The sequence below is a fragment of the Phaseolus vulgaris genome, chromosome 10 (assembly GCF_000499845.2).
Source record: "Phaseolus vulgaris cultivar G19833 chromosome 10, P. vulgaris v2.0, whole genome shotgun sequence".
NCBI lineage: Eukaryota > Viridiplantae > Streptophyta > Magnoliopsida > Fabales > Fabaceae > Phaseolus > Phaseolus vulgaris.
Genome location: NC_023750.2, coordinates 32,628,196 through 32,694,251, shown reverse-complemented (window position 1 = coordinate 32,694,251; position 66,056 = coordinate 32,628,196). Strand labels below are relative to the sequence as shown.

Below are 66,056 nucleotides of genomic sequence, written 5' to 3'. Positions count from 1 at the left end.
CACGGTGCGGGCGATGTTCCCGCTCTCGCGGCCGCGTTTCTTTGAGGGCCCCGCCCGGGCACCCTCCTCTGCACGGGGCTTGGCACTGGTGGGCCCCTCTTCTCGTTCAACTTGTTTTGAACGAATGTGGCATCCCGACAGCCTGAGGGATTTTCTCTTCGCGATCTCTGCAAATCAAACAACAAGGGACCGGTCAGCACAAGTACGACAAACAAAACAAACATGCGTGAAAAAGCATACCCTCGAAAGCCTCCGCGCAATCGGTTGCATTGTACAGCGACATGAGCGGCCGGCGGGGAGCTTCCTGGGAGGTTATCAAACAAAGAAAAAATGAGCCGCTCATGCTCGCTCGGATACACTGGCCTCGGCCAATCCGTTATCTCGTTGGACTCCTCGACCAAAACAGCGGGAAACGCGACTGACCAACCTCGTCAAAAAAGTAACGTTCCCAGCTGGCTCCACGTACACTTTAAAGAACTTTTCTTTAAAGTTCTTATAAGAGGCCGTAAGGGCTTGGAACAACACGCTACCGCCCGGCTGACCAGCGATTGCCAACTGGCAAGCTTAGTCGGCTACGACGAGTAAAATGAAGAAAGCAGGAGGGAAGAGGGCGCAACCCAAACGTCGACAAACAATACGAAACGTTTGCATAGACGCCCACGAGTTGGGTTGAAGCTGGTCGGAGCACGTTGAGCTCCTTCAAACCCCGGCCGTAAAGGCATTAAAGGGAAGGGACACATGGAGGTCCGCAAAAAGACAAACATACATGAAAAAAAAAGGGAAGGCTCGGTGGATGACTGCTCCCTATACACACGATCCTCCAAAGAGCAAGGACCAAACGCCAACAAGGATCCTCGGCCGAAGCCTTCAAAACGGGAACCTCGTCCAGAAACTCAGCAACGGAGGCATCGGTATAAAAAGAGGACGACACCTCACACACCCGGGATCAACCCAGGTCGGCCCCACATGGTCGGGGCCCCTCAAAGGGGCCGAACGGTCCGACGCGTTACCAGCGTCTTCCCTTACCAACCTCGGAGAATGGACACTCTCCACATCCCCAACCGGGGAGGCTCGGCCGGAAGAAGAAGAAGAAGAAAAAGAGGAAGAAGACAGAGGACGACGACGAATAAGCAGGGGGAGACTCGGAAAGAGCAGACATGACTAACCTTTAGACGAACGAAGAAGGCAACTGAGATCGGTTGGATTGGTTCAAAGAGTCGGAGCTCAAACAAAGATAACGCGTAAAAACACTACTGTTCCCAGCCCCTATTTATAGCCCGGAAGGACCTCGAATTCCAAACGTCGCAAAAACCTCACCCATTGGATTCGCTTGATCCAACGGTTCGCATCACTTGGCGCCTAGAAAAACCCCTCATAATGCGCGTCACGTCAATCGCTCAGCGCCCCCAAAACATCACTTCACCCATCATTACACAATCCGCCCGAGGCCCATTCTTCAGACTCTTCGGCTGTACCATCTCTCAAGCCTGCGAGGCAACTGTACCGGGATGACCGACCGGTCTATTGACCCGGTCAACCCATGCGTCAAAACCATACTTTAAGGTACGAGGTCGACCACGTGTCATATGTGGCCGACCGACACAAGGTGCTCAAGTCAATGGTTGACCCAATTAGCAAAGGTTAACTTATGGTTGGAAACGACTTAATCCAACCCTAATCGCTAAACAACCCCCTAATCCGGCCCAACAGCAAGGGCCCATCAAGGTAATATAAATATCACACATTCCAAGGAAGAAGGTACATCATTATCTACAGTATTCTAACCAGCCGAATACGATACCCCACTGACTTGAGCGTTGAGTGCCATCTGCAGGTACCCCACCAGCCTGAGGAGCCGTTCGGCGAAGAAGACTGAAGGAGGAACGTGGACACGACCACGACCGAGTGACATCTGAAGACAATAGTTTCTCCCAGTCCCCAACCTAGTTCGAGAACAGGTTCTATTGGTGAAAATTCCTAACCAAGCACTTCTCCCTCTTCCTAAAAGGGCTTCAAAGATACTGGTTGCTGGAAGCCATGATAATCTAGGATACCAATGTGGTGGTTGGACAATCGAATGGCAAGGAGTTACTGGAAACAATGTGACTACGGTATATTATAGATTTCTTCACAACTTTTTTCCCTTTTGTATAGTTTGGTAAACATACAATATTGATAAGGCCTATGTGATTTACAGGTACAACAATCCTCAGTGCTATCAAGAACACAGTTCATAATGATACCGAGGTAGTCTACAAGGAGAATCCTAGTTTGAACTATGTCAAGTCTAATAATTTTTCATATGCCATTGTGGTAGTTGGGGAGAAACCATATGCTGAACAAAAGTGATAGCTTGAATTTGACAATCTCTACACCTGGGCCAGAAACCATAAGATTGTGTGGAGGAATCAAATGTGTTACTGTGATCATCTAGTCGTCCTGTGGTTATACAACCATATGTTGACAAAATTGAAGCTCTGGTTGCTGCTTGGCTTCCTGGTACTGAGGGAAGTGGTGTGACTGATGTGTTGTTTGGTGACTATGTTTCAGAGGCAAACTTCCAAGGACATGGTTCAAAACTGTTGATCAATTGCCAATGAATGTTGGAGATAGTCATTATGACCCCCTTTTCCCTTTGGATTTGGCCTTAAAACCAAACCCCACAAAACCAATTAGGAATTGAAAATTATATATGTACTCTGTAACTTTCATCCATTTACTATTCCTCCATCACGTTTCTTGTTTCATTTTCTATTTAATTTTGGCAAAATACATTACTATTGTCCTATTTATCTTGAAATTTAAAAAATTATGTTCTTGAATGCTTACATGTTTTTCAACTATAGTTGTTAAATAAATCAAAGATATGATTATTGATAGATACACTGGTAAAAAAACCTGATCAAATTTTAATATAAAAACAAATTAGAAAGAAGTGAACAATTACTGAAAGAACATCATTCTAGTAAATCAAAGAAGACAATTTTACAGCAAGATAGACGGTTATTTAGTTAGAATTCATATAGAACTAGATTTTAATTCTGAATCGTTTAAATATACTTTTCATATATATATATATATATATATTATATGATAAGAGTAATAATATATTATATTTTAATATCATAATATATATCATTCTGATTTTGTATGGAATTAATTCCTTACAAGTGGCATTATTACAATAAGCTTAAATTAATTATTATTGTGATGTTTTTCCATTTGAATACTCAATTTTAATCAGTATCCATTTGAATTTTTTTTATGGAAGTCTTGTTTTAAAAGAAGAAAAATCACCGTTATTTAATTTTACATTTGAAAAATTAAAATCTAAAGTTTTGATCTAAATTTCACACTAAAGAACTGAAAAGCTAGATAAAAATTTAATAAATAAAAGTTATAGTTAGATTTTTAAAATAATTTGAAATCTACTACTGTATGATATAAAATACTAAATATGAAATTATATGCTAGATTTAGATATATCATTTTGAAATTAAAATTTTAAAATTTGAATTGAAAGTGAAAGTTCAAAATTCATGATATTTTTACTGTGTTTTTTAATGTATTTTTTTTTTTAAAAAAATTAATGTTATTAGGTAGTAGGAAAAGATAGAAATAAATATTCTTCTGAATTTGAATTAAAAACAAGATAAATTTTAAAATAAATTTATATAATATTGACAGAAAACTAATATAGGCATCAGCGCATAATAAGGAAATTGTTAAATATATGAATTTTAATGCAATACAAACACATTAATGTAATAATTGAACATACAACAATGCTACGAGATAAAAATAAACTTTAAAGATATAAAAGTAATATAATAAAATTTTGTGATTGATCGTGAGTGTATTTAGATTAATTAAAGTATTGTAAAAAGGAAATAATCAATTTTGAGAATTTTTATGTTAGGATTTTTTACAAGTTTAAGGGATTATAGCGAGTTATGACAATAGTTGTAAGGATCTAGAAAATAACCTTAGAGTAGAAGTGGTATATTTTAAATGATACTGAATATTTTATTATTAAAATGAAAATGACATATAAATAGAAAATTCAGTTATTCAGGTTTCATTTTAAAATAACCACCATCTCTATAAGAGTTTCATTTTTCCTTTCTCTCCCTTCTCTTTAAGATTTTGATCTCCTCGCTCATCAGTTTGATGATCGGGTATACCATTAGACTCCTGGCAGCGAAGACTACCAGACTGCTCGATCAGAATTTTCAGTTTTGTTCCTCTTTTTCCTTTTCTCCTTTTCTGTAAGATTCTGACTTCCTCGCTTATCAGTTGGCGATCGGAGTATGCCGTTGGACTCCTGTAGTGAACCTAGGATCAAAATATCAGATAGAGTAAGTTCCTTCTTGGCCCCTTTTTCTTTTGAGTTAATTTTGATCTTATTAGATTTTGTATGGGTTAATCTTAGATTTTGTACGGGTTAATCTCTGTTAACTCAGGTCCTAGTTATATAGTTAGATTTTTATTGGACTCTGTGGTGCAGGTTAATTATCTTTAGGTTTTTGGTAGATTTGGAGCTCTCAGTGAGCATCAGCTAAAGTTCAGGTAAGGGAAAACTAGTCTTATTATTTTCAATGAAAAAGATTATGGATTTGGAGGTGACGTGGTCACCAATTTCAATTGTTTTTGCTTGCAGGATTTTGTTGAAACTGTTTGAGATTGAAGTGTTTGAGATTGAAAGTGTTTGAGATTGAAAGTGTTTTGAGATTGAAAGTGTTTTGAGATTGAAAGTGTTTGAGATTGAAAGTGTTTTGAGATGAAAGTGTTTTGAGATTGAAAGTGTTTTGAGATTGAAAGTGTTTTGAGATTGAACTGTTTTGAGATTGAAACTGTTTTGAGATTGAAACTGTTTTGAGATTGAAACTGTTTGAGATTGAAACTGTTTGAGATTGAAACTGTTTTGAGATTGAAATGTAAAATTTAGATATAGTAGATGATGTAGAATGTATATAAGTTTGGAATTGAATGAATTACTGTATTTGAAAAAGCTTTGTGATGATTTGTTTCTTGACAATTTCAGAGCATATATATTTTGAATATTTCTTGATGATTCAGTTTATGAGTTGATTATTTTGAGAGCTATGTTGATGTAATCTGAATTCTGGTGTTTTTGAGATAAGTTATCAAACTTTAATTTTCATGTTGTGCTTCCTCATCCTTTTATTAAATACTGTTGTTGGATATAGTTGTAGTTGGAAGATAATTTTATTTCATTCTCCTTTTATTGTCTCTCTTTTGGGATAGTAAAACTTGATGTTATTTAGATACACTTTGGAATCCTTTTGATTCAAGACATTTATATGATTAGTGAATGAATTGTTGGGTGTTTTGGAAATTCTAAATTGTGGAATGATTTGATTGTTTGATGTGGAAGATTTTAATGTTTAGAATATATTTTTAATCAAAACATAGTATTTTCAGGAAAGAAAATACCGTGTTAAGATTGTTTAGGATGTGCATTGACTGGGGATTCGTCTAGAAGGAATATCCTGACTCTCCTGAGATAATGAAATCATATAGATGAAGTTATTCTGGTGGTGAGAGTCGAAGGAGGTTCATATGAATGGGTAAGTTGTTTGAAAGATAACTAACTTGACCTGTTATATGAGTTAACGCTGTCATACTAGGAGAGATATGATATTGAGATTTTTATGTGCATAACTGTGTGGATTTCACAGTGAGGTAGTATGACAGGTGCAGATCTCTGAGTCTAAGTCAACGCACGAGTCTTCCGGAAGTAGAGTCAAGAGTCTATGTGTTGAGTCAGTAGAAGTCCGACATATGAAATATGAATTTTATGAATGTAATAGCCACTTGATGGTTTGAGAAATCGTATGAGAATGGATGAATTATGCTTATTAATTTAAAATTTGAATTATATCAAAACTTTTTATATAGATAGCTTACCCTGTTTGTGTTTGTTTCTTTATCTGTGATGATCGTGTTTTACACGGGAGCAGATGAGATTGCAGTAATAGAGCTCCTTAGTGAACAGCTGGAGAATGAGATAGTTTTATTTGAATGCTTTGTTTGGTTGTTAAAACTTTTGATGTATATATTAAATCCCTATGAAGAGGGATATTTCTTTTGAAATACACATATGAGAAAATAGTATATATATTATTCGTAATTAGATATTGCTTGTTTTACTTTTATTTCATTATATATGGGTAAAATTTAGGATGTTCCAATAGTTAAAAAAATCTATTAGTTAAAAATTACGATAAAATTTTTCAAACATAACAAATCTAAAATTATTTTCAGTATCAAAAGTTAAATTCTGTTTCAAGAACAAAAATATAAGCGGTTCAATTTGTAATTTGTTAATCAAATATATTGATTTCACAATCTTTTGGTATAAAATCAATGGTTCAAAATTGCGAAAAATTAAATGCATTATCTTATTCATTTATCTCTCTTGGTGGTAGAAAACAAAATCAAATCAAAATCTTCAATCTTTTCAAGATTTGAAAGGTATTTTAACAGAGGAGACACACTTTGAATTATTATAAAATTTACCATGTGTTCATAACAAACCTTATCTTTTCTAAAAATTATCATATTTACAATCTCAATCAATTTTGTTAGATATTATTCAGTTTATCAAATTAAATCTAGGAATCAAAATCAAAGGTCATCATAGGTTCTTCTTTTTAATTAGCGCATTGTTTCACACCTCATTCTTCTTACTATATATTATTCACAAATACACAACCATCAAATCAATCACCGAGTCTTGTAGTAAAACTCTGCTCTTCACAAAGTTCATGTATGATTCAACCCTTTCTTTAAAAATTCTCAATTTGCGGTCTTCTAACACAATAAACTTCTCTTACTTACACAAGAAACTTCTCTTGCATTTGAAACTCGTTTGGAAAACTAAGAATCGCGCTTTCAACTTGGAAGCTATTTTATCTTCAAAGAAAATATTTTTTGTTTCTTGTGAAGAATAATTTCAGATTTCATCTTGTTATGATTTTGTGGATTTATTTTTTCTTTTGTCCGTTTAGAGAAATTAACTCAAAATAAGTATAACCATATTTTAGAGGGAAAAAAATGTATTTGAGAACTTTTATAACTATTAACTTTGTGAAATTATAATCGAAACAATGAACAAAACAACTATTCTAGATTAAAATTTAGAACAACTGATTAGAAGTTTACATTTTTGTTAGCAATATCCGTTTCTGATTTTAATTTCCATGATTTAATTGCAGAGTGAGGAATTTATTATGTCTGGTAGTTTCCCTGTAGTGCTGTCTAAAAGGAAAGTGAGGAATTATTCACTCTCTTGGTCACCTAGTTCCAATTCAATTGGTGACAAACACCCTCAGTTAATGTCAAATTTTCAATTTTCAATTTGTCCATCAACTACCACTATTACTGCTTTTAAACCAAGAAATTTCAAGAGAACTCGAGTTGATGTAGAAGTGACTAAGTCCAGTGGAGACCATTTTGAAAATACCAAGTTACCACTTACAAAGAAAGTTTCACAGACTAACTTGTCAACTCCCAATGATGAATCGCCTCAATGTTGTTGGAAGAAACCTGATTCTGTCAATACATCTTATTATAATAGAAACAGCCGTTCAAACTATGCTGCAGTCGGTGGTCAGAAGTTGGATTCTTCAGTTAACAGGCCACAGTTCAGACCATATGACATTTGCTTTCATAGAAGAAGAAATCATGCTTTGATAGGAGCTACTTTGCCTGTACAAAACAAGGGAAGTAGAATTGAGATTCAGGAGGAATGGACAAAAGGGTTTGTGTTGAGACCTGGTATGGTTCTATTGAAAAAATTCATAAGCCATGATGAACAGGTACTCCATTTTAACAGTATATTGTTTTGTAATTCCTTTTACAATGCTTCACTTCACAACAAGCATTTTTCTACTCTTTATTGTTGGATTGTGGCATAATGCATTTCATTCATAAAAGGTTGCAGCATAACATTACTGTCATTAGGTAAACGTTGATTCTAATACTTTTAGGTGGGGATAGTGAAAGTTTGTCGTGAACTTGGTCTTGGTCTTGGAGGATTCTATCAACCAGGATATGCAAATGGAGCGAAACTTCGATTGAAGATGATGTGTCTTGGAATGGATTGGGATCCTCAGACCTATAAATATGGAAATTGATCCGATCGGTCATCGGTAGTTGATGACGTCAGCAACAGAGAACCACGTGGACCACTCGCAGGGTGACACGTGGACCAGGTGGCAGAGAGGTCAGGGGGACGATCGCCAAGAGCGGTGATCGGTGGTCAGTAACCAAGTGATCACCGACAAACCAGGCGGTAGAGAGGTCGGGGGAAAATTCATCCAGAACGGTGATCGGTGGTCAGTAGCCAAGTGGCCACCAACAGACCAGTTCTCAGACTAACGCCTGAAGGCAGAACGCGAAGAAACAAATAAACACTGATCAGTCATCGGGTGTATTGTCATCGGGATCTCGTGTTACACGCAGTTAAACTGGGACTGAGGTTCCCAGCGAGAGCGTTACGCATGGATCTCGCATGTGCACACCTCAGGGAATCATGCACGAGAGTGGCCTGAGGGAACTAGTAAACCAGTCAGTGATTGGTGATTCCCTCAACCCACTACGTGCGCGGCATCGTGAAGGGTAAGTCGCCTACGCAGAGAGCAACGTCTGGTGAGTGTGCCTATACCAGCCACACCCGATGTTCTCCTAAGAGTAGGCGATTTACCCAGATAAGAGAGATATCCTAAGTTACTCCGCAAGGGCGTGACTTGGGCACACAAAGAGAAGCGCTAGAGCCCTTCCAGTAAATGACACGTGGGTGGTTAGATGTGAGTTGCAGGCCTCCACGTGTCATCTTCTGAGAGGGGTGCGGTCCAGACAAAAGAGCACTCCGTACCACTAAAGGTACAGACAGGCGCAGCCAAGCGTAGAGACGCGCAGACATGCACAGACTCTCACGCTCTCACTACTGATTCTGTAGGTACACTGTCTCTAAAAAGCATAACAGGGTTCTGACACATGCCAGAAAAGCATAACAGAATTCTGTTGTGCCCAGAAACAGAGAGAGAGACATAAAAGAGGGAATCAGGGAGAGATTGAGAGGAGACGAAAAACAGAGAGCAAGAGTTTTTCACACACACTGCTAGTTTTCTAATCTTTGGTGGTTCTGTGGACTAACTTGATCGTCGGAGTGCAAACGGCCGCTAGAGGCGCCGTCTGTGTGTTTTGCAGGCCACGTTTGGAGAAGCAAGAGAAGGTTCTGAGGGTGATTCTGCAGAAGACGCAGTCGCGTAGACACGGCAGAGAGTGCTACGAAGCGATTCCTCCACGTTCGAGTTGTCGGCAGGATCATTTGGCGCCCACCGTGGGGCACGAGTGAATTGTTGTCCCATATATACCACAGTTTTAAAGACTTACCAGAGTCTTATCAGTTTCGTTGATAGAGAAAGATGCCTAGAAACAGACAACCATCACCTGCGCCATCTGCTGACGAAGGAGCTGTGACGATGGCGCAGGTCCTGGAAATGGTGCGCACGCTGCAGGATAACGCCGCAGCGTCAAAGGTTGAACAAGAGAGGATGCAGACGGAGCTAGCTGCGTCGCAAAGCAGGAACGACGAGCTGAATCGCGTCAACGAGGAGTTGAGAAGGACGCTGCAGGCGCAGAGGGAACACATGGATGACGAAAGGGTGTCTAGGCAGCCCTCACCTCCAAGAGCGTTCCCCATGCCATTCTCCCCTGAGATCATGGGAACCATGGTGCCTCCCAACCTGGTGGGGGTGAAAGCATCGTTCAAGGGGGTAGAAGACCCGGAGGCGCATCTGACGGCGTTCCACACCCAGATGATGTTGTCTGGGGGTTCAGACGCTGTCTACTGCAAAATGTTTATGAGTACGCTCAGCGGAATCGCCATGGAGTGGTTCGTGAGCCTGCCAGAAGGACATATCACGTCTTTCTCTCAGTTCTCGAAGCTCTTCACTGAAAAATACATCGTCAACAAGGCACCTGCAGTGGTGTCCTACGATCTGTTCGACGTGCGCCAATACCAGGGGGAGTCGCTGAAGGACTACCTCAACCGCTTTGGGGCACAAGTGGTGAGATTGCCCAGCAAAGATGAAGATATGCTGGTGCACGTGTTTAAGAAGGGAGTGCTACCTGGCCCTTTCAGCGAATCTCTCATCAGGAGCCATCCCAGCACCTTTGCAGAGATCCGGCGACGTGCGGTGGCGCACATAGTGGCAGAAACAAAGGTCTTTGAGAAGAGAGGAAGTGCTGCACCACCAAGACCGCGTGGAGGGCAAGGAAAGCCACAGCAAGCAAGGGTGCATGAGGCCAAGGAGGGGAAGAAGGTGCGGGAAAAACCTCGTCCCTATGCACCAGGCAAAGACCAGAGCAGGGGGCGTGCAAGGGAGAATAATGCACCCCCGAGATACAACTTCATGGTAGGATTGGCGGATCTCATCGCCCTTCCTGCTGTAGCAGCAAGACTACGAGTACCAGAGAAGACAGATAAGGTACTTGGAAGGAAGAAGAATGAATGGTGTGAGTTTCATCAGGCCTTTGGCCATACACTTCATTCCTGTTTGGCGCTGGGACACCAACTGGCAGAGTTGGTGATGTCTGGTTTCCTAGCAGATTACCTACGTGAGCCGCAGGGTGATCGCGCGTCAGGATCCCAGATTGAAGAACAGCAGCATGAAGTCCCTGTGCATGGGGAAGTGCAGACGATCGCGGGAGGCTTCTCTGGTGGGGGATGCACAGCTTCACAGAGAAGGAGATACGCTCGATCGGTAATGGCGGTAGATGCGGTAAATGAGAGTCATTACCCTGAAGTGGACATCATCTTCAGGAAAGCTGATCTACGGGACGTTGTCCCACACGACAACGACCCTGTGGTCATTTCTCTCATCACTGCGGGAAGGCGAGTGCACCGAGTACTCGTAGATCAAGGAAGTTCGGCAGACGTCATGTTCTGGCCAACATTCAACAAGTTACAATTATCCCCTGACCAGCTAAGACTGTATACTGGTTGTCTCTACGGTTTTGCAGGAGATCAGGTAGAGGTGCGGGGATACATCGAGCTGAGGACAACGTTCACTGACGGAACGACAGCCCGCACTGAAAAGATAAAGTACCTGGTGGTGAACGCCCCTTCTGCGTACAATGTCTTGTTGGGAAGGCCAACACTCAATAGACTGGGCGCGATACCATCGACAAGGCATATGAAGTTGAAGCTGCCGTCGATGGAGGGGACCGTGATAACCATCAAGTCGGATCAGGCTGAGGCAAGACGCTGTTATGAGAACAGCTTGAAGCAAAAGAGAAGTGTGTGCCACGTCACCACAAAACCACCACTAGGCGTGCGCGGAGAGCGATCGGTGGTCAGGGAGACACAGGGCGCTCAGAGGATGGAGGATGCTGCGGTGGGGGGCTCCCAGGTAGCCCAAGTTGAAGAAGAAGAGGAAGGCGCGATCACTCCTCGCGAGTCAGGGATCGCGAGGGCGGTCATCGCCAGCGAGAGAAGGCCCCACCCAGTTGAAGGATGGGTCGAAGTGGACGTCGGGGGAAGAAAGTTCAAGTTACGGGGTTCCCTCGCTGAAGAAGAGCGAAGGCTGATCATGGGTGTGATTGAGAAGCACATGAATGCCTTTGCATGGTCAGCATCCGACATGCCAGGAATCGACCCCGATTTCCTCTACCATCGTCTGTCGATGGACCCCATGGTTCGACCTGTGCGACAGAGGCGAAGGAAATTCAACGAGGAAAAGAGGAAGGTGATCCACGACGAAGCGCAGAAGCTCCTTGCCGCAGGGCACATCAGAGAAATCCAGTACCCCGAGTGGCTAGCGAATGTGGTACTGCTTCAAAAGGCAAGCGGCAAGTGGAGAATGTGCGTGGACTTCACTGACCTCAACAAGGCGTGCCCCAAGGATTCTTACCCATTACCCAGCATAGATGCTCTAGTTGATAGCGCCTCGAGGGGAAAGCTACTCAGCTTCTTGGACGCTTTCTCGGGGTATAACCAGATCAGGATGCACCCAATGGATGAATGCAAGACTGCGTTTATGACCGAACGGTCGTGCTATTGCTACAAGGTCATGCCATTCGGGTTAAAGAATGCGGGGGCTACCTACCAGCAGCTCATGGACAGGGTGCTCTCGCCCATGCTGGGAAGGAACGTACACGCCTATGTAGATGATATGGTGGTTACGTCCGTAGAGAAGAAGCATCATGCAGCTGATCTGGAAGAGCTATTCACCACCATTGCCAAGTACAGGCTGAAGCTCAACCCTGAGAAATGCATTTTCGGTGTGGAGGCTGGGAAGTTCTTGGGCTTCCTCTTGACAGAGCGGGGAATCGAAGCTAACCCGGAGAAGTGTGCGGCGATCGTGGCAATGAGGAGCCCAACGACGGTGAAGGAGGTGCAGCAGCTCACCGGTCGCTTGGCAGCTCTGTCCCGGTTTATGTCCGCTAGAGGGGAGAAAGGTCACCCATACTTCCAGTGCCTCAAACGCAACAACAGATTTCTCTGGACACAGGAGTGCGAGGAGGCCTTCATCAAGTTAAAGGGGTACCTGGCGAGCCCACCAGGCTTGCGAAAACCCCAGGTAGGCATCCCTCTTCGTCTATATTTTGCTGTGACGGAGAGAGCAGTCAGCTCGGTCCTGGTGCAAGAGCAGAGCTAGGCCCAGAGGCCTATTTACTTCGTGAGTAAAGTGCTGCAAGGCCCTGAAACGAGGTACCAAGCCCTCGAGAAGGCTGCTCTGGCGGTGGTGTTTTCAGCCAGAAGACTCAGGCATTACTTCCACAGCTTCACAGTGGTGGTAATAACTGATCTGCCTATCCAGAACGTATTGAAGAAACCTGATGTAGCAGGCAGGATGGTCAAATGGGCAGTAGAATTGTCAGAATTTGATATTCAGTACGAGCCCCGAGGACCGATCAAGGGGCAGGTGTTCGCGGACTTTGTAGTTGAGCTATCATCAATCGCGACACCTGCAGAAGGGCTAGATTTCCGATGGGTGTTATCGGTGGATGGCTCCTCTAATCAGCAGGGAAGCGGCGCTGGAGTCATCCTGGAAGGACCAAATGGGGTACTGATCGAGTAGTCCCTCCGTTTTGCCTTCAAAGCTAGCAACAATCAGGCGGAGTATGAGGCCCTGATCGCAGGAATGTTGCTAGCAAGAGAAATGGGAGCAAGAAATCTGCTGGCCAAGAGCGATTCGTTACTGGTCACCGGGCAGGTTACGGGGGAGTTCCAAGCAAAGGATCCCCAGATGGCAGCCTACCTGGAGTATGTGCAGCTCCTGAAGACGTCCTTCGCCGAGTTTGAGTTAGTGCACGTGCCAAGAGAGCAAAATGCCCGAGCAGACCTGCTTGCCAAGCTGGCCAGCTCAGGCAAGGGGGGGAAGCAGAGGACCGTCATTCAGGAGACCCTGAAGGTGCCGCGCGCGTTCGTATCAGACAACCAGGTGCTTCATGTATACAAGTCAATGGAGCGTCTAACGATCGGTCATCGGTCGTTGACCCAAGAAACGCTAAGAGCACCGAGGGTGAGATCGCGACCCTCAAAGACCGATGAGTCGATGGAGGTCCATGCGGAGAAGGAACCCGACACCTGGATGACGCCATACCAGCTATACTTAGAAGATGGTGTACTCCCGCTCGATCTGGCAGAGGCAAAAAGAATAAAGAGGGGTTCAAGTAAGTTTACTCTTATAGATGGAAGCCTATTTAGATTTGGATTTTCTCACCCTGTGCAGATCTGTGTACACGGCGAGCAATGCACCAGGCTCATGTCTGAGCTGCACGAGGGGGTGTGCGGAAGCCACGTAGGTGGTCGCGCTTTGGCAAGTAGAGTACTCTGCGCGGGGTACTACTGGCCAAAGCTGAAGGAAGATTGCATAAGGTTTGCTCAGCAATGCAAACAGTGTCAACTGCATGCAGACTGGCACAAGGCACCCCCTGAGGAGTTGAGGTCCATCCATAGCCCGTGGCCATTCCATACATGGGGGATTGACATCTTAGGACCCTTTCCCCTGGCGACAAGGCAGATGAAGTTCCTCATCGTGGCCATCGAGTATTTCACCAAGTGGGTGGAGGCAGAGCCAGTCGCACACATCACCGCACAGAAAGTTGAACACTTCGTCTGGAAGAACATTGTCTGCCGCTTCGGAATACCCAAGAGGTTGGTTTTCGACAATGGCACCCAGTTCACAAGTCATCAGCTGAGGAAGATGTGTGAAGAGTTAAAGATACAACAGGTCTTCGCATCAGTGGAGCACCCACAAACCAATGGGCAGGTGGAGTCAGCAAACCTAGTGCTGCTCAGGGGGCTGAAGCGAAGACTAGACAAGGCCAAAGGAGGCTGGGCAGAGGAGGTCCCCAGAATTGTATGGTCTTATCACACCACCCCACAGTCCAGCACCCATGAGACACCCTTCAGCCTTGTCTATGGGACAGACGCCATGATTCCTGTGGAGATACAGGAGAGCTCCCCCAGATTCCTGAACTTCGTTGCTGAAGAGTCCAACGAAGAGCGTAAGGTAAATCTGGATTTGCTAGACGAAGTGCGAGAAGAGGCCAGAGTCAGTGCTGAAGCTGTGAAGAGAAGAGCAGAGCGGAGGCACAACTCTAAAGTGAGGCCCAGGCGCTTCCAGGAAGGTGATTTGGTGATGAGAAAGGCGCATCAGAATGACATGCAGAACAAGTTATCCCCAAAGTGGACAGGCCCGTATAGAGTGGTGGAGACATTGGAGAACGGAGCCTATCGCCTAGAGACTTTGGAGGGAGGAGCAATCCCCAGAACGTGGAACGCCACCCATTTAAAATTTTATTTCAGTTAAAGTTGTACAGTAATGGCGTTCTCGCGCTAAAAGATACATGCTTTGTATGTGGTGGAAACAGTTGAACAGACAAGGGGGCACTCTTTTCCCTAAAGAGGGTTTTTAACGAGGCCACCCAATTAAAGAAAAATTTCCAGCATATCAAGTGTGCTCAAGTATTAAAGTTAAAATCCTCCTTGCCCCAGGTGCAAGTGCAGGTGATTGGTTGGGCCCTACTTGCCCTAGGCGCAAGTACTGGCACCGATCTAAGTCTTCCTCACCCCAGGTGTGAGCGCAAGCAGTTAAAGGTTTGAAAAGCCAGGGGTGATAGTAAGACCAAGGGAGGGAAAGGAAAGGTTTTGACAAAACGTCCTTACCCACTTGGCATACACCAATATTGGCCCAGTAAGACCCTTAGTCCGAAACCCTTCTCACCCCAGGAGTGAGGCAGGGAATGAGCGACTCAACCCGCCAAAGGGTGATGACCTTGGGGAAAGTAAGAGGGGTTAGCGAGAAACACTTTTCTTTCCCCAAGACGAGGCATCACCTTGAGCGATCGATGTCAAAGTCCTTTATGCACTTAGCGCTAGAGCGACAGAGAAAGCTAAGTAAAGACTAAAGAACGATCACTGATGAGTCGTCAGTAATTGGCTAGTGGTGCAAAGCAGCGCACGAGGACTGTTAAACACCAAGCTGAGGGAATAGCCAGTCGTGATCAAGTAGAAGCGAAAGAATAAGAGAAGCAGATCGCGCTAAGCCTAAGCTGGTTAACACTTAGTCGTGCGCAAAGTGAAAGACGAAGCTCAAGATCGCGCTAAGCCTAAGCTGGTTAACGCTTAGTCGTGTGCGAAAGGAAAGGTAAAGCCCAAGATCGCGCTGAGCCTAAGCTAGCTAACAGTTAGTCGCGCACATAAAGATAAGTGAAGTTCAAAGAAAATACAAGGGAAGAAACTTATGCAAGAAAAGAAGCATTGAGATATTACGTTCATAGCCAAGTCTTATACAATTTTAAAGTACAAAGAAAAATTGTGCAGAAGTTAAATTTACAGAGAAGAGAAAGGTTTAAGGGGCAGGAGGGATGAGCTTTCCATCCACCACTTCATGGTAGATGCTGAACTGCAAGAGGTCCAAGTCTGGGAGAACGCATCTGATTTGCTCGAGTGCTAGCTCGAATCCATCTGTAAGGGCATCAGCACCCACGTTCATCAAATCAGCCTTCTCCACCTCCAGTTCTTGCTTTGAAGCCTCCGCAGCATCTCTCTCAGTGGTGACGGCGGCAAGGGAGGAGGCAGCTTCAGACAGTTTGCCCACCACCTCCTCAAGTCTCTTCTCCCCAGCAGCAGCTGCTTCTTTGGTGGACTCGAGCTCCCCCAATAGCTGAGTGTTCTGTTGGCGCAGGGAGGAAGTCTCGGCCCTAAGCTCCACCACCTCGCAGTCCAAAGAGCTCACCATCTGCCCCATCAAGATCTCCGTCTTGATGGTCTCTTGGACCTGCGCTAGGTATTCCCTCCTAGCCTTCTCCACCATGCCTCGCATCAGTTCAACGGACCCTTGAGCAGCTTCGAAGTCACTTCGCAGTGACTCCTTGTCGTGCTCAAGCTCCTTCACCCTCTTCTCCAGGGCTATTTGTTTGCGATGCTGGGTGGAGAATTCCAGAGAGAGCACCACCTGCCTTGCCAGGTGCATGTCAACCTCATCACCATTCCACTCGACGAGCTCCCGGTTACTTATGAGCTGTCGAACTAGGGTGATGACCCTGCTGAAATTCTCGTGGGTGGCCCCAGAAGCGCTTGGGCGCGAGCTAGACCCACCACATTCAGCAGTGGCGGTAGGGATTGGCAGCAGTGGTGGTGGTGCACCTCCAGTGTGGGCAGAAGCACCCCCAGCAGGATGAGCGGATGGACCAGGTGATTGGCCTGCTGGGGGGGAAGATGGCAGTTTGGTAGTTGGAGGCAACTGCTGGCCTGGAGAAGGAAGGTTGATGGGCTCTGAGGCAGTTTGAGCGCAGGGAGGAGGGGAAGACCCTTCCTCTACTTCCACCACCTCAATCTCTCCAGGCTGGAGAGATGAGGCCCCCTCAACTGCTGCTCTCTTCCTCTGGCGGTGTACAAGAGGAGAGCCTGAGCTCTCCTCTTCAGTTGAAGCAGCAGCAGCAGCAGCAGTTGAAGTGGAAGCCTTCACCAGCCTTTTCCTTTTCTTCCCTTGCTCGGGGCCTCCAGCTGGCGCGACCGAGAGTGGGGGGGGCTGCGATGGGCTCAGTTGTAGAAGAAGAGGAGCCAGTGCCCTTGGCTCCCCTACGTTTGGCAAGCTCCAGTAAAGCTAGCTTCCTGTCCTTCCCCGACATTGAGTCTGCATAGATGGTAAAAGGAAGAGTTAGATGACCAAGGTATGCAAGTAAGTTAAAAAACACATAAAAGCATGCATGAAAAGGTGCAAATATCCTAAGAGGGGAATGAAGAGCTACCTATATACTTTTTTAAGGCCACCACATCGAACTCGTCTTTGATGAGACGAGCAGAATTGTATTTGGCCCCCACGAGCAGCCCGCACAGCTCGCGCTCATAGGGGGCCATAGCTTCGAGGTCCCTGGATTTCTTGAACTCAACTCCAGGAACCCAGTAGAGGGGGTACCCCTCGAGCAGACTTGGACTTTGAGGGGTAGCAGATATCATGTAGAATCTGCCCTTCCAATCTTTGAAGGATTGCTGGTACAGGCCCAGGAGCACCCGTCCAGCAACCCCGTTCAGGCTAACCCAGGACCTGTCCCCAGGGTTCTTCGCTTCGAAGAAGTAGAGAAACACGTCCACGGAGGCGTTGTGCCCGAAATAGTTGCAGAGGATTTGAAACGCCCGGATGAAGGCCCAGGCATTTGGATGGAGTTGGCAAAGCGCGACGTTTAACCCCATCATCAGCTCCTTTTCGAAGAAAGTGAAAGGGAGGCGCAACTTCAACCTCTTGAAAATAGCGGAGTAGACGAAGACGAAGGGCACCCCACTGGTGGCCCTGTCATCCGCGCAGATAGGCATTCCTCGAGGAGGAATGCGGATTTGGATGTTGAAGTCATTCTCCCTGTCGATGGAGCAGGAAGGCTCATCGGGGTTGCGACTTAGCAGGGACGTGAGATGACCCTTGGGCAGCAGGGTGGAGGTTTCTGCGAGCAATGCCAGGGGAGCCCATTCGTAGACTCTGGCATTGTCGTGGTAGGAGGTAGCCACAGGCGGTGGTGGAGCTGGCGCACTCGCGGAAGGCTGTGCACCAGAGGATGGCGCACTCGTGGAAGGCTGTGCACCAGAGGATGGGGCAATGATGCGCGCTGTTTGTTTCAAGCGAGCCATCGTGAGATAGCTGCAAATGGAGGAAAAACGAAAAAGTCAGAATGAATGAAAGAAGAGGGAATGATGAATGTTTCGGTGAAAACAGAAAAGGGAAAGGAGAAGGGGATGCCCAGACGAAAAGAGGAAGAAAAAAAAGCAGAAGCCAGAGTAAGAGCGTGAAAAAACCCTAGCGCGGGTCGAGAGAGAGGAAAAGGAGAAGATGAATGCATGATGACGAGAAAGGTAAATGCAATCGGTAAAGATGACCAAAAAAGGGCCAGGAGGAAGAAAAACCATACCTTTGGATGATCGCAATAGGTGTGAGAGCAGGAAATTTGAAGAAAGTTAGGTGCGCAGAGGAGAGGTTCGCAGGGAGTCTGAGAGTCTGAGAGTCGATTAAAGAAGATGAAGGAACAGTGAAAGGGCGCGCCAATTTGAATAAGAGAAGCGCTAGCGACGCGCAACGCTGGCCGTTGATGGGGCCACGTGTCGCGAGATTAAGAGAGGGAGTCCAAACGTTAAAGAAGCAGCACGTGAGGTGGCACGTGAGGCGGCCCCACTTGCCACGTGGACTGAGGGCACGACCACTAAGTCTCTTCGCTGAGAACGAGTTCTCGACTCGAGACTGGGGGGCTTGTGATCCGATCGGTCATCGGTAGTTGATGACGTCAGCAACAAAGAACCACGTGGACCACTCGCAGGGTGACACGTGGACCAGGTGGCAGAGAGGTCAGGGGGACGATCGCCAAGAGCGGTGATCGGTGGTCAGTAACCAAGTGATCACCGACAGACCAGGCGGCAGAGAGGTCGGGGGACAGATCATCCAGAACGGTGATCGGTGGTCAGTAGCCAAGTGGCCACCAACAGACCAGTTCTCAGACTAACGCCTGAAGGCAGAACGCGAAGAAACAAATAAACACTGATCAGTCATCGGGTGTATTGTCATCGGGGTCTCGTGTTACACGCAGTTAAACTGGGACTGAGGTTCCCAGCGAGAGCGTTACGCATGGATCTCGCATGAGCACACCTCAGGGAATCATGCACGAGAGTGGCCTGAGGGAACTAGTAAACCAGTCAGTGATTGGTGATTCCCTCAACCCACTACGTGCGCGGCATCGTGAAGGGTAAGTCGCCTACGCAGAGAGCAACGTCTGGTGAGTGTGCCTAGACCAGCCACACCCGATGTTCTCCTAAGAGTATGCGATTTACCTAGATAAGAGAGATATCCTAAGTTACCCCGCAAGGGCGTGACTTGGGCACACAAAGAGAAGCGCTAGAGCCCTTCCAGTAAATGACACGTGGGTGGTTAGATGTGAGTTGCAGGCCTCCACGTGTCATCTTCTGAGAGGGGTGCGGTCCAGACAAAAGAGCACTCCGTACCACTAAAGGTACAGACAGGCGCAGCCAACCGCAGAGACGCGCAAACATGCACAGGCTCTCACGCTCTCACTACTGATTCTGTAGGTACACTGTCTCTAAAAAGCATAACAGGGTTCTGACACATGCCAGAAAAGCATAACAGAATTCTGTTGTGCCCAGAAACAGAGAGAGAGACATAAAAGAGGGAATCAGGGAGAGATTGAGAGGAGACGAAAAACAGAGAGCAAGAGTTTTTCACACACACTGCTAGTTTTCTAATCTTTGGTGGTTCTGTGGACTAACTTGATCGTCGGAGTGCAAACGGCCGCTAGAGGCGCCGTCTGTGTGTTTTGCAGGCCACGTTTGGAGAAGCAAGAGAAGGTTCTGAGGGTGATTCTGCAGAAGACGCAGTCGCGTAGACACGGCAGAGAGTGCTACGAAGCGATTCCTCCACGTTCGAGTTGTCGGCAGGATCATTTGGCGCCCACCGTGGGGCACGAGTGAATTGTTGTCCCATATATACCACAGTTTTAAAGACTTACCAGAGTCTTATCAGTTTCGTTGATAGAGAAAGATGCCTAGAAACAGACAACCATCACCTGCGCCATCTGCTGACGAAGGAGATGTGACGATGGCGCAGGTCCTGGAAATGGTGCGCACGCTGCAGGATAACGCCGCAGCGTCAAAGGTTGAACAAGAGAGGATGCAGACGGAGCTAGCTGCGTCGCAAAGCAGGAACGACGAGCTGAATCGCGTCAACGAGGAGTTGAGAAGGACGCTGCAGGCGCAGAGGGAACACATGGTTGACGAAAGGGTTTCTAGGCAGCCCTCACCTCCAAGAGCGTTCCCCATGCCATTCTCCCCTGAGATCATGGGAACCATGGTGCCTCCCAACCTGGTGGGGGTGAAAGCATCGTTCAAGGGGGTAGAAGACCCGGAGGCGCATCTGACGGCGTTCCACACCCAGATGATGTTGTCTGGGGGTTCAGACGCTGTCTACTGCAAAATGTTTATGAGTACGCTCAGCGGAATCGCCATGGAGTGGTTCGTGAGCCTGCCAGAAGGACATATCACGTCTTTCTCTCAGTTCTCGAAGCTCTTCACTGAACAATACATCGTCAACAAGGCACTTGCAGTGGTGTCCTACGATCTGTTCGACGTGCGCCAATACCAGGGGGAGTCGCTGAAGGACTACCTCAACCGCTTTGGGGCACAAGTGGTGAGATTGCCCAGCAAAGATGAAGATATGCTGGTGCACGCGTTTAAGAAGGGAGTGCTGCCTGGCCCCTTCAGCGAATCTCTCATCAGGAGCCATCCCAGCACCTTTGCGGAGATCCGGCGACGTGCGGTAGCACCCCACCTAGTATTCCCAATCATTTCACAAAACTAGTTACAAGAGCAATCCAAGAAGCTCAGTCTCTAACTAAAGAGGAATATAGAGAATGTAATGTGGAGGACGTTCTTCCTTCTATGACTCCTGATATTTGCATCGCCAATTTTTATACAAATAATGGAAAACTTGGCCTTCATCAAGTTAGCTCCTGTTCTTCCCACATTACTTTGCATTTTCATTATGAGAACTCAAGAAAATATATGTCAATTATTGATTAACTCTCTCAAGCATCTAACTTGAAATTGCTTGATGCAGGAATGTAAAAGAGGCAAAGAGTGTAATTCTGGAATCTGGAGATGTGTTGATATTTGGTGGTGAATCTCGACATGTTTTCCATGGTGTGCCATCAGTTTTACCAAATTCAGCTCCAAAACAATTGTTGAGAGATTCTTGTCTTTCTCCTGGTCGACTCAATCTTACCTTCAGACAATATTAATGTACCCTAATCAATCTACTTCACATAATACCTATTTATGCTGTTATAGACATGTTTTTTATACTCACCAGTCACTTGTTCATAATTATCATATAGTTACATATAAAATTAGTTTAGTTGAATTTAGTTAACTATTTTCAGTTGTGATTTTTTTTTATCAGCAATGAATAAATTGAATTAAAAGGGATAGTTCAGGGTATCCCAACCCATATAAAAAAAAACAAACCCAAAAAATATACATAATTTCATGAGCACCATCATAACCTTCACCACATCTGCAAAACAACCTAGAGAAGGAAAAAGCATATAGCTAGAGCTACAGAGAGCAGCATCCAAAAAATCCAAATTGAGCGTCGGAGTGCAATCGGCTAGAGGCGCCGTTTGTGGTGTTTTCGCTGGTTCGCTCGGAGCTGGTTGGAATGTGCTTGTGGTAGACGGAGTTTGATGTGGCAAGATCTTCAACGATCAAGTCACCTCAAGATCATTTGGCGCCCACCGTGGGGCCGTGTGAATTTGTGATCCCATCCACTGTGCTGTTAGATTTCGTTTGTTCTTTAGATTCTTTGCTGAAAGAATGAGGAAGACAAGGCAAACTTCACCCGCGCCATCAGCTGAAGAAGGAGCTGTGACAATGGCGCAAGTCTTGGAGATAATGCGAGTGTTGCAAGATGATGTGGCGGCATCAAGAGTGGAGCAAGAAAGGATGCAAGCGGACTTGGCTGCATCGCAAGGTAGGAATGAAGAATTAAACCGAGTTAACGAAGACCTGCGCAAGACTTTACAGGCGTAGAAGGCGGAGGAAGGAGTGGCGCCGCCACCATCTCCTCCTAGGACCTTCCCTATGCCATTCTCATGTGAAATAATGGGTGCAGTGGTGCCACCAGGCTTGGTGGGGGTGAAGGCCTCGTTTACAGGGGTGGAGGATCCAGAAGCGCACCTGACGGCGTTTCACACCCAGATGATGCTTTCTGGAGGCTCAGATGCAGTATACTGCAAACTGTTCATGAGCACCCTGAGCGGGATTGCGCTGGAGTGGTTTGTGAGCCTACCAGACATCACTTCGTTTCAACAATTTCGAAGCTGTTCATGGAGCAGTATATCGTGAACAGGGCACCCCCAGTGGTGTCGTATGACCTGTTCGACGTGCTCTAGAACCAAGGTGAGTCCCTCCGGGATTACCTTAGCCGTTTTGGGGCTCAGGTGGTGAGGCTGCCCAGCAAAGATGAGGATATGCTGGTGCATGCGTTCAAGAAAGGGGTTCTGGCATGCCCCTTTAGTGAATCTTTGATCACGCATCGCCCCAGCACCTTCGCGGAGATTAGGCGTCGTGCTGTGGCGCACATCGCTGCAGAAACAGCAATTTCTGAGAAGAGGGAGAGCGCGATCTCTACCAAGTCGCGCGCAGGACCGAGCAGGACTCAGCAGCCGATGAGGGTGCACGAGGCCAAAGAAGGGAAGAAGGCTCAGGGAAAACCTTGCCCTTACGAGCCTCAAAGGGACCAGAACAGGGGGCGCACGAGGGAGAGCAACGCGCCCCCCAGGTTTGATTTTGTGGTAGAATTGGCGGAGCTGATTGCCATTCCTGCCATAGGAGCAAGGCTGCGAGCACCGGAGAAAACCGACAAGGTGCTGGGACGGAAGAAGAATGTGTGGTGTGAATTTCATCAGGCTTATGGCCACCCACTCCACACGTGCTTGGCGCTGGGGCACCAACTCGCGGAGCTGGTGAAGAGTGGCTTTCTGAGCGATTACTTGCGGGAGACGCAAGGTGATCGAGCATCAGGGGCACCAGTGTAGGATCCGCAGCACGAAGTGCCGGTGCACGGGGAGGTGCACACGATCGCGGGAGGTTTCTCTGGAGGAGGATGTACGACCTCTCAAAGAAAGAGGTACACGCGATCGGTGATGGCAGTCGACTCGGTGGAGGAAGATCACTCCCCTGACGTTGACATTGTCTTCACCAAGGCAGATCTCCAGGACGTTGTGCCCCACGACAACGATCCAATAGTTATCTCCCTCGTCACGGCAGGGAGGAGGGTGCACAGGGTCCTAGTGAACCAGGGAAGCTCGGTAGACGTAATTGTCTGGCCGACGTTCAGCAAGCTGCAGTTGTCCCCTGATCATCTGAAGCCATACCCGGGGTGCTTGTATGGCTTCGCAGGGGATCAGGTGGAGGTGCGAGGCTATGTAGAGCTGAGGACTACATTCACGAATGGTGCCGTGGCCCGCACCGAGAAAATTAAGTACTTGGTGGTCAATGCTCCATCCGCTTACAACATACTGTTGGGAAGGCCGACGCTCAACAGGTTGGGGGCCGTACCGTCGACGAGGCACATGAAGCTGAAGCTACCATCGATGGAAGGAGTGGTGATCACCATTAAATCGGACCAAAAGGAAGCCCGCCGCTGCTACGAGAACAGCCTCGAGCAGCGAAGAAACGTGTGCCATGTTACCTCGACGCCGCCGCCGGGAGTGGACGAGAGGCGAGCGGAGGTCGTAACGTTGGTAAGAGGCACGCAGGGCGACGTGGAGATGGAGGAAGCGGTGCTCGGTGGCTCGGGAAATGCCCAAGATAAAGCTGAGAGAGAAAGTGCGATCGCACCTCGCGAGTCTGGGATCGCGAGGGCGGTCATCGCCAGTGAAAGAAGACCCCACCCGGCTGAGGGGTGGGTGGAGACGGAGATCGGGGGAAAAAAGTTCAAGCTGGGAGGACCGTTCAGCGAGGACGCGCGACGGCAGATCTCCGGGGTGATTGAGAAGAATATGGATGCGTTCGCATGGTCAGCCTCAGACATGCCAGGTATTGACCCGGACTTCCTCTGCCATCGCCTGGCGATGGACCCTCAGGTTCGACCGGTACGCCAAAGGAGGAGGAAGTTCAATGAGGAGAGGAGGCAGGTGATCCACGAGGAAACCCACAAACTCTTGGCCGTGGGGCATATCAGAGAAATCCAGTACCCAGAATGGCTGGCCAATGTGGTGCTGGTAAAGAAGTCGAATGGCAAGTGGAGGATGTGCGTGGATTTCACCGATCTCAACAAGGCATGGCCCAAGGACTCCTATCCCCTGCCCAGCATAGACGCCCTGGTGGATAGCGCGTCAGGATGCCAGCTTATGAGTTTCTTGGATGCCTTTTCGGGCTACAACCAGATCAGGATGCATCCGTTGGACGAGTGCAAGACCGCGTTCATGACCGAGCGGTCTTGTTACTGTTATAAGGTAATGCCGTTCGGGTTGAAGAATGCGGGAGCCACCTATCAGAGGTTGATGGATAGAGTGCTCTCGTCAATGCTGGGAAGGAATGTGCAAGCTTATGACGATGACATGGTGGTGACCTCACGGGGGAAGGAACAACATGTCACTGATCTGGAGGAATTATTTACAACAATCGCCAAGTACGGGTTGAAGTGCAACCCAGAGAAATGTATTTTTGGCGTGGAAGCGGGGAAGTTTCTAGGTTTCCTCTTAACAGAGCGGGGGATCGAGGCGAATCCCGCGAAATGTGCGACGATCATGGCAATGAGGAGCCCAGCGTCGGTGAAGGAGGTGCAGCAACTCCCCGGTCGGCTGGCGGCATTGTCGCGATTCATGTCCGCTGGAGGGGATAAGGGTCATCCTTACTTCCAATGTCTCAAGCGGAATAGTAGGTTCGTTTGGACTGAAGAATGTGAGGAGGCATTCGTTAAGCTAAAGGAATATTTGGCAAGCCCGCCGGTACTGTGCAAGCCACAGGAGGGCGCTCCTCTCCGTTTTTACTTTGTTGTAACGGAGAGGGCGGTCAACTCAGTTCTGGTCCAAGAGCAAGACCAGGTCCAGAGACCTATTTATTTTGTAAGGTGCTGCAAGGTCCTGAAGTAAGGTATCAGGCCCTGGAGAAGGCAGCCCTAGTAGTGGTGTTCTCGGCGAGGAGGCTACGCCACTACTTTCACAGCTTCACGGTTGTAGTGATGACTGATCTCCCCATCCAGAAGGTGCTGAAGAAGCCAGATGTAGCCGGGAGAATGGTAAAGTGGGCCGTAGAGCTATCTGAGTTCGATATCAGATACGAGCCCCGAGGACCGATCAAGGGGCAGGTGTTTGCGGACTTCGTCGTCGAGTTGTCGTCGGGCGCTTCACCATCGGAGGGCTCGGTTTTTTGAATGGGTCTTATCGGTGGATGGTTCCTCCAACCAACAGGGGAGCAGCGCGGGGGTTATCCTGGAAGGCCCAAACAGAGTGCTCATCGAGCAGTCTTTGCGTTTCGCCATCAAGGCCAGCAACAACCAAGCGGAGTACGAGGCCCTGATCGTCGGTATGTTGCTGGCAAGAGAGATGGGAGCGAGAAGATTAATGGCCAAAATCAATTCCCTGTTGGTCACTGGGCAGGTAACGGGAGAGTTCCAGGCCAAAGACCCACAGATGGTTGCATACCTTGAGTATGTGCACACCTTGAAGGTGTCCTTTGCAGAGTTTGAGTTGATCCACGTGCCAAGAGAACAAAATGCCAGAGCCGACTTGCTCGCCAAGCTAGCCAGCTTGGGCAAAGGGGGGAGACAGAGGACCGACATTCAGGAGACGTTGAAGGTGCCTCGCGCGTTCGTAACGGACAACCAGGTGCTGCAGGTGTGCAAGTCGTATGAGCGTGTAGCGATCGGTCATCGGTCTCTCACTCAAGAAACCTTGAGAGCGCCGAGAGTGAGAGCGCGACCGATGAGATCCGACGAGGTGATGGAAGTTGGCGTCGCTGGAAGGGCTGACACGTGGATAACGCTGTACTAGCGGTATTTGGCAGATGGGGTGCTTCCGCTGGAGCCAACGGAGGCAAAGAGGATAAAGAAAAGCTCGAGCAAATTCACTCTCATCGATGGGGATCTCTTCAGGTTCGGGTTCACCCATCCGGTGTTAGCATGCGTGCACGGGGAGCAGTGCACGAGGATTATGTCAGAGCTCCACGAGGGAATATGTGGGAGCCACGTCGGTGGTCGCGCCTTGGCGAGTAAAGTCCTCCGTGCGGGGTACTACTGGCCAACGTTGAGGGAGGATTGTGTGGGCTACGCTCAGCGTTGCAAGCAGTGCCAACAACATGCAGATTGGCACAAGGCGCCCCCTGAGGAGCTGAGGTCGATTCACAGTCCCTGGCCGTTCCACACTTGGGGAATCGACATCTTGGGACCTTTTCCCCTGGCGGTCAGGTAGATGAAGTTTCTGATCGTCGCCATCGAATATTTCACGAAATGGGTGGAGGCAGAGCCGGTCGCGCAGATCACCGCTCACAAGGTCCAACAGTTTCGGAGTGCCCGAGCGTTTGGTTTCTGACAATGGCACCCAGTTTACGAGTCACCAACTGAGGAATCTGTGCGAGGAGGTGGGGATACGGCAGGTGTTCGCCTCGGTAGAACACCCTTAAACGAACGGGCAGGTAGAGTCGGCCAACCGAGTACTGCTCAGAGGGCTGAAGAGAAGGTTAGAAAAGGCCAAAGGAACGTGGGCGGAAGAAGTTCCCAGGATCGTGTGGGCCTATCACACCACTTCGCAATCTAGCACCCATGAGACGCCTTTCAGCTTGGTCTATGGGTCGGACGCCATGATCCCTGTGGAGATACAAGAAAATTCACCAAGATTTCTGAATTTCGTGGCCGAGGAGTCCAATGAGGAGAGAAAGGTGAACCTAGACCTTTTAGACGAGGTACGAGAAGAAGCCAGAGTCAGTGCGGAAGCCGTGAAGAGAAGGGTGGAACGAAGGCACAACTCCAAGGTGAGGCCGAGGCAGTTCCAGGAGGGAAATCTGGTGATGAGGAAAGCGCATCAGCACGAGATAGAAAACAAGTTGTCCCCCAAGTGGACTGGCCCGTTCAGAGTGGTGGAGACGTTGGAGAATGGCGCCTATCGGCTGGAGACCTTGGATGGAGGGGCGATCCCCAGAACGTGGAACGCCACGCACTTAAAACTCTATTTTAGTTAGAAATTGTAGAGTAGCCGCACTTTCGCGCCAGTACAAACAATTTGAACAAGTTCAAGGGGGCACTCTTTCCCCAGAAATAAAAAGAGGTTATCAGTATAAAAGTTTGCAAAGTTTTAAAATTAAAATCCTCCTCGCCCCAGGCGCGAGCGCAGGTGATCGGTTAGGCCTCCCTCGCCCCAGGCGCAAGCGTGGGCAATCGGTTCAAAGTCCTCCTCACCCCAGGTGTGAGTGCAGGCAGCTAAGGTCCGAAACGCCAGGGGCGCTAGTAAGCCCAAGAAGGGAAAGGAAGGATTCGAGAAACGCCTTTACCCAAGTGGCATAACGTCAATATTGGCTCGGTAGAACTCTTAGTCAAACCCCTTCTCACCCCAGGAGTGAGAAGGTGGGAGCATCACCCGAGGTTCTAAGGTTCGATGGCCTTAGGGCAGGCAAGAAGGGTTGTCGAGAAACACTCTTCCTCCAAAACAGGGCATCATCCTAGACCGATCGGCGTGGAAGTCCTCTATGCACTTAGCGCTAGAGCGACAAGAAATCTAGAAAGGCATAAGGAGAAAGCAGAGGCACAATGACTGGTGAGTGGTTGGGTATGGCACCCCGGTCGGTCATCATAACGTCAAGAATGATCGTCGAGCGTTGTTAGTAGCGGTCAAAGGCAGAAATAGAAAGTACGGGGGAGGATTGCGTGAGGACCGAATAAGTTAGCAACTAAATACATACATAGCAGTAAGAAGAAAGAAGGTGCTAAATATATGCAGTAAAGAGTTCTTATGTTTAAAAGTTTATACAAGAAAAAGAAAAGCCAAGGCTGTAGATGATCAGGGACGAACGACCTTGCCGTCCACCACCTCAAACTCTATGGATAGCTGGGAGCGGTCGACCTCTGGGAAAGCATACTTGAGTTGCTCGAGGGCAAAGTCAAAACCCTCAGCGAAAGTATCAGCCGCCTCTTCCCAGAGCTTGGCCTTCTCAGCCTCGATCCCAGCCTTGTCGGTCTCGAGCACGACCTTCTCGGTGGTCAGGGTGGCGATGGCAGACTCGGCTTCTTTGAGCCTCTGATCGCTCGCAGTAAGAGCCTCCGCCATATTCGCGTTCTGTTGGCGCATGAAGGCGTTCTCAGCCTCAAGTTGGAGGGCCTTACCGGTGGTCTCCAACAGTTCGAAGTCAAGGGCGGCGACAGCATCCCCCATCAGCATCTGAGTTTTGATAGTCTCTTGGACTTGCTGGGCGCGCCCTAGTTTGGCTTCCTCCAACATGTCTTTCAGCATGCCGTTGGTATTCTGCAAAGCCTCATAGTTGCTTTGAAGCGACTCCTGTTGACTGAGCAGTTCTTTCATCTCACCCTCCAGTTTTTTGAGGCGGCGATGCTGTGTGGAGAATTCCAGAGAGAGCACCATCTGACGAGCCAACTGGAGGTCCACCTCGCTGGCGCTCCACTTAACTAGCTCGTGATTTTGGAGCAGTTGTTTGGTCAGTCAGATAACCCTGGTAAGCCCCTCAGAGTTGGAGCCCGTTGCTTGGAAGGAACTCTGGCCACCACCCTCGGTTGTGGTGGCAGAGTCTTGAGGGCACGGTGATGGTAGGGGGCGAAGAGTTCCCTCCGAGCGAGCGACCCCGCTCCCAGCTGCTTGAGTCGGTGGGGGTGACTTTGCTGGGGGCGGGGGAGGGAAGGGGGGCTGGTGAAGGAGGGCGCTCAGGGGAAGCCTATGCTTGAGGGATCGGATTAGCATCTCCCTCAAGGCCCTCGACTCCCCTCTTTCTTCGTTGGACCAGGGGGGACCCAGAGCTCTCCTCTTCTACAGATATAACGGTGGTGGGAGCCTTCACCAACCGTTTTCTCTTCTTATCACCCTTGGTCTCGCGCCCTTCAGCTGGCGCGACCGAGATGGGGGAGGCAGGAATGGGCTCGGCGATTGCCTCCACTTCAGAAGGCGCCTCAGCGGCTCGTCGACTCCTGGCTAGAGCAAGCAATCTCTGTCGTCTTTCCTTATCAGAAGTCATATCTGCATCAATCTAACTTGGCAAAGGGTTAGCATGCAAAGGCTCAAGAAAGCATATCAAGCGCAGAAAGATAGTCAGCGAATGCATGTATAAAGGGTATGTTGGACAAGCGCGAGGTCGCATGCCCAAAGAGGTGGCAGGTAAAAGGGATGGAAAGAAGACAAACCAATGTATTTTTCGAGCTTTTCAGCGTCGAACTTGTGCTTAATGAGGGTGGAAGAGCCAAACTTGGCGCCCAAGCTCGAGAGGAGGCCGCACAGCTCGCGCTCGTATGAGGCCATGACCTCCAACCCTCGGGGTTTCCTAAACTCCACTTTAGGGACCCAGTAGAGGGGGAAGCCCTCGAGAAAGGCAGGGTTGTGCTCGTTGGAGGTGATCATGTAGAATCTGCCCTTCCAATCCTTGAAGGACTGCTGGTACAAACCCAAGATCACCTTCCCTGTCACGCCATTCAAGCTGACCCACGACCTATCACCCGGGTTCTTGGCCTCAAAGAAGTAGAGGAAGACGTCGGTTGATGGAGGGTGCCCAAAATGTTTGCATAAGATTTCAAACGCCCGGATGAAGCCCCAAGCGTTCGGATGGAGTTGGCAAGGAGCGACGTTCAACTCAATGAGGAGTTCCTTCTCGAAGAAGGTGAAGGGAAGGCGGAGGCACAGCCTCTTGAAGATGGCTGAGTAGATGAAGGTGAAAGGCACCCCGTTGGTGGCCCTATCATCCACACATATTGGCATGCCTCGGGGGGGGGGGGATGCGCACACCCAAGTTTCAGTCATCCTCCCTGTTGATAGCGCATGAAGGCTCATCCGCAACGCCCTTCAGCAAGGTAGCGAGATGATCGGCGGGAAGCTGGTTAGATGTTTCGGCAAGCAAGTGGAGGGGAGCCCACTGGTACGCCTGCGCGTAGCCTTGTGGAGGAAGCGTCGCCCTGGGTGGCGTACTCGCTGAGGGAGTTGCACTCGTCGAGGGCGATGAAGGTGCACTGGCGGAAGGCTGTGCACCAGAAGATGAGGCAAGGCGCGCGGTGGTTTTTGTGCGAGCCATTGTCAGTAGCTACAATGGAGAAAGAAAGAAAAAGGTGAGGAATCAATGAAAAACCAGAAAAGACGAAGGGAGCAAAATCCTATGGTTCGAAGGGGGTAGAGGAATGAAAACGACGAAGAGGAAGAAAAAGCGAAACACAGGAAAACCAAAAGAGGTCTTGGTACAGTGCAGAAAAGGAAAAAACGACCCATGATGTATGCACAATGCAGTTTTTGAGCAATGCAATCGGTAGAAGGTTTTCAAATATGCCATAGATGAAGAAAGGGAGTACCTTTTTGTGATCGCGAACGGTTTCTGGTAGCCTGGGAATGGAGAAGATGAATCGCAGAAGGAGGGTTGGAGAGTTGCAGAGAAACGTGTTGGGGAAGATAATGGAACAGTAGAGGCGCGTAAGTTTTTGAATAAGGGAACTGCAAACGACGTTTCACGCTAGCCATTGATGCGCACACGTGTCGCAATATTAGGGAAGGAAAGCGTAGCGTCACTTAAAGCACAACACGTGATGTGGCACGTGACGTGGAGTCACTTGCCACGTGGCCACCGAGAACGAGCATTTAGTCTCTTCGCTGAGAACGAGTACGCAGCTCGAGACTGGAGGGCTTGTGATCCAGTCGGTCATCGGTTTAGGGTGACGTCAGCGACTGATGGCCACGTGGGCCGTTCTTAGTGGGACATGTTGGCCAGCGAAGCTGATGTGTCTTGAAGGGGGTGATTAGGCGGAGATCGGTGATCAGAGGGGAAGCGCGATCATTGTCTAGATGAGCCACGAGGCTGATCGGTCGTCGTGTCGCACGCAGTTAAGCTGGGAACGAGAAGGGATTCCCGGTGAGAGCGTTGCATGCGAGCCTTGTGTGGCAGAGTATCAGAGATCAGAGAGGTTATGCGCTTTGCGGTACCATGCATGAGAGTGGACTAAGGGAGCTAGCAGTCGGTCGGTGATTGAGGCTCTCTTAGCCCATAACGTGCATGGGACAAAACAGAGGTGATCGTTCACGCGATAGGTGATGCCTGGTATGCGCGCTTGTCCAAGTTGCACCTGGTACTCACGCTGAGGCTGCACGAGACACCCAATGAAAGAAACACGCTAAGTTACTTCGTACACGAATAACTTGGGCGCGCGGCAGGCTATATAAAGGCATTCCACGCTCATTGCGAGGGTACGCTTTCATTCTGGCAAGTGACTAGTTTTTACTCAGAGAGAGAAAGGGAGAATCACAGAGTGCACGAGTCTCACTGAGATTCTTAGTATACAGTTCTTTGGTGGTCTTGTTTGACTGACTTGAGCGTCGAAGTGCAATCGGCCGCTAGAGGCGCTGTTTGTGGTGTTTTCGCAGGTTCGCTCGGAGCTGGTTGGAACGTGCTTGTGGTAGACGGAGTTTGACGTGGCGAGACCTTCAACGATCAAGTCACCTGCAAGATCACAAACATATTACGGCTTCTAATCCCAACTAAGCTACTACTTCTACAAACACCAGCTGAGGGGCTGCTACTGTGGTTAGAGAAATGCACTCTTCCTTTTACAACATAACCAACCATAGCAGCATAAATCACACTGGATCAATCTTGGAGATTCCTTGCCACTGCTGCCAACAACTTCCAAGGAAAATCTTGATGAGTTAATTCCAATGTCATGTTTCACCAAAATTACATAGGCCTTTGGTGGTTTTCTTCTTTGACCAGACCATGGATGAAGATTCTGTCAGTATAAACTATTACTAGTGACTTGATTCACCTCATGGAATTACAACAGAGACCGTAGAACTTTGTTTGAAATGTTTATACATGAACTTTTAGAACTTTTTTCTTTCATGGAGCGATTAAACAGAGATTGAAGCTTACATATATTTTGTGATACTGAATTCAACTAATTTTAAGTAACTGCCAAACTTAATGTGATAAATATTTTGTCATCCACACCTCGCTAGATTTGCCCTTGTCATTTATAAATTTAATTTTACATTAAATTAGTAATTTTTTATATAAAAATAAATTATCTTTGATTTCAATTAGTTATTTTTACCAACATATAAATTGGTAACCATATATAAAAATTAATCTCTAACAACTTACTTATTGTTTTATTATATCTTCAATAATATCAATTTTAACAAATATACAAAAAAAGTATAATTGTTTTTGTTTCTGCTGGCTGAGCTAAGAGGTCCTTGTGCGTCTCAACGATCCACGTCTCGAAGAGCAAAAGGGCACCCTTGCGGCCGTTTGCACTCCGACGCTCAAGTCAATATGGTTGGAAATACCGTCGCGGAACACCACAAGCTCAGTGTTCTTGGCAGCAGGTAACTGAAAGTAACCATTTCCTAACAGAATTCTCTCTCACTTTCAGAGCTTGCCCAAATGCCTAAGTCTCTGGAAAGGTGTGTCCAAAAAACATGTGATGTAATGAACGTCTCGTGTAAAACGTACCTCACCTAGCCTTTCAGAAAGGCTTATATACCTTTGCTAAGTGTTTTTGCCACGTGTCTTCTTCTGTCCTAAGCATTACTGCAAGCGCGCCTTCCCGACACCGATATCCAAGCTTGGGGAAATTCCAATGTGCAAGGCTGCCCTCTTGAAGTGCATCTGGCGTGGGATGATCCCTCAGGCGACGAATCATACGCCCAATATCAGAGGGGTCATCCATGTTGAGCGTACTCTGCCCCTTCACGTGTCGTGCATGACGATTGCCCCTGGAACGAGACTTTGGCGAGTCGTATCGGTCCCAGTGGCTCTCTAACAGTGGGGCGTACTGCCGCTTCCCTATACCTCATGCACGGATCCTCGTGATCTGGACCTCTCCGTACTGATAGTTGATGTGTGGCTTTCAAGCCACCCTTTTCTGACTCGTGATCCAAGGCCTCCTCGCCCAGATACCATGTGATGGATATCCAATAGGAGAGGATTTTATTGATGAAGGAAGCGGATTTTCACCTACACATTTGAAGTTCTTCCTTCTAGTCTTCTCACAAATTAAAAGAAGTCAAAGAGAAGATCAAGCCTAAAAATAAAGAAGTCTACAAACTCTCAAATAAAAGGCTTCTTTTTTAATATCTCTCTTTAGTAGAAAATATATAGAATAGTCTTTAGGAAGGTGCTTAGAGGGAAACATAAGAAACCTCTTTTGTAAAAGCATCCTTAGTTTGTAGTTTAGAAATAGTAGTAGCTTAGGGGGGTGTGAACTTAGTAAGGGAAGCTAGGGGGAGTGTAGATATGAGTTAGGAGGTGCCAAACTAGGAAGGAAAGTCACACTTCCTTCATGCACTAGTTGGCGCCGAATTTGAATGTCATTTAGGGGCACATTTGCATTTGATTAGCTTTACATTTCAGCACCTTATAGGCTATAAATAAGGGTGCTTGGCTTGTAGAAAGGAGATTTGGAAATTGTAGTAAGAAAACTCTACTCAAATTGAGAGAGAAATTGGAAGAGCTTTGGTGCCTTCATCAAGTCTTATCTTGGGTGTCTATGGTGAACCTCAAGTGGCGGCAACTCACTAATCTTGGAGTATCCACACTCTAAGTGGCGTGATCACTCACCTCTCCTTCCATCTCCATAAGTTTTCTATTCTCAAGCTTTGTTTCTTCTTCATGAATCATGTTCTAGTTTTACTTGTTCATCAAATTTTGTTCGGTACCTTTTTGTAATTTGCAATTCTGTTCGGTGCATAGGTTATATCTTTCAATTCTGTTCGGTTTTCAATTGTTGTTCTTCAATTCTTGTTGATTGATTCAATTTGACAATACATGGACTTCCATGTGAGCTTTGGTTCGGTGCAAAGTCTTGATGAGTTCTTGAATTAGAACATTGATCCAATTCTAATTAAAGTGCCAATTCATGACCAACTCAAGTTGTTCCTAAGAATGTCAAAGAATCATGTATTCTTGCTATTGCAGTCACATCATGTGGTATCTAGAGTTTAGGTTTTGTGTTGCTTAATTTTTGAGTTGTGCTGCACTTTATTTTCAAGAGCTCTTTAATTCAAGTTGTTTACCATTCTGTTTTTAGGCTGTATTTTTCCTTGCTATTTTTCTTTTGTTACTCCAAGTGTTTGTGAAAAGGATTATGGCACTCATTATTCATATGAGTTTGGCTGTTTTTTGGAAAGGCATTCTCCTTCCTTAAGTTGACCTTAAGCTTCCTTTCACTTGTTGTTATATATTGTGATATGTCTTTTAATTTTGTAATCATGTCAAGTTTTGTCGAAGTCATGTTATTCCATAATTGTCATTACTTCTTGTAGTACTTTTATTGCTTTGATTGTTTCTTGCTTTGGTTTACTCTCTGTTTTTGAGTTTATTGCTTGATCCTTTGTGCATTTTCATTTTTAGATTTGAGTTCATGCTTGTATTTTCATTCTATACAAGTTCCTTTACACAATTTCCATTATGTCTTTGCTAGTTCATCATACTGTTTTTCATTCCTAAATAGGATACTCTGTTTTCTTACAAACGTGCTACTGTTTTCAATTTACTGCAATTAATTGACTCACTGGAAATTTGTGAAAATTTGGATTTACATTCTTCAAAGTGTTACAAAAGCATAGCAAAAAGAAGTACTCAAAAATTCCAAGTACACAAAAAATGATAAATAAATACGAAAAGTGTACAATACTGCCGAAAAGAATACGGTAATTGGGCAGCAATTTTGAAAAATTTATTTCTCTCAATTGGCTTACTGTTTTTACCTCATTCCAGTGCCATTATTGAGTTGAGACATTGAAGTTTCTGTGGTTAATTTTTCACATTCCAGTTCGCTTTCAATCAGTACAGTTAAATCTGTAAACATATCACAGTTTGCATAAAAAAAAAAATATATATATATATTTTCCAGTAGCTTGTTTTTGTTTCTTAAATCTACTCTAGTTCTTTTCTCTAGGACTCTTTTGGTGTGCCTTCTTTCTTCATTGAGTTCTTTATTTTCTTGCTTGTCTTTCATTCATTAATCTTTGAGTTTGTCTTTCATATAGTATTCCTTTTGCAATTACCTATCTTTGCTTATACCTTTGCTTGTTTGTCATTCTTTCTTCTTTGGTTTTGTGGTGAAGTACTTTCAAGATTCTGTGCTCTTGCTTTGGCATTTTTCACTTGAGGATTACTAAGACCTTAAGATAAGCTTGGTGCAGAGAGCATTCTTTCTTTGAGAGTGAATTTCAGTGACCACTTCACTGCGGTTTTGGTTCCACTTTCTTTTAGCTGACTGTGTTTCCTAACATTTGTTTGCTGTTTTGTGTTTGCTGTTTTCTTTGATAAAATGGCTCCATATTCTAGTGAGGAATCTTGCAAGCAGCATTCACCTTCTAAAGCTTCTCTTCGTGGTGAATTGCTGGAAGCTCAACGCCATATTAGAAGATTGGAGGAAAGGTTGCAAAAACTAGACATGCAACAAGCTGGACCGTCTAATGCTCACAATGCAGTACACCGTTCACATAGACATTCATCTAGGGGTTCATCCAATGCTTATGGCCGTGAAGATGGGCGAAGAAGAAGGGAGCCAACACATTCCTTTCATGGCTATGATCCTAGAGGAAGAGACCACCGTGACAATGGCTATTACCGAGAGGCTAAAGCTAGACTTCCCTTGGTCAAGCTTCCAAGCTTCAATGGAGATAGTGATCCTAACATCTATCTAGATTGGGAGGCCAAGTGTGAGCAGATTTTTGATCTACATGGGGTCCAAGATGAGCATAAGTATAAGTTAGCTACTTTAGAATTTTGTGATTATGCCATGTGATCCTGCCTGTTGACCAAAGCGCTGGAGCTTGCCTCGTCAAACTTGGATCGACGTGTGCAACGCTTCAACCTCCGTCCTCCGCCAAGATCCACCTCAAGAACCTGCAAAAGAACAGAGCGGCGCCGCTGCGGCCGATCGCACTTCAACGCCCAAGTCAGTGACCGAACCACCAAATACTAGGAATAACACTCAAGAACTCTCAAGGAGCCATGCAATGTTCTCTCTCACAGTATGCTCAAGAACTCGCAAGCGTAAAGAATACAATCTGAACACGCGTACCTCAAAAGTTCGTTGGGGAACCCTTAAATACCTGGTCACTTTCTCTCTCCTGGCAGTTACAGACCTGGACACGTGGCTCGCATCCAGCTGTACACGTGCCATCATCTGGAGCCTCCTCGACTTGGGCGCTGCTTCTGACTCTCCTTTGGCTAAGTTATTTATGCATGATACTGCTCAGTTCATAGCTAACTTGGAGCGCGATCTCTACTGTAATTGGCGAGTTAGGGTGCCTTCGTACACCTTCCCTGTGGTCTCGCCGGCCGCCTTCATAATCTGCACCACCTTCATCTTCGGCGATGTGCTTGCTCCGGCGATCTCTAATTACTTGGTCGCCTGAGTTTACATCTGGCGACTTCATCTTTAACCCGGTGACCGCCGGTTCTGATATGCTGAAGATCGGAGCACGCCCACTTAGTAACTGGCGATTTCACGAGCCCCTCGACCTCCTTCCCTTCTGCCAAACCTGGCGTCTCGTCAACGCCTATACTGTAGCTTGGTGCCACGTCATTACCTCCGACTACCAGGGCGGTACACAAGCCCCCCAGTCTTAAGCGAAGACTTGTCCAGCGAAAAGACTAAAGGAGTCACGTCAATACCGATCTACGTGGCGCTGGCGCAGAATTTCAAGCGGTTGTACTTTCTGCTTTTCTGACGCTCCACCAAACACTCCTCCCATCACTCGACACGTGGCTTCATCAACGGTTACCTTCAATTGTCGTTTGCGCTTCCAAACCCATTTCGAAAAACCCTTTAAACCCATTTCCTTTCACTGTTCCATCACTTTCTTCGTATTCTCAGACGCTCCAACTCTCTTCTGCAAAAGCTCTCAACGTTCTTCAACCTCCTGAATCACCAACATCCTTCATTACTCTTCCGATCATAAAAAGGTACTTCCTTTCCTTCTCCTGCTGGTTTTTCCTGCATTTTAACCGATTCACATCATCCTTTAACTGTCTGGTGCATACGTTGTGGGTTGTTTTTTTCTATTTTCCCTTCTTCGTAACTTAGGGCTTTGTCTTCGTTGCAACGAACCTTCGTTCGTTCATTTTCCACCCTTCTCTTGTGATCGAGTCAGCCTCTGCAAACCCTGATCACCTTTTCTTTTCTTCTTCCTTTGCAGCTTCCACGATGACTCGCTCAAAGATCACCCCAAATCCTCCTCCTTCGTCGCGAAACCCTTCTTCTCAAGCACACAACCCACCGCGAGCACGCGGTGCTCTGTCTTCTCAGGCTGAGAGGCCTGCACCCTCCCGCCCCAACCTGGCCCAGGCTACTCCGCCTGTCACCGGAGGAGCCTCCGTCCCTCCACCAGACTTCAAAAAACTGTACCCATGGGCTACGCCGACTTTGTTGAGGGAAACATCTTCTGTAAACTCTGCTGGGGCAGTTCTGCGATTGACGAAGGGGGATGAGCCTCACCAATCATTCCACAAGGAGCACGACGAAAAGATGACGGTGCTACCTTGCCCTCCCGACATGCCGGTGTGCGTTGACGATAAGGGGAACACCGGCTGGTTGTTCTGCCTCATATACACCACCCTGTTTAAGAAGGTGAAACTTAGGTTTCCCTTCACTCGTTTTGAAAGGGAGCTTCTCACCGAGCTCGACATCGCCGCCGCCCAGCTCCATCCCAACAGCTGGGCGTTCGTACGGGCTTTCCAAATAATGTGCGACCACTTGGGGCTGCCAGTGTCAGTGGACGTTTTCTTATTTCTTTTTGAAGCCAAGCACCCAAGAGATCGCCTGTGGGTAAGCTTGAACGGGATTGCTGGGAGGTCGATCCTCTCTATCTTCCAGCAATCCTACAAAGACTGGAAGGGCAAATTCGTCCAGGTGCGCCCCAATGACAAGGACGCTTCTCTGCTCGACGGTTTCCCCTTGTATTGGGTAAACAAGGGGAACAAAGAGTCCAAAAGCAGCTTCAGGAGGCCAAGAAGTCCTGATAGCATGGGCGCTTTGGACAAAGACCTCTGCTTCTTCTGGAAGAGTCTGGCAGACGCCAACATCACCTTCCTCACCACCACACTCATCTGCTTCGAGTTCTTCGAGGACCAACTCGAAATTCGCATAGGTTAGAACGTCTAAGTCTTTATTCTAACATTACCTCTGTTAACTGTTTCTGGGCGTCTTGTGCGTTGTGCGCAAGACTTTGGTTTTATTTTCTGCACCATATATCTTGTACCGCCCTGGTGGTCGGGTATGATGACGTGGCATCCTGCTACAGTGTAGGCGTGTTGACAAGGCGCCAGGTTGGCAGATAGGAAGGAAGTCGGGAGGCACGTGTAGTCGCCAGTTGTTAAGTTGGCGTGTTCCGATTTCCAGCTTACCAGAATCGGCGATCGCCAGGTCAAAGATCAAGTCGCCAGATGTAGATCCAGGCGACCTAGTCATTGGAGATCGCCAGAGCGAGCATATCGCCGAAGATGAAGGGGAAGCAGATTATGAAGGCGGCCGGCGAGACCACAGGGAAGGTGTATGAAGGCCCTAACTCGCCAGTTCCAGTAGAGATCGCACTCCTAAGTTAGCCATGCACTGGGCAGTACCATGCATAAGTAACTTAGCCAAAATGAGAGTAGAAGCAACGCCAAGTCAGGGAGCCCCCAGATGATGGCACGTGTACAGTAGGATGCGAGCCACGTGTCAAAGTCTGTAACTGCCAGGGGAGAGAAAGCCACCAGGTATATAAGAGTTCTTAACAAACTTTCTGAGGTACGCACGTTCAGTTCATACACTTTACGCTTGCGAGTGATAGAGCTGGTTGTGAGAGAGGATTTGCACGGTTCTAGTTCTCTTAGTTTTTGGTGATACCGTCACTGACTTGAGCGTCAAAGTGCGATCGGCCGCAGCGGCGCCGTATCGTTTCTTTGCAGGTTCTTGAAGTAGATCCCGGAGAGGAACGAAGGTGAGAAGCGGTGCGCACGTCGATCCTTTGACGAGGCATTCTCCAGCGTTCCGGTCAACAGGCAGGATCATCAGGCGCCCACCGTGGGACCGTGTAAAACTTGCTCCCATCCACAGCGTGGGTTCTTGGAGGTTTACGAGGTTTTCCACGTGGTTGTGTTCTGGTGCAACCGTCGTTCGCAGTTTCTTTGAATTTCGTTCGGTGAGTTTGCGTTTTGTACCGTTTGTTTGGTTTTCGATCGGTGGAGTGAGGTCTTTTGTTGCTTGCGCGCAATCTGTTTGGTGGAAGTTCGAGTTCTTTCGCTTGTTTGGTTGTCCGCGGGGAAACGGTGGTTTTTGGTGAAGTTGTGGTTTTCTTCGAAGGTTTGCGGTGTTCTTGAGTTCTTGCGCAGTTCTTGAGTTTTCTCCGATTGATCGCTGATTCGATCGTGGTTGAAGTGTTGTTCGCTGCATTCCTGTGGTTCGCTGAAGTTAATGAGAAAAATGAGAAGCAATCGTTCCAGTCCCGTGGCGCCTGTCGCTGCTGAAGGCGACGCCGCCATGACCATGGCGCAGATGGCAGAAATGATGCGTTGGTTGCAGGCAACTGTGGAAGCCTCGCGCGTAGAGCAGGCGAGGATACATGAGGACCTGGTCGCCTCTCGCGCCAGGAACGAGGAGCTCAGCAAGGTAACTGAGGAGCTGCGTCGAGCTCTTCAGGAGCAGCAAGGACGTTCTTCTGCTGAAGAGGTGGCGCCGTCGACGCCACCTCGTGTTTTCCCAATGCCTTTTGTTCAGGCGATTACCGACACGCCTATTCCCACGAGCGTGGTTCCGGTTAAGGCTGTCTTTACCGGCGTGGAGGATCGAGAGGCTCATCTGACCACGTTCCACACGCAGATGATGTTGTCGGGAGGGTCAGACGCCGTCTACTGCAAGATGTTCGTGAGTACGCTCCAGGGAACGGCGATGGAGTGGTTTGTGAGCCTGCCTAACGGCCACATAACCAATTTTCAACAGTTCTCGAAAATCTTTGTCGAGCAGTACATTGTGAATAAGGCACCGCCCAGGGTGTCCTATGATCTGTTTGATATAAGACAGTACCATGGGGAGTCCCTCAGAGACTACCTCAATCGCTTCAGTGCGCAGATGGTCAGATCGCCGGCCAAGGATGAAGAAATGCTGGTCTATGCCTTCAAGAAGGGCGTGCAGCCAGGGCCGTTCTGCGAGGCCTTGATCAGGGCTCATCCAGCGACGTTTGCTGAAGTCAGGCGACTTGCGGTGGCCTACATCGCCGACGAGAGTGAAGTCGCCGAGAAGAGAGGCAGCGTGGCTCCCGCCAGGCCACGCGCCCAGTCCAGGATCCAGCCGCAGAGGGTGCTGGAAACGGCGGCGGCGGCCAGAAAAGACCAGAGGACTCGCCATCCTTACGACAGGAGAAACAAGGGAAGAAGCCAAGCGCGCCAACAAACAGCACGCCAGCAACCAGCACGCCGGGAGTACAATCGCCCGCCTAAGCACAAATTTGTCATGGGACTAGCGGACCTGATCGCTATCCCTAACATATCTGCTAGGATGAAAGCGCCTGAGAAGGTGGGCGACAAGGTGCTGGGGTCAAAGCCAGACGCCTGGTGTGAGTTCCACCAGTGTTTTGGCCACACTTTGGACTCGTGTTTGTCTTTAGGATACCAGCTCGACGATCTGGTTAAGAGCGGGTTCTTAAATGACTATCTGCTGGACAGGAGGACGGGGGGAGCGTCGAGTTCCCAGCCAGCAGGTGGGGAAGCCCAGCAACACGAGATGCCTATCCATGGGGAGATCCACACCATTGCAGGGGGTTTCTCAGGTGGTGGATGCACCGCATCGCAGAGGAAAAAGTATGCGCGATCGGTGATGGCAGTGGACATGTTTGAAGATCACTCGCCGGAAGTGGACATTACGTTTCACAAAGCAGGATCTTCGGGACGTTGTGCCTCATGACAACGATCCCATAGTTATTTCGTTGGTTACGGCGGGAAGGAAGGTCCACCGAGTTCTGGTGGACCAAGGAAGCTCGGCAGACGTGATGTTCTGGCCGACTTTCACGCAGCTGGAGTTGCCCCTTGACCAGCTAAGGCCCTATGGAGGGTGCTTATATGGGTTCGCTGGCGACCAAGTGGAGGTCAGGGGGTACATTGAGCTGAGAACCACGTTTACAGATGAGGCTGGATCGAGGATGGAGAAAATCAAGTACCTCATAGTAAACGCTCCTTCAGCATATAACATCCTGTTGGGAAGGCCCACTCTTAACAGGATAGGCGCCATTCCGTCGACTCGGCACATGAAGGTAAAGTTGTCGTCCATGGAAGGGGTGGTGATCACGATCAAGTCTGATCAGAAAGAGGCGAAAAGGTGCTATGAGAATAGCCTGAAAAACAAAAAGATCAGTGAGTTATGTAACAACCACCCCACCTCCCGGTGTGAAGCCCAGACCGCCGGTAACAGAGGAGGCCGCCGGAAGGGATGTAGAGATGGTAGACGCTGAGCTAGGGGAGAGGAATGCTGGCCTGGAGGAGGAAGAGGCACGGAATCGCCCCGAGGAAGCAAGGGAACAGGGAATCGCCAGGGCGGTGATCGCCAGAGAATCCAGGCCCAAACCTGTCGAGCAGTGGCTCGAAAAGGAGATCGGAGGGAAAATCTTCAAGCTCGGAAGATCTCTGGAGGTCGATCTCCAGGACCAGATCGCCAAGGTGATTGAGCGGCATCTGGACGCGTTTGCTTGGTCCGCTTCGGACATGCCCGGGATCGATCCCGACTTCTTGTGCCATCATCTGGCGATGGACAACATGGTGAGACCGGTGCGACAAAGGAGAAGAAAACTCAATGAGGAGAGGAGGCAGGCGATCAAGGACGAAACACAGAAACTCCTCGCTGCAGGCCACATCAGGGAAGTCCAGTACCCTGAATGGTTGGCAAATGTCGTACTGGTGAAGAAGAGTAACGGGAAATGGCGCATGTGCGTCGATTTCACCGATCTGAACAAAGCTTGCCCAAAGGATTCGTATCCTTTACCAAGCATTGATGCCCTGGTTGATAGTGCTGCAGGGTGCAAGCTGCTGAGTTTCTTGGATGCCTTCTCGGGCTATAATCAGATCAAGATGCATCCCATGGATGAAGAAAAAACAGCCGTCATGACGGAGAGGTCGTGCTACTGCTATAAGGTGATGCCGTTTGGGCTGAAGAACGCGGGGGCCACGTACCAGAGGTTGATGGATCGAGTACTTGCACCGATGCTGGGAAGGAACGTGCAAGCCTACGTCGATGACATGGTCGTGACCTCGCAGGAGAAGAGCAAGCACGTTGCGGACTTGGAAGAATTGTTCACGACGATCGCCAAGTTCAAGTTAAAGCTCAACCCAGAGAAATGCATTTTCGGCGTGGAGGCTGGAAAGTTTTTGGGTTTTCTCTTGACTGAAAGGGGGATAGAAGCTAACCCAGACAAGTGTGCTGCCATCTTGGCGATGAGAAGCCCGGCTACGGTGAAAGAAGTCTAGCAGCTAACAGGTCGGATGGCAGCCCTATCTCGCTTCGTGTCAGCTAGCGGAGAAAAGGGGCATCCCTATTTTCAATGTCTGCGGCGCAATAACAAGTTCGTTTGGACGAAAGAGTGCAAGGAGGCTTTCGTCAAACTAAAAGAGTATCTGGCGAGCCCGCCGGTTCTGTGCAAACCGCTGGCGGGAACCCCTCTCAGGTTGTATTTCGCTGTGACTGAGAGGGCGGTGAGTGCGGTGCTCGCCCAGGATCAAGATCAGGCTCAGAAGCCTATTTATTTTGTGAGCAAGGTGTTGCAGGGCCCAGAAACGAGATATCAGGCCCTGGAGAAGGCTGCGCTGGCTGTGGTGTTTTCGGCGAGGAGGTTGCGCCACTACTTCCACAGTTTCACAATACTGGTGATGACTGACCTGCCCATCCAGAAAGTCTTGAAGAAACCCGACGTTGCGGGAAGCATGGTGACGTCGGCAGTGGAGTTGTCAGAGTTTGATATTAAATATGAGCCGCGAGGCCCGATCAAGGGGCAAGTCTTTGCAGATTTCGTGGTCGAGCTCTCATCAGAGGCGGCGCGGGTTGAAGGAGACGATTTCCGTTGGGTACTTTCGGTGGACGGATCGTCGAACCAGCAGGGCAGCGGTGCTGGAGTCATATTGGAAGGACCCAACGGGGTGCTGATTGAACAATCTTTGAGGTTTGCCTTTAAAGCCAGCAACAATCAAGCAGAGTATGAGGCGCTGATCGCCGGGATTTTGCTGGCCAAGGAGATGGGAGCTAGGGCGCTGATGGCTAAGAGTGACTCGCTGCTAGTCACGGGGCAAGTAACAGGCGAGTTCCAGGTTAAAGATCCACAAATGGCGGCTTACTTGGCGTATGTGCAGGAATTGAAGAGTTCCTTTGCCTCCTTTGAAGTAGTACATGTGCCCAGAGAGAAGAATGCCCGAGCTGACTTGCTTGCTAAGCTCGCCAGCTCAGGCAAGGGGGGTAGTCAGAGGACGGTGATTCAAGAAACTCTGAAGACGCCGAGGGCATTTGTAGCAGATCACCTGGTCCTTCAGATAAGCAGGTCGACGGAGAGAGCAGCGAAAAGCCATAAGTCCTTGACGCAAGAAACTCTGAGATCGCCGAGAGTTAGAGCATGCCGAGGAGAGAAGGTGGACGTGATGCAGGTCTGCGCCGCCCATGAGCCAGACACTTGGATAACGCAATACAAACGGTGCCTGGCAGATGGCCTCCTCCCGTTGGATCCGACGGAAGCTAGGAAGGTAAAGAAAAATTCCAGCAAGTATACGTTGATTGATGGCGATCTGTACAGGTTTGGGTTCACTCACCCGCTCCTAGAATGTATACACGGCGAGAAGTGCACGAGAATTATGGCAGAGCTCCACGAAGGTATATGCGGAAGCCACGTCGGGGGTCGAGCTCTGGCCGCGAGGACTCTCCGTGCAGGCTACTACTGGCCATCCATGAGAGAAGATTGCAAGAAATATGCCCAACGCTGTAAACAATGCCAGCAGCACGCCGATTGGCATAAGGCACCTCCCGAGGAGTTGAAGTCAATCTATAGCCCTTGGCCGTTTCATACTTGGGGAATCGACATCCTGGGACCTTTCCCGCTGGCGATCAGGCAAATGAAGTACTTGGTGGTGGCGATTGAGTATTTCACCAAGTGGATTGAAGCAGAACCAGTGGCCCAGATCACCGCACAAAAAGATCGAAGGTTTTGTATGGAAGAACATCGTGTGCCGGTTTGGAGTGCCTAAGCGCCTAGTGTCAGATAATGGGACGCAGTTTGCAAGCCACCTGTTGAAGAAGCTTTGCGAAGGGGTGGGAATTCAACAAGTGTTTGCATCCGTCGAGCACCCTCAGACGAATGGCCAGGTGGAATCAGCTAATCGGGTGTTGTTGAGAGGTTTGAAGAGAAGGCTTGAGAAAGCCAAGGGAAGTTGGGCTGAGGAGGTGCCCCGTATAGTCTGGGCGTACCACACCACCGAGCAGTCAGGAACCCATGAGACCCCGTTTAGCTTGGTCTATGGGTGTGATGCCATGATTCCAGTGGAGATCTAGGAGAGCTCGCCGAGATTCCAGAACTTCGTAGAGGAAGATTCGAATGAAGAGAGAAGGCTGAACCTGGATCTGCTGGATGAGGTCAGGGAAGAGGCGAGGTTGAAAGCTGAAGCTGTGAAGAGAAGGGTCGAACGAAGATACAACTCTAAGGTGATGCCAAGGCAGTTTAGAGAGGGCGATCTGGTGATGAGGAAGGCCCACCAGTACGAGATGGAGAATAAATTGTCACCCAAGTGGACTGGACCGTTCAGAATAACCGAGGCGCTCGGGAACGGGGCCTACCGCTTAGAGACGCTGGAAGGAGGGGCGATCCCTCGCACCTGGAACGCCACACACCTGAAGTTGTACTATAGTTAAGAGCTTTGTAAGTGAAGACAAACACAATGTTATATTACAATGTCTCTGTTAAAACAGTTTAAAGGGGGCACTCTTTTTTCCCTAAGGAGGGTTTTTAATGAGGCCACCCAATAAAAGAAGAGTTTTCGAAGTATAAGGTGTTTTCAGATTGCATGTGTGCTATTTTCAAAAGTGGTGAAGAAAGACCTTCTCATTTGTACATGATTTAAGGCAAGAAAAGATATATCGCGTGCTTTCTAAAAGGTTTTAAGTCCTCATCGTTTTTCGGCGATTGGAGGCACCAGTTAAGTTTTAAGTCCTTATCGTTTTTCGGCGATTGGAGGCACCAGTTAAGTTTTCAAAGTCCTCATCGTCTTTCGGCGATCGGAGGCACCAGATGAAAGACCTCAACGCTCTCGCGCGTCCTGAGGCAAGTAAAAGACCTCCTCGCCGTCGAGCGAGTGCAGGCGAGAAAGAGTAAAAAGTCCTCCATGTTTCTGGGGGCGAGAAGATGGAACCCCTGGGGCAATGTAACACTGAGGACTTTTCGCTGGTGCCTCTACATTGCCCCAGGGGTTACATCTCCTCTCCCCCAGAAACACTGAGGACTTTTCGCTGGTGCCTCTACATTGCCCCAGGGGTTACATCTCCTCTCCCCCAGAAACATTGAGGATTTTTCCCTGGTGCCTCTACATTGCCCCAAGGGTTACATCTCCTCTCCCCCAGAAACACTGAGGAGTTTTCACTGGTGCCTCTACATTGCCCCAGGGGTTTCTCGCCCCCAGAAGCACTGAGGACTTTTCACTCTTCCTCGCCTGCACTCGCTCGTCGGCGAGGAGGTCGTTATCTCGCCTCAGGACGCGCGAGGGCGTTGAGGTCTTTTAACTGGTGCCTCCGATCGCCGGAAGACGATGAGGACTTTAACTTTAACTGGTGCCTCCGATCGCCGAAAGACGATGAGGACTTTTTAGCAAGCATGCGATATATCTTTACTTGCCTTAAATCACATATAAGTGACAAGGTCTTTCTTCAAAACTTTCTGAAAACAACAAGCATGCAATCTAAAACAACTTTGAGCTTCGAAAGCTCTTCTTTTATTGGGTGGCCTCATTAAAAACCCTCCTTAGGGAAAAAAGAGTGCCCCCTTCAAACTGTTTTATCAGAGACATTGTAATATAACTTCGTGTTTGTCTTTACTTACAAAGTTTCTTAACTGTAATACAACTTGAGGTGCGTGGCGTTCCAAGTGCAAGGAATCGCCCCTCCTTCCAATGTCTCTAAGCGGTAGGCGCCGTTCCCGAGTGCCTCGGTTATTCTGAACGGTCCCGTCCACTTAGGCGACAGCTTATTCTCCATCTCGTGCTGATGGGCTTTCCTCATCACCAGGTGGCCTTCCTTGAACTGTCTCGGCATCACTCTCGAGTTATATCTTCGTTCAATCCTTCTCTTCACCGCCTCAGCTTTCAATCTCGCCTCTTCCCTGACCTCATCCAGTAGATCCAGGTTCAACCTTCTCTCTTCATTCGAGTCTTCCTCCACGAAGTTCTGGAATCTCGGCGAGCTCTCCTGGATCTCCACTGGAATCATTGCGTCGCACCCATAGACCAAGCTGAACGGGGTCTCATGGGTCCCTGACTGCTCGGTGGTGTGGTACGCCCAAACTATACGGGGTACCTCCTCAGCCCAGCTTCCCTTGGCTTTCTCTAGCCTTCTCTTCAACCCTCTCAGCAGCACCCGATTAGCTGACTCTACTTGACCATTCGTCTGAGGGTGCTCGACGGATGCAAACACTTGTTGAATTCCCACCCCTTCGCACAGCTTCTTCAACAGGTGACTTGCAAACTGAGTCCCATTGTCCGACACCAGGCGCTTGGGCACACCAAACCGACACACAATGTTCTTCCACACGAAACCTTCGATCTTGTGTGCGGTGATCTGGGCCACTGGTTCTGCTTCGATCCACTTGGTGAAATACTCAATCACCACCACCAAGTACTTCATCTGCCTGATCGCCAGCGGGAAAGGTCCCAGGATGTCGATTCCCCATAAATGAAACGGCCAAGGGCTGTAAATCGACTTCAACTCCTCGGGAGGCGCCTTGTGCCAATCGGCGTGTTGTTGGCATTGTTTGCAACACTGCGCATACCTCTTGCAATCCTCTCTCATCGTTGGCCAGTAATAACCTGCACGGAGAGTCCTTGCGGCCAGAGCTCGACCCCCGACGTGGCTTCCGCATATCCCTTCATGGAGCTCTGCCATAATCCTCGTGCATTTCTCGCCATGTACACATTCCAGGAGTGGGTGAGTGAAACCAAACCTGTACAACTCGCCATCGATCATTGTGTACTTGTTGGAATTTTTCTTTATCTTCCTAGCCTCTGTCGGATCCAGCGGGAGAAGGCCATCTGCCAGGCACCGCTTGTACTGTGTTATCCATGTGTCTGGCTCATGGGTAGCGCAGACCTGCGTCATGTTCACCTTCTCTCCTCGACATGCTCTAATTCTCGGTGATCTCAACGTTTCTTGCGTCAAAGACCTGTGACTTCTTGCCGCTTTTTCCGTCGACCTGCTTATCTGAAGAACCAGGTGATATGCTACAAATGCTCTCGGCGTCTTCAGAGTTTCTTGAATCACCGTCCTCTGTCTACCCCCCTTGCCTGAACTGGCGAGCTTAGCCAGCAAGTCAGCTTGGGCATTCTGCTCTCTGGGCACATGCACCATACTCCAGGTAAGCCACCATTTGTGGATCTTTAGCCTGGAACTCGCCTCTTACTTGCCCCGTGACTAGCAGCGAGTCACTCTTAGCCATCAACACCTTCGCTCCCATCTCTTTTGCCAGCAAGATCCCGGCGATCAGCGCCTCATATTTTGCTTGATTGTTGCTGGCTTTGAAGGCAAACCTCAAAGATTGTTCGATCAGCACGCCGTTGGGTCCCTCCAAGATGACTCCAGCACCGCTACCCTGCTGGTTCGACGATCCATCCACTGAAAGCACCCAACGGAAACCGTCCCCTTCAACTCGTGTCGCCTCAAATGAGAGCTCGACCACGAAATCTGCGAAGATTTGCCCCTTAATCGGGCCTCGGGGTTCATACTTAATGTCAAACTCTGACAACTCTACTGCCCACTTCACCATCCTTCCCGCGACGTCGGGCTTCTTCAAGACCTTCTGGATGGGCAGGTTAGTCATCACCAGTATTGTGAAGCTATGGAAATAGTGGCGCAACCTCCTCGCCGAAAACACCACAGCCAGCGCAGCCTTCTCCAGGGCCTGATATCTCGTTTCGATGCCCTGCAACACCTTACTAACAAAATAAATAGGCTTATGAGCCTGATCTTGGTCCTGGGCGAGCACCGCACTTACCGCCCTCTCAGTTACAGCAAAATACAACCTGAGAGGGGTTCCCACCAGCGGTTTGCACAGAACCGGCGGGCTCGCCAGATACTCCTTCAGCTTGACGAAGGCTTCCTCGCACTCCTTCGTCCAAGCAAACTTGTTATTGCGCCTTAAGCACTGGAAGTAGGGATGTCCCTTCTCTCCGCTAGCTGACACGAAGCGAGACAGGGCGGCCATCCGACCTGTTAGTTGTTGTACTTCCTTCACAGTGGCTGGGCTCCTCATCGCCAAGATGGCGGCACACTTATCCGGATTGGCCTCTATTCCTCTCTCGGTTAAGAGAAAACCCAAGAACTTCCCAGCCTCCACGCCAAAGACGCACTTCTCCGGATTCAGCTTCAACCTGAACTTGGCGATCGTCGTGAACAATTCCTCGAAGTCCGCAACGTGCTTGCTCTTCTCTGGCGAGGTCACGACCATGTCATCTACGTAAGCTTGCACATTCCTTCCCAACATCGGTGCAAGTACTCGATCCATCAACCTCTGGTACGTGGCCCCCGCATTCTTCAGCCCAAACGGCATCACCTTGTAGCAGTAGCACGATCTCTCGGTCATGAAGGCAGTCTTCTCTTCATCCATGGGATGCATCTTTATCTGGTTGTACCCCGAGAAGGCATCCAGAAAGCTCAGCAATTTACACCCTGCAGCACTGTCCACCAGGGCGTCTATGTTTGGCAAAGGATACGAATCCTTTGGGCAGGCCTTATTCAGCTCAGTAAAATCGACGCACATGCGCCATTTCCCATTACTCTTCTTCACCAGCACGACATTTGCCAGCCATTCAGGGTACTGGACTTCCCTGATGTGGCCTGCAGCGAGGAGTTTATGTGTTTCGTCCCTAATCGCCTGCCTCCTCTCCTCGTTGAACTTTCTTCTTCTTTGTCGCACTGGTCTCACCAAGTTGTCCATCGCCAGGAGAGAGAAAGCCACCAGGTATATAAGAACTCTTAACAGACTTTCTGAGGTACGCACGTTCAGTTCATACACTTTACGCTTACGAGTGATAGAGCTGATTGTGAGAGAGGATTTGCACGGTTCTTGTTCTTAGTATTTGGTGATACCGTCACTGACTTGAGCGTCGGAGTGCGATCGGCCGCAACGGCGCCGTATCGTTTCTTTGCAGGTTCTTGAAGTAGATCCCGGGGAGGAACGAAGGTGAGAAGCGGTGCGCACGTCGATCCTTTGACGAGGCATTCTCCAGCGTTCCGGTCAACAGGCAGGATCATCAGGCGCCCACCGTGGGGCCGTGTAAAACTTGCTCCCATCCACAGCGTGAGTTCGTGGAAGTTTTCGAGGTTTTTTGCGTGGTTGTGTGCTGGTGCAACCGTCGTTCGCAGTTTCTTTGAGTTTCGTTCGGTGAATCTGCGTTTTGAACCGTTCGTTTGGCTTTTCGATCGGTGGATTCGAGTTCTTTCGTTTGTTTGGTTGTTCGCGGGGAAACGGTGGTTTTTGGTGAAGTTGTGGTTTTCTTCGAAGGTTTTCGGTGTTCTTGAGTTCTTGCGCAGTTTCTTGAGTTTTCTCCGATTGATCGCTGATTCGATCGTGGTTGAAGTGTTGTTTGCTGTATTCCTGTGGTTCGCTGAAGTTAATGAGAAAAATGAGAAGCAATCGTTCCAGTCCCGTGGCGCCTGTCGCTGCTGAAGGCGACGCCGCCATGACCATGGCGCAGATGGCAGAAATGATGCGCTCGTTGCAGGCAACCGTGGAAGCCTCGCGCGTAGAGCAGGCAAGGATACATGAGGACCTGATCGCCTCTCGCGCCAGGAACGAGGAGCTCAGCAAGGTAACTGAGGAGCTGCATCGGGCTCTTCAGGAACAACAGGGACGTTCTTCTGCTGAAGAGGTGGCACCGTCGACGCCACCTCGTGTGTTCCCAATGCCTTTCGTTCAGGCGATTACCGACACGCCAATTCCCACGAGCGTGGTTCCGGTTAAAGCTGTTTTTACCGGCGTGGAGGATCCAGAGGCTCATCTGACCACGTTCCACACGCAGATGATGCTGTCGGGAGGGTCAGACGCCGTCTACTGCAAGATGTTCGTGAGTACGCTCCAGGGAACGGCGATGGAGTGGTTTGTGAGCCTGCCTAACGGCCACATAACCAATTTTCAACAGTTCTCGAAGATCTTCGTTGAACAGTACATCGTGAATAAGGCACCGCCCAGGGTGTCTTATGATCTGTTTGATATAAGGCAGTACCATGGGGAGTCCCTCAGAGACTACCTCAATCGCTTCGGAGCGCAGATGGTCAGATCGCCGGCCAAGGATGAAGAAATGTTGGTCTATGCCTTCAAGAAGGGCGTGCAGCCAGGGCCATTCTGCGAGGCCTTGATCAGGGCTCATCCAGCAACGTTTGCTGAAGTCAGGCGACTTGCGGTGGCCCACATCGCCGACGAGAGTGAAATCGCCGAGAAGAGAGGCAGCGTGGCTCCCGCCAGGCCACGCGCACAGACCAGGATCCAGCCACAGAGGGTGCTGGAAACGGCAGCGGCGACCAGAAAGGACCAAAGGACTCGCTATCCTTACGACAGGAGAAATAAGGGAAGAAGCCAAGCGCGCCAACAACCAGCGCGCCAACAACCAGCACGCCGGGAATACAATCGCCCGTCTAAGCACAAATTTGTCATGGGACTAGCGGACCTGATCGCTATCCCTAACATATCTGCTAGGTTGAAGGCGCCTGAGAAGGTGGGCGACAAGGTGCTGGGGTCAAAGCCGGACGCCTGGTGCGAGTTCCACCAGTGTTTTGGCCACAACCTGGACTCGTGTTTGTCTTTAGGATACCAGCTCGACGATCTGGTTAAGAGCGGGTTCCTAAATGACTATCTGCTGGATAGAAGGACGGGGGAGCGTCGAGTTCCCAGCCAGCAGGTGGAGAAGCCCAGCAACACGAGATGCCTATCCATGGGGAGATCCACACCATTGCAGGGGGTTTCTCAGGTGGTGGATGCACCGCATCGCAGAGGAAAAAGTATGCGCGATCGGTGATGGCAGTGGACATGTTTGAAGATCACTCGCCGGAAGTGGACATCACGCTCACAAAGCAGGATCTTCGGGACGTTGTGCCTCATGACAACGATCCCATAGTTATTTCGTTGGTTACGGCGGGAAGGAAGGTCCACCGAGTTCTGGTGGACCAAGGAAGCTCGGCAGACGTGATGTTCTGGCCGACTTTCACGCAGCTGGAATTGCCCCTTGACCAGCTAAGGCCCTATGGAGGGTGCTTATATGGGTTCGCTGGCGACCAGGTGGAGGTCAGGGGGTACATTGAGCTGAGAACCACGTTTACAGATGAGGCCGGGTCGAGGACGGAGAAAATCAAGTACCTCATTGTAAACGCCCCCTCAGCGTATAACATCCTGTTGGGAAGGCCCACTCTTAACAGGATAGGTGCCATTCCGTCGACTCGGCACATGAAGGTGAAGTTGCCGTCAATGGAAGGGGTGGTGATCACGATAAAGTCTGATCAGAAAGAAGCGAAAAGGTGCTATGAGAATAGCCTGAAAAACAAAAGATCAGTGAGTTATGTAACAACCACCCCACCTCCCGGTGTGAAGCCCAGACCGCCGGTAACAGAGGAGGCCGCCGGAAGAGACGTGGAAATGGTGGATGCTGAGCTGGGGGAGAGGAATGCTGGCCTGGAGGAGGAAGAGGCACGGAATCGCCCTGAGGAAGCAAGGGAACAGGGAATCGCCAGGGCGGTGATCGCCAGAGAATCCAGGCCCAAACCTGTTGAGTAGTGGCTCGAGAAGGAGATCGGGGGGAAAGTCTTCAAGCTCGGAAGATCTCTGGAGGTCGATCTCCAGGACCAGATCGCCAAGGTGATTGAGCGGCATCTGGACGCGTTTGCTTGGTCCGCTTCGGACATGCCCGGGATTGATCCCGATTTCTTGTGCCATCATCTGGCGATGGACAACATGGTGAGACCGGTGCGACAAAGGAGAAGAAAATTCAATGAGGAGAGGAGGCAGGCGATCAAGGACGAAACACAGAAACTCCTCGCTGCAGGCCACATCAGGGAAGTCCAGTACCCTGAATGGTTGGCAAATGTCGTACTGGTGAAGAAGAGTAACGGGAAATGGCGCATGTGCGTCGATTTCACCGATCTGAATAAAGCTTGCCCAAAGGATTCGTATCCTTTACCAAGCATTGATGCCCTGGTTGATAGTGCTGCAGGGTGCAAGCTGCTGAGTTTCCTGGATGCTTTCTCGGGCTATAATCAGATCAAGATGCATCCCATGGACGAAGAAAAAACAGCCTTCATGACGGAGAGGTCGTGCTACTGCTATAAGGTAATGCCGTTTGGGCTAAAGAACGCGGGGGCCACGTACAAGAGGTTGATGGATCGAGTACTTGCACCGATGCTGGGAAGGAACGTGCAAGCCTACGTCGATGACATGGTCGTGACCTCGCAGGAGAAGAGCAAGCACGTTGTGGACTTGGAAGAATTGTTCACGACGATCGCCAAGTTCAAGTTAAAGCTCAACCCGGAGAAATGCATTTTCGGCGTGGAGGCTGGAAAATTTTTGGGTTTTCTCTTGACTGAAAGAGGAATAGAAGCTAACCCGGACAAGTGTGCCGCCATCTTGGCGATGAGAAGCCCGGCTACGGTGAAAGAAGTCCAGCAGCTAACAGGTCGGATGGCAGCCCTATCTCGCTTCGTGTCAGCTAGCGGAGAAAAGGGGCATCCCTATTTTCAATGTCTGCGGCACAATAATAAGTTTGCTTGGACGAAAGAGTGCGAGGAAGCTTTCGTCAAGCTGAATGAGTATCTGGCGAGCCCGCCGGTTCTGTGCAAACCGCTGGCGGGAACCCCTCTCAGGTTGTATTTTGCTGTAGCTGAGAGGGCGGTGAGTGCGGTGCTCGCCCAGGATCACGATCAGGCTCAGAAGCCTATTTATTTTGTGAGCAAGGTGTTGTAGGGCCCAGAAACGAGATATCAGGCCCTGGAGAAGGCTGCGCTGGCTGTGGTGTTTTCGGCGAGGAGGTTGCGCCACTACTTCCACAGTTTCACAATATTGGTGATGACTGACCTGCCCATCCAGAAGGTCTTGAAGAAACCTGACGTTGCGGGAAGAATGGTGAAGTGGGCAGTGGAGTTGTCAGAGATTGACATTAAATATGAGCCCCGAGGCCCGATCAAGGGGCAAATCTTTGCAGATTTTGTGGTCGAGCTCTTTCGGTTGGGTACTCTTGGTGGATGGATCGTCGAACCAGCAGGGTAGCGGTGCTGGAGTCATATTGGAAGGACCCAACGGCGTGCTGATCGAACAATCGTTGAGATTTGCCTTCAAAGCCAGCAACAATCAAGCAGAGTATGAGGCGCTGATCGCCGGGATTCTGCTGGCCAAGGAGATGGGAGCTAGGGTGCTGATGGCTAAGAGTGACTCGCTGCTAGTCACAGGGCAAGTAACGGGCGAGTTCCAGGCTAAAGATCCACAAATGGCGGCTTACTTGGCGTATGTGCAGGAATTGAAGAGTTCCTTTGCCTCTTTTGAAGTAGTACATGTGCCCCGAGAGCAGAATGCCCGAGCTGACTTGCTTGCTAAGCTCGCCAGTTCAGGCAAGGGGGGTAGGCAGAGGACGGTGATTCAAGAAACTCTGAAGACGCCGAGGGCATTTGTAGCAGATCACCTGGTCCTTCAGATAAGCAAGTCGACGGAGAGAGCAGCGAGAAGCCATAAGTCTTTGACGCAAGAGACTCTGAGATCGCCGAGAATTAGAGCATGTCGAGGAGAGAAGGTGGACGTGATGCAGGTCTGCGCCACCCATGAGCCAGACACTTGGATAACACAGTACAAGCGGTGCTTGGCAGATGGCCTCCTCCCGTTGGATCCGACGGAAGCCAGGAAGGTAAAGAAAAATTCCAGCAAGTACACATTGATTGATGACGATCTGTACAGGTTTGGGTTCACTCACCCACTCCTGGAATGCATACACGGCGAGAAGTGCACGAGAATTATGGCAGAGCTCCACGAAGGAATATGTGGAAGCCACGTCGGGGGTCGAGCTCTGGCCGCGAGGACTCTCCGTGCAGGCTACTATTGGCCATCCATGAGAGAAGATTGCAAGAAATATGCCCAATGCTGTAAACAATGCCAGCAGCACGCCGATTGGCATAAGGCACCTCCCGAGGAGTTGAAGTCGATCTATAGCCCTTGGCCGTTTCATACTTGGGGAATCGACATCCTGGGACCTTTCCCGCTGGCGATCAGGCAAATGAAGTACTTAGTGGTGGCGATTGAGTATTTCACCAAGTGGATTGAAGCAGAACCAGTGGCCCAGATCACCGCACACAAGATCGAAGGTTTTGTATGGAAGAACATTGTGTGCCGGTTTGGAGTGCCTAAGTGCCTAGTGTCAGATAATGGGACGCAGTTTGCAAGCCACCTGTTGAAGAAGCTTTGCGAAGGGGTTGGAATTCAACAAGTGTTTGCATCCGTCGAGCACCCTCAGACGAATGGCCAGGTGGAATCAGCTAATCGGGTGTTGTTGAGAGGTTTGAAGAGAAGACTTGAGAAAGCCAAGGGAAGTTGGGCTGAGGAGGTGCCCCGTATAGTCTGGGCGTACCACACCACCGAGCAGTCAGGAACTCATGAGACCCCGTTTAGCTTGGTCTATGGGTGTGACGCCATGATTCCAGTGGAGATCCAGGAGAGCTCGCCGAGATTCCAGAACTTCGTAGAGGAAGATTCGAATGAAGAGAGAAGGCTGAACCTGGATCTGCTGGATGAGGTCAGGGAAGAGGCGAGGCTGAAGGCTGAGGCGGTGAAGAGGAGGGTCGAGCGAAGATACAACTCAAAGGTGATGCCAAGGCAGTTCAGAGAAGGCGATCTGGTGATGAGGAAGGCCCACCAGTACGAGATGGAGAATAAACTATCACCCAAGTGGACTGGACCGTTCAGAATAACCGAGGCGCTCGGGAACGGAGCCTACCGCTTAGAAACGCTGGAAGGAGGGGCGATTCCTCGCACCTGGAACGCCACACACTTGAAGTTGTACTATAGTTAAGAGCTTTGTAAGTAAAGACAAACACAATGTTATATTACAATGTCTCTGTTAAAACAGTTTGAAGGGGGCACTCTTTTTTCCCTAAGGAGGGTTTTTAATGAGGCCACCCAATAAAAGAAGAGTTTTCGAAGCATAAGGTGTTTTCAGATTGCATGTGTGCTATTTTCAAAAGTTTTGAAGAAAGACCTTGTCATTTGTACATGATTTAAGGCAAGAAAAGATATATCGCGTGCTTTCTAAAAAGTTTTAAGTCCTCATCGTTTTTCGGCGATCGGAGGCACCAGTTAAGTTTTAAGTCCTCATCGTTTTTCGGCGATTGGAGGCACCAGTTAAGTTTTAAGTCCTCATCGTTTTTCGGCGATCGGAGGCACCAGTTAAGTTTTAAAGTCCTCATCGTCTTTCGGCGATCGGAGGCACCAGATGAAAGACCTCAACGCCCTCGCGCGTTCTGAGCCAAGTAAAAGACCTCCTCGCCGTCGAGCGAGTGCAGGCGAGAAAGAGAAAAAGTCCTCCGTGTTTCTGGGAGCGAGAAGATGTAACTCCTGGGGCAATGTAGAGGCAAGTAAAAGACCTCCTCGCCGTCGAGCGAGTGCAGGCGAGAAAGAGAAAAAGTCCTCCGTGTTTCTGGGAGCGAGAAGATGTAACTCCTGGGGCAATGTAGAGGCAAGTAAAAGACCTCCTCGCCGTCGAGCGAGTGCAGGCGAGAAAAAAGGAAAGGTCCTCAGTGCATCCAGGGGGGAGGAGATGTACACCCTGGGCAAGTTGAGGCACCAGATAAAGTTCTTATCGCCGTTGTGCGAGTTAAGGCCAGTTAAAGACCTCCTCGCCGTCGAGCGAGTGCAGGCGAGAGAAAGAAAAGGTCCTCAGTGCATCCAGGGGGGAGGAGATGTACACCCTGGGCAAGTTGAGGCACCAGATAAAGTCCTTCTCGCCGTCGAGCGAGTTAAGGCCATTTAAAGACCTTCTCGCCGATGAGCGAGTTCAGGCGAGTAAAAAGTCCTTCTCGCCGATGAGCGAGTTCAGGCGAGTTAAAGACCTTCTCACTTACGTGCGAGCGTAGGCAAGATAAAATCCTTCTCGTCTCGGACGAGTTCAGGTATGGCGCAGAGGGTGGAAGAAGCTTGAAAGGTGGCTAAGGTAGGTTCGAAGAGAACGCCTAGTCAACCGGTCTTTTGCTCTGAAGTTCAGGGGGGCAAAGGAAGATCCCAAAAGGCGCTTCTACCCCAGATAAAGAAACGATTGCCAAAGCATGAGGCTAGGAAAAGTTGATGTTACCAAGGGGTCTTGGCGATCGGGAAGAGTGTAAACGACGGCGAGAAGGTTGAAAGACTTGTTTAATAAAGCAGGTCGAGTGGGACGTTGTTTGAACCAATGATTGAGTTACAGTTCGTTGTTCGAAGGGTATTCTTGCGATAAGGTTAGTTGCCTTAAGAATACAAGTTGTTTAAAGTGATTATTGCTTAAGTTTGAATTGGCTCGAGGCAGTTACGTCAAAAGTCGTATTCGCAAAATTGTTAAGTTAAATCCGACAAAGTTAAACATACAAAGAAGGCTAGAGCGCTTGAAAGGAGTCAGGGGAGAGAATATCCAAGTTTTGTGATTGAAATAGGTATCTGTTCAAAACACATATGCACGAGTTTTTATTACAAGGTATATACAAGCGAAATTATAAAGTAGCAGACGGGGTGGAGTTGGTTGAGTCTTCGGCGGGAACGACCTTTCCATCTACTACTTCGTTGTTCAACGACACCATGCTGAGGTCGAGATCGGGGAATAGGCATGCGAATTGTTCCCGAGCGGCTTCGAATCCAGCAACCAGAATCTGAGCAGAGCTTAGCTTAAGTTCTTCAATTTGCCCTTGAAGTTCTTCAACCTGTTTCTTGAGCTCCTTGTTCTGCTGCTCCAGCTCTTCGACCTGTTTTCGGAGTTGTTCGTTGGTTTCTTGAGCATGGAGAAGGTCGTCAGTAACCTTCTTGGATTCCGTGTGAGCTTGGGTCAACTCGGCAGCCATCTTTCCTTTTTCCTTGTTTGCCTCGGCGAGATCAGCCATGGCGTCGTCCCTCGCTTTTTCTACTTGCCCAAGTAGCTTCTCGCGGTCGATCGACCTCTGCTCCAGTTTTTGCAACTTGGCGGCATCAGCTTGAATGTGAGCCTCCAGGTCGCTCGCCTTGGTGCGAAGAGGCACGATTTTGCTTTCCAACTCGACTTTCTCTTGGGCAAGATCATGAATTTTGCGGCGAAGGTCAGCAGCTTCCTTGCGCGCCAGCCTGAGCTCGGTATTCAGGGCATCCTCCACTCGGGAGTGTTCTATTTCTGCGAGCGTCAGGCTGAATGACATCTTCTCCACCTCAACCTTCATAGTGCTATTTTCGGTCTTGAGGTTGAAGAGATCATCTTGAAGCCTCCTGGTGGAGCTCTCCACAGCCCTCGTTATGATCGCGGGGATATCCTCCGCTATGGTTTTCAACTTAGCAGTCAGAGGTTCCCACATCCTTGTGACTTCAAGGGAAAGGTTTGCTGCTTGGAGAGGCGCCAGGGGGGCTTGTTGAGGGTTCTCGCCGCCACCTTCCTTAGCAGGATTTTCAGTGTTTGCTTCCTGGCGTGGCGACGCAATCGGGGATTCGGTAATTAGAATTGGAGAGGTATGAGCAACCTCATCCCCGATTGGAACGATTCCTGCAGCTGAAGTGTTTGAAGGGGGGCCCCTCCTGCTGACACATGTGGCGTAGAGGCGCTTGGGGGGTCCTCCAAGAAATTTGGCTCTTGGGCCTCAGCTGCAGGTGGCGCAGTGGCCAGTGGAACTGCTTGGACTGGTGATGAAGGGGCTTGTGGTGTTGGCGATGAGGGAGGAGGAGCAGGCGTTGATGGTGGTGTTGAGGTTGGAAGAGGGGGTGGAGCAGGTGGAGAAGATGGTGCCACCCTCTTCCTTTTCGTGACAAGGCCATCCTCTGTGACCTCGTCGTCCTCTTCTTCCTCCTCTTGGACGATTTGAGGGGCTTTCGCTTAGGCCTCTTAAGGACCAGTTTCTTGCGCTGGGTGGGTTCCTTGGGCGGTGATCGCCCATGAACGATGGCCTTCTCGACCGCCGAGTTGGGCACCGTTTGGGAACCGGTCGCCAACCCGTGGTTTCGGGCGAGCGCCTTTAAGTCGGCGAGCATGTTTTTACCCAACATGTTGTCTGCATGAAACGAAAATGCATGAGTTAGCTCAGAGAAGAAAACGATAAGTGTATGAGGTTATAAAACAGCAAAACAGGTAGTATATGCAGAAAAGGTAAAACCAAAGTCTTGTGCGTATCGCACAAGACGCCCAGAAGCAATATCAGAAGCAGTATCAAAGCAACAGTTTGGATGTCCTAACCTATTTGGAATTCTAGCTGGTCCTCAAAGAATTCGAAGGAGATCAAGGTGGGGGTCAGGAATGTTATGTTGGCATCCGCCACCCTCTTCCAGAATAGACAGAGGTCTCTGTCCAAAGCTCCCATGCTATCAGGACTTCTGGGCCTCCTGAAGCAGCTCTTGGACTCCTTTTTCCCCTTGTCCACCCAGTACAAGGGGAAGCCATCAAGAAGGGAGGTGTCTTTATCGTTTGCACGTACTTGGATGAACTTCCCCTTCCAGTCTTTGTACGATTGCTAGAAGATGGTAAAAATGGATCTCCCAGCAATTGCATTCAAGCTGACCCACAGACGATCTCTTGGGTGCTTGGCCTCAAAAAGGAACAAAAACACGTCCACCGACGCGGGCAACCCCAGGTGGTCGCACGTTATTTCAAAGGCTCGAACAAATGCCCAGCTGTTGGGGTGAAGCTGGGCGGCAGCGATGTTGAGCTCAGTCAAAAGTTCCCTCTCGAATCGGGTGAGAGGGAACCTGAGCTTGACCTTCTTGAAGAAAGTTGTGTAGACAAAGCAGAAGGGCCCGTCGGCGCTTACTTTGTCATCAGCACACACTGGCAGAGCGGCGGGGCAAGGCAGCACCATCATCTTTTCGTCGTGCTCCTTGTGAAACGACTGGTAGATTTCGTCCCCCTTAGTTAGCCGCAAGACTGCTCCCGCGGTGTTCACAGAGGACGTCTCTTTTAGAAGGGTCGGGGTGGCCCAGGGATATAATGTTTTGAAGTCTGGCAAAGGGACGGGGGCTCCTCCAGCATTAGGTGGAGTCGCCTGAGCCAGGGCAGTTTGGGAAAACGCAGGCCTCACAGCCTGCGAAGAGGAAGCGCCACGAACTTGTGTTGAGTCGTGTGCTTGTGAAGGAAGGTTTCGTGCTGATGGAGGGGGGTTCGGGGTAATCTTTGTGCGAGTCATGATAGCAACTGCAAAGGAAGAAGAAAGAAAAAACGATCAGGGGATTACAGAGGCTGACTCGATCATAGAAGGAAGGTGAAAAAACGAACGAATGTATGTTCGTCGCGACGATCGACAAAGCCCTAAGTTACGCAGAAGGAGAAATGGAAAAACAACCCACAGCGTATGCACCAGGCAGTTATAGGATGATGCAAATCGGTGAAAATGCAAGGAAACCCAGCAGATGAAGGAAAGTAGTTACCTTTCGCTAATCAGGAAGACGATGGAGGAAGATGGTGATCTGGAGCGTTGAAGAGCGTTGAGAGTTTTCGCAGAGGGAAGTTAGAGCGTTTGCAAGCACGAAGAAAGTGATGGAACAGTGGAACGAAATGGGTTTAAGGGTTTTCGAAATGGGTTTAGGAAGCGCAAACGGCAAATGAAGAGAGCCGTTGATGAAGCCACGTGTCGAGCGATGAGTGAGGGGTTTGGTGGAGCGTCAGAGCAGCAGAAAGTACAATCGCTTGGAATTCTGCGTCAGTGCCACGTAGATCGGTGTTAACGAAGGCTTTTTCAGTCTTTTCGCTAGACAAGTCTTCGCTTAAGACTGGGGGGCTTGTGTACCGCCCTGGTGGTCGGGTGTGATGACGTGGCACCCTGCTACAGTGTAGGCGTGTTGACAAGGCGCCAGGTTGGCAGATAGGAAGGAAGTCGGGAGGCGCGTGTAGTCGCCGATTGTTAAGTTGGCGTGTTCCGACTTCCAGCTTACCAGAATAGGCGATCGCCAGGTTGAAGATGGAGTCGCCAGATGTAGACCCAGGCGACCAAGCAGTCGGAGATCGCCAGAACAAGCACATCGCCGAAGATGAAGGAGAAGCAGATTATGAAGGCGGCCGGCGAGACCACAGGGAAGGTGTATGAAGGCCCTAACTCGCCAGTTTCAGTAGAGATCGCACTCCTAAGTTAGCTAAGCACTGGGCAGTACCATGCATAAGTAACTTAGCCAAAATGAGAGCAGAAGCGGCGCCAAGTCAGGGAGCCTCCAGATGATGGCACGTGTACAGTTGGATGCGAGCCACGTGTCCAAATCTGTAACTGCCAGGAGAGAGAAAGCCACCAGGTATATAAGAACTCTTAACAGACTTTCTGAGGTACGCACGTTCAGTTCATACACTTTACGCTTGCGAGTGATAGAGCTGATTGTGAGAGAGGATTTGCACGGTTCTTGTTCTTAGTATTTGGTGATACCGTCACTGACTTGAGCGTCGGAGTGCGATCGGCCGCAGCGGCGCCGTATCGTTTCTTTGCAGGTTCTTGAAGTAGATCCCGGGGAGGAACGAAGGTGAGAAGCGGTGCGCACGTCGATCCTTTGACGAGGCATTCTCCAGCGTTCCGGTCAACAGGCAGGATCAGTTAAAATGCAGGAAAAACCAGCAGAAGAAGTAAAGGAAGTACCTTTTTATGATCGGGAAAGTGATGAAGGAAGTTGGTGATTCAGGAGGTTGAAGAACGTTGAGAGCTTTTGCAGAAGAAAGTTGGAGCGTCTGAGAATACGAAGAAAGTGATGGAACAGTGAAGAGAAATGGGTTTAAAGGGTTTTTCGAAATGGGTTTGGGAAGCGCAAACGACAATTGAAGGTAACCGTTGATGAAGCCACGTGTCGAGCGATGGGAGGAGTGTTTGGTGGATCGTCAGGAAAGCAGAAAGTACAACCGCTTGAAATTCTGCGCCAGCGCCACGTAGATCGGTATTGACGTGACTCCTTTAGTCTTTTCGCTGGACAAGTCTTCGCTTAAGACTGGGGGGCTTGTGTACCGCCTTGGTAGTCGGAAGTAATGACGTGGCATCAAGTTATTGTATAGGCGTGTTGAGAGAACGCCAGGCTGGCAGAAGGGAAGGAGGTCGGGGGGCTCGTGTAGTCGCCAGTTGTTGAGTTGGCGTGCTCCGATCTCCAGCACACCAGAACCGGCGGTCACCCAGTTGAAGATGAAGTCGCCAGATGTAAACTCAGGCGACCAAGTGACTAGAGATCGCCAGAGCAAGCACATCGCCGAAGATGAAGGTGGTGCAGATTATGAAGGCGGCCGGCGAGACCACAGGGAAGGTGTATACGAAGGCACCCTAACTCGCCAATCCCAGTAGAGATCGCACTCCAAGACAACTATGCACTGAGTAGTATCATGCATAAGTAACTTAGCCAAATGAGAGTCAGAAGCAGCGCCCAAGTCAAGGAGGCTCCAGATGATGGCACGTGTACAGTTGGATGCGAGCCACGTGTCCAGGTCTGTAACTGCCAGGAGAGAGAAAGTGGCCAGGTATATAAGGGTTTCCGAACGAACTTCTGAGGTACGCGCGTTCAGATTGTCTTCTTTACGCTTGCGAGTTCTTGAGTATACTGTGAGAGAGAACATTGCACGGCTCCTTGAGAGTTCTTGAGTGTTGCTCTTAGTATTTGGTGGTTCGGTCACTGACTTGGGGGTTGGAGTGCGATCGGCCGCAGCGGCGCCGCTCTGTTCTTTTGCAGGTTCTTGAGGTGGATCGTGGCGAAGGACGGAGGTTGAAGCGGTGCACACGTCGATCCAAGTTTGACGAGGCAAGCTCCAACGTTTTGGTCAACAGGCAGGATCACATATAAATCACATTGGCTCTGCAAAATTTACTAATCCTACCACTATGACCACATTAAGCTTACATAATTTGTTGCATGTACCTTCTATAAATAAGAATCTCGTGAGTGTCTCTCAATTTGCAAAAGATAATAATGTTTATTTTGAGTTTTTTCCTAACCACTGTTTTGTTAAAAACCAGGACACCAAGGAGATAATCCTCCAAGGAAAAGTTAAAGATGGCTTATATGTGTTTCCCACAATGCAATGTTCTCTCAAACCCTCTGTTTCCAATACCACTTTCAATCCTGCATCTTCTACTTTTCAGCTGTGGTGATGGAGATCAAGCCCAAGAGAACATGGAGGCCACTCATCAAGCTCAAGAAGAGGTGGAGGCACAAATGGAGGACGCCCATGGAGGTCAAAGTCCACCTCAAAGGATTACAAGAAGCATGTTCAAAGCCTTGGGAGCTAGAGGACATTTATTTTCTCTTTTTGTAGTGTCTTTAGTTGAAGGTGCTTAGAGGGAAACCTTAGAAACCTCTTTTGTTATAGCATCTTTTAGGTTTTTTAGGAGCTTTAGGGGGGTGTATTAGTAGATAGGTGTAGGAGTAGAATAGGGGGTGCCAAAGTGAAGGAAAGGATCACACCTTCCTTGCTTGGCATTTTTAGCGCCGGTTCTAGATGGTTTTGGGAGGGAATTTTGAATTGTTTAGCTTTCATTTTTCAGCACCTTAGGCTATAAATAGAGGTGCCTTCCTTGTAAAATTGAGATTTGAATTCATCTAAAGAAACTATACTCAAAATTGGAGTGAGCATTTGGAGAGCTTTTGAGCTTCTACTCTAGTCTTATCTTGAAGGACCATGGTTTCCTCAAGTGGCGGCTTGCACACTCATCTAGGAGCATCCATACTTCTAGTGGCGTGATCATCCAACCTATCTTCCATCTTCATGAGCATTCTCTTCTCCTTCCTTTCTTCTTCTTCAATTTGTTCATGTTGCCTTGAGTTTTGAGTTGTTGTTGTTTCGGTTCCTCTAATTTTCCAGCACCTATTTTCTGTTTGTTGCTTATTTCTGTTCGGTCTATTCTTTTTATTTTCCTTTGTTGATTCAATTTGACAATATTTGGTTCATCCAAATGAGTTTGGGATTTGGTACTTGTTATTGGTGAGTTCTTGATTTTAGAACCATGATCCAACTTCTAAGAAAGTGCCTCTATATTTTCCAGCTCAAGGTGATTCCTCAAAGTGTCAAGAATCTTGTTCTATGTGGCTATTGGAATCACATCATGTGGTATCATGAGTCTTAGGTTCATTCTTGTTTAATTGTTGAGTTGTGTGCACTTTATTTCAAGAGCTCTTTTTAATTTCTTGCAATTTAAGTTTCTGTTTTAGATTTTTTATTTGAGTTTTCTTGCTGTTTTTCTTTTGCTCCAAGTGTTTGAGGAAAGGTTTATGGCACTCATAATTCTTATGAGTATGGTTGCTCTTTTGGAATGGCATTATCCTTCCTAGAGTTTACCTTAAGCTTCCTTTCACTTGTTACAATTTGTGTTGTGTCTTTTAATTTTTGAATCATGTCAAGTTTTGTCTTAGTCATGTTATTCCATATATGTCATTACTTCTAGTAGTACTTTTATTGTTTTGATTGTTTCTTGCTTTGGTGTCATATAATTTTCTGCATTGATGTTGATCCTTTGTGCATTTTCTTTTTAGAATTGAGTTCATACTTGTATTCTAGACCTATACAAGTTCCAATACATCATTTTCTATTATGTCTTTGCTAGTTCATCATTCTGTTTTTTATTCCTATTAGGATTCCTCTGTTTCTGAAAAGAGTGCTTACTGTTTTTCGTTATTGCAACTGATTTACGTACTGTAAAATTCTGAAATTCTGGATTTGAGATATTCAAAGTGTTAGAAAAGAATAGAAAAAAGAATCATTCAAAAATATGAAGTACACAAAAAATGATAAATAAAATAAAAAAAGTGTACATTCCTGCCGAAAAAAATACGGTAATCTGGCAGTGATTTTAAAAAATTTATTTCTCTCAATTGGCTTACTGTTTTTAATTGATTCCAGTGCCATTTTTCAGTTAACATCTTGAAGTTTCTGTGGTATAAATTTCATAATCCAGTTCGCTCTACAACGTTCCAGTTAAATCAGTGAATATCAAACACAGTTTGCATAAAAAAATAATTTTCCAGTAGCTAAATTTTTTGTTTTCTTCATCTACTCTAGTGCTTTTCCTTAGGTATTCTTTTGTGTGCCTACTTTTCTCATTGAGTTCTTTATTTTCTTGATTGTCTTTCATTCTTATTCTTTGAGTTTGTCTTACATATAGTATTCCTTTTGCAATTACCTTTCCTTGCTTATACCTTTTCTTGTTTGTCTTTATTGTTTCTTTGGTTTTGTGGTGGTTTGCTCTTAAGATTGGTGTGCTTGCTTTGACATATTTCATTTGAGGATTCCAAGGCCTCAAGATCAGATTGGAGCAAGAACATTATTTCTTTGAGAGTGATATCTTTTTCAGCCTTAATTTCACTTCGGCAGCTTCAATTGCAAAGCTCACTGTTTTTGCTAATTTTTAACTTGTTTGCTGTTTTTTTTTTTTGTGTGTTTGCTGTTTTTAATTACAAATGGCTGGATTTTCAAGTGATGCATCCTACAAGCAGAATTCTCCTTCAAAAGCTTCAATTATTGGTGAATTACATGAAGCTCAAAGAACAATTAGACGGTTGGAGGAGAAATTGCAAAAGATGGAGGTCCAACAAACTAGACCATCTCCTTCTATTCATGATGGACATCATTCTCATAGACCATCTTCAAGAGCTTCTTCAAATGATGTTGGCCGTGAAGATGAGCATAGGAGAAGGAGACCTCCACCCCAAGTCCATGGACAAAGACATCATCACCAAGGGGAAAGAATTCACTACAGCAATGGCTTCTACCATGATGCAAAGTCCAAGCTTCCTTCGGTCAAACTACCTTGCTTTAATGGTTCTAGTGATCCAAATGTGTATTTAGATTGGGAGGCTAAGTGTGAACAAATTTTTGAGATCCATGAGATCCAAGATGAGCATAAGCTCAAGCTAGCCACCCTAGAGTTTAGTGATTATGCCATGAAATGGTGGCATGGAATTGTAAAGGACATTATCTATCACAAGGGTCCTCCCGTGGACTCTTGGAACTCTTTAAAGGATCATATGCGCGCTAGGTTTGTGCCCCCACATTTTAGGAAAGACCTCATGTTGAGACTCCAACGGTTTCAACAAGGCACGCTAAATGTGGATGAATATTATAAGGAGCTTGAGACGCTTGTGCTTAAAATTGAATTAGAAGAAAGTGAAGAAGCCATGGTTGCTAGGTTTGTGAGTGGTCTTAGGAAGGATATCCAAGACATTGTTGAGTTACAAGAGTATTCATCATTGGGTTCTTTAGTTCATCTTGCAATGAAGGTGGAAGCCCAACTTGCTAAGAAAAATTCTTTTAAAAATGCTTCCAATGATGGATACTACTCCAAGTCTTGGAGAAACAAAACTTCTTTTTCTAAACATCCTTCCAAAGATTCTTCTTTCAAACCCAAGGAATCTAAGCCATCAACTTCTAGACCTAAGTCTCCCACTAGAACATC

The 66,056-nt window shown here is 48.4% G+C and overlaps 1 protein-coding gene across 1 annotated transcript; it reads left to right on the top strand.

Moving 5' to 3' along the window:
* The first annotated feature begins 21,964 nt into the window (after positions 1-21,964).
* LOC137817930 (uncharacterized) lies at positions 21,965-23,130 on the top strand. Its single transcript, XM_068621155.1, has 3 exons — positions 21,965-22,064; positions 22,206-22,372; positions 22,486-23,130. The coding sequence occupies exons 1-3, from the start codon at positions 21,965-21,967 to the stop codon at positions 23,128-23,130; spliced, it is 912 nt and encodes a 303-aa protein (XP_068477256.1).
* The last annotated feature ends 42,926 nt before the right edge of the window (positions 23,131-66,056 follow it).

Excerpts from the sequence above, each read along its gene's own strand:
- LOC137817930 (XM_068621155.1), top strand. The coding sequence starts at position 21,965 with ATGGCGCAAGTCTTGGAGATAATGCGAGTGTTGCAAGATGATGTGGCG. Across the intron at positions 22,065-22,205 it reads GGACTTGGCTGCATCGCAAG|TGGTGCCACCAGGCTTGGTG; the intron begins GTAGGAATGAAG and ends TAATGGGTGCAG. Across the intron at positions 22,373-22,485 it reads GGATTGCGCTGGAGTGGTTT|AACCAAGGTGAGTCCCTCCG; the intron begins GTGAGCCTACCA and ends GACGTGCTCTAG.